Source organism: Phaseolus vulgaris, chromosome 1 (assembly GCF_051622355.1).
Source record: "Phaseolus vulgaris cultivar YP4 chromosome 1, ASM5162235v1, whole genome shotgun sequence".
NCBI classification, from domain to species: Eukaryota; Viridiplantae; Streptophyta; class Magnoliopsida; order Fabales; family Fabaceae; genus Phaseolus; species Phaseolus vulgaris.
The window spans coordinates 17,491,113-17,563,201 of NC_143498.1; the positions used below are offsets into that span (position 1 = coordinate 17,491,113).

At 34.6% G+C, this 72,089-nt stretch overlaps 4 protein-coding genes and 1 pseudogene across 7 annotated transcripts in view; 4 read left to right on the plus strand and 1 right to left on the minus strand.

Annotated features, from left to right (window-relative positions):
* Window positions 1-23,083: 23,083 nt before the first annotated feature.
* Window positions 23,084-45,658, plus strand: ABH1 (ARM repeat superfamily protein). 2 transcript variants are annotated; one of them, XM_068615972.1, is made up of 19 exons: window positions 23,084-23,359; window positions 23,444-23,503; window positions 24,135-24,191; window positions 24,952-25,023; window positions 27,319-27,381; window positions 28,179-28,355; window positions 29,288-29,419; window positions 29,911-29,977; window positions 30,473-30,672; window positions 31,890-31,960; window positions 32,292-32,376; window positions 35,522-35,590; window positions 35,725-35,843; window positions 41,460-41,598; window positions 43,095-43,592; window positions 43,873-44,172; window positions 44,753-44,925; window positions 45,034-45,145; window positions 45,288-45,658. In XM_068615972.1, exons 1-19 carry the CDS (start codon window positions 23,276-23,278, stop codon window positions 45,396-45,398), a joined length of 2,589 nt encoding a protein of 862 aa, XP_068472073.1. In that variant the 5' UTR covers window positions 23,084-23,275; the 3' UTR covers window positions 45,399-45,658. The 2 variants fall into 2 exon arrangements, with proteins under 2 accessions (XP_068472073.1, XP_090156797.1); XM_090300671.1 differs by having other exon boundaries at window positions 23,118-23,359; window positions 32,288-32,376.
* On the plus strand, window positions 35,854-41,453 carry LOC150029535 (uncharacterized; annotated as a pseudogene).
* A 2,713-nt stretch (window positions 45,659-48,371) lies between the features above and the next one.
* LOC150029536 (uncharacterized) lies at window positions 48,372-49,097 on the plus strand. Its single transcript, XM_090300693.1, has one exon. It carries the CDS (start codon window positions 48,398-48,400, stop codon window positions 48,935-48,937), a length of 540 nt encoding a protein of 179 aa, XP_090156819.1. The 5' UTR covers window positions 48,372-48,397; the 3' UTR covers window positions 48,938-49,097.
* Window positions 49,098-68,260: 19,163 nt separating this feature from the next.
* The window catches only part of LOC137813622 (Tetratricopeptide repeat (TPR)-like superfamily protein), a 4,228-nt gene continuing 399 nt past the window's right edge, over window positions 68,261-72,089 (plus strand). For all 3 annotated transcript variants that reach the window (XR_011081464.2, XR_011081463.2, XM_068615973.2), the window contains exons 1-2: window positions 68,261-69,395; window positions 70,264-72,089. The exon at window positions 70,264-72,089 is cut by the window's right edge. Coding sequence is in view for 1 of the 3 variants with exons in the window: in XM_068615973.2 (XP_068472074.1) it covers window positions 68,430-69,395; window positions 70,264-71,307 (2,010 nt within the window). In the remaining 2 variants the exon portion in view is untranslated. The remainder of the gene's footprint in view (window positions 69,396-70,263) is intronic.
* Window positions 71,554-72,089, minus strand: part of LOC137813623 (uncharacterized) — a 2,095-nt gene continuing 1,559 nt past the window's right edge. Inside the window, exon 2 of the mRNA XM_068615974.2 lies at window positions 71,554-72,089. This exon is cut by the window's right edge and continues 528 nt beyond it. Within this exon, the coding sequence (XP_068472075.1) occupies window positions 71,698-72,089 (392 nt within the window). The 3' untranslated portion in view covers window positions 71,554-71,697.

Below are 72,089 nucleotides of genomic sequence, written 5' to 3' on the forward strand. Positions count from 1 at the left end.
TCCAAGAGGCGAACGAAGAATATCGAAGAGAGCAAGAGCGAGTCCAAGAGGAAACCAAGGTGGAGCAGAAGCGGCTACGAGCAGAAGCCCAAGCTGAGGAAGAGCTCTTGCAAGATCGTCTAATGGAAGAAATCGAGGCCTCCCAGACAGTTATGGAAGAACACACACAAACTAATGAGGAGTTGTGCAAAACCAATGAGGAATTACTGAAGAGCCTACACCGACGTTCCACCAGGGAACGTTCTCCGAGCTTGTCAACCAGGGATGACCCCAAGCCATTTTCGCAACAAATCGATGAACCCGTGCCACCTCATTATATCACACCTAAAATTTCTCTTTTCTCTAGCGTACAAGATCTTGAAAATCATCTCACGACATTCAAGGCTCAAATGATCATCTCTGGAAGTTCGGATGCCATCCGATGTAAGATGTTCATGGGTACTTTTACACGTACAACCCTCTAATGGTTTAGTAGAATTCTAGATGGCCACATCACTTTTTTCCCCTAGTTCTCCAGGTTGTTTAGAGAACATTCTTGGCCAACAAGGTCAAACCCCCGAAATAGTACGACCTTTTCAGCATCAGACAAAGGGAGGGAGAGGCACTGAAAGACTATCTGAATAGGTTCTGTGTGGTCACAGTGAGACTTCAAACACACGATGAATAGATGATGGTCACCGCCTTCATACAAGGAATGGCGGCAGGACCGTTTAGCGATTCGTTAATTAGGAATCCAGCAGAGAAATTCTCCGAGGTACGTGAACAAGTTGTCGCTCACATCAAGGCCGAAGAGGCCATGCTCAAGAAGAATGGCAGTTCGCGCTCAAAGCAACCTAGGCCCAAGGAGAGCAATCGAGATCGATCCCTAAGGGTCAATGAAACCTCTGCTGAGAAGAGAACGAACTCGAGGTACGTCCCATATGTGGCAAAGAGAGATGAGCCCAAGATGAAAGCCAAGGAAGGGTCAACCACCAGGCCCAAATTCTGAGTATCCTATAAAGGGATCTTGAGCATGCCAGGGGTAGCGGATAAGCTAGAGTTTCCCCAGCAGACAGATCGGTCCTTGGGGTTGCGAAGAGATGCTTGGTGTGAATTCCACCGAGCATTTGGGCACAACGTTGAGCAATGCATAGCCTTGGGTTTCCAACTGGTTAGCCTGGTTAAGGAAGGATTCTTGAAGGAGTATCTCGAAGCTAAACAAGAAGAACCAAAGAGAAAGGTCGCTATCAGGGACCAAACACATGAGACACCGGTCCATAGCTACTTGAACACATTGCGGGAGGATTTTTCGGAGGAGGAAGTTCGACCTCCAAGCGAAAGCGATGCGCGCTAGCGGTGATGTCTTTGGATACAAGGAGACCTGATCATCCTCCAAAGTCCACTCTCTACTTCACGAATTCTGACTTGGAAGACGCGTTTCCTCACGAGAATGCTTTGGTGGTGATATTCGTTGTTATCGCAGGGCGAAAGGTACATAGAGTTTTGGTCAACCAGGAGAGCTCGATCGACGTGATGTTTTGGGGAACGTTCACCAACTTGCAATTATCTCCTGATCTGTTGAGGCCATACAACGAATGTTTGGTTGGTTCCGTGAGAGATCAGGTAGAAGTCTGAGTGTACGTTGAGCTGAGGACGACCTTTTCTGATGAAAGTGCGGCCAGGACGATTACCATCAGGTACATCGTTGTTAACGCGTCTTCTATTTACAACTTACTTTTGGGGCAACCTTCCCTTAACAGGTTGGGTACGATAGCCTTCACCGTCCATATGAAGATAAAGTTGTCTTATTCTGAAGGAGAGGTGATCACCATAAAGGCTGATCAGAAGACGATATGAAAATGTTATGAGAGTAGTTTGAAGAATCGAAGAACAACTTATGCAATCACCATCCAAGAAGGAGAACCAGGATGGATTGTAGAGACATATGATGAGAGACGATCTGGATCTACTTGAGAAGTTCATGAGAGAGAGATAAAAGGGAAGAAATTCAAGCTCGACACCTCACTGTGCAAGGAGCTAGAAGGTAAGATAGCCTATGTGATATCGAAAAACATGAATGCTTTCGCATGGTCATCTGCAGACATGCCCAGGATAAACCCAGATTTTCTGTGCAATCGGCTTACCATGGATGAAAAGGTCAAACCCGTGGTTCAGAGGCAAAGAAAATTCAATAAAGATAAGCGCCTTGTCATCCGGGAAGAGACTTAAAAGCTCTTGGATGTTGGCCACGTAAGGGAGATCAAGTACCTTGAGTGGTTGGCAAATGTTGTGTTGGTGAAGAAGGCCAACAGGAAGTGGAGGATGTATGTTGACTTCACTTATTTGAATAAGGCTTGTCCTAAGGATTGCTACCCACTCTTGAACATAGACTCCTTGGTTGACAGCGCTTCAGGTTGTCGGTTGTTAAGTTAACTAGACGCGTTCTTGGGGTATAATTAGATTCGTATGCACTTGAAGAACGATAGTAAAACAACCTTTATGACCGAGGTCGCCAGTTACTACTACAAGGTCACCATGCCCTTTGGCCTGAAAAATGTTGGCACAACTTATCAAAGGTTGATGGATCGGATCCTCGCCCCAATGCTCGGATGAAATGTTCAAGCATATGTAGACGACATGGTCGTCACGTCGGAAAGGAAAGATCAACCTATTGCCAACCTGGAAGAACTATTTGCATCAATAGCAAAGTACAACCTGAAGCTTAATCCAGACAAGTGTGTGTTCAGGGTGGAAGCAGGGAAGTTTCTTGGCTTCCTCTTGACTGAAAGTGGCATAGAGGTAAACCCCGACAAGTGCGCGACGATCATAGGGATGAGAAGCCCGAAGGAAGTACAACAGTTGACCGGGTGCATGGCCACCCTATCTCGTTTCTTGTCGGCCAGTGGAGATAAAGGGTACCCTTACTTCCAGTGTCTCAAGAAAAACAATCAGTTTGTGTGGACCAAGGAATGCGAAGAAGCTTCACCAAGTTGAAAGAGTACTTGGCCAGTCCCCCTGTTCTTGAAAAGCCAGCCCCGGGAATTCCCCTTCGTCTTTATTTTGCGATCACAGATCGGGCAATCAGCTCGGTCCTTTTACAGGAACAGGATAAGGTCCAGAAGCCAGTCTATTTCGTAAGCAAGGGATTGCAGGGACCAGAGACTCGGTACCAAGCTATCGAGAATGCTGCCCTACCTGTGGTGTTCGCATCTTGACGACTTCGTCATTATTTTCAGAGCTTTATCATTATTGTCATGACCGACCTTCCCATACGTAAGGTCCTCTAAAAGGCTGATATAGCAGGTCAGACGGTCCGCTGGGTGGTTGAGCTATCCGAATTTGACATACAGTATGAACCACGAGGGTCAATCAAAGGTCAGGTGTACGCAGACTTTATGGTGGAACTTTCATCCAAGGACTCTCAGCCTGATCCTAATGACTTCCAATGGGTCATTTCGGTAGATGGATCCTCCAACCAACAAGGGAGTGGAGTTGGGGTCATTTGAGAAGGACCAGCAGGCTCTTATTGAGCAAGCCCTCAGGTTTGCGTTTAAAGCAAGCAACAATCAAGTTGAGTACGAAGCCTTGATAGCAGGGATGTTGCTAGCCAAAGAGTTGGGAGCTAGGAGCCTGCTGGTGAAAAGTGACTCGTTGCTCGTCACTAGGTAAGTCACAAGCGAGTATTAGACTAAAGACCCGCAGCTAGCATCATACCTCAAGAACATAAGGATCTTAAGATCACCTTTCTCTGCATTCGACCTTGTCTACGTTCCTAGAGAGCAGAACTCCCGAGCAGACTTATTGCTAGGGAAGGAAGGTCGGCAAAAGTCAGTAATCCAGGAGACGTTGAAGTTACCAAGGACAGTTGAAGAAGGTTTTTCAAAGTTGACCACTTGGAGGTCTTAGGGATAAGCTCAGGAAGGGGGAGAAGGCATCGGTCGATGATTTAAGAAACCTTGAAAGTCCACAGAATAACCACCCATGGGTTATTAGGGGATGAGTTTCTTGAAGTTTTGTTGGTTGACACCACCGAGACCTGGATAATCCTATACAAGCGTTACCTTGCTTATGGTTTACTTCTTGCCGAGCCTACGGAGGTCAAGATTGTTAAGAGGAATGTAAACGGTATACTTTGATAGATGGAAACCTTTTTCATCACGATTATATCCACCCGATCCTCACATGTGTAAGTGGAGATCAGTTTGCCCGCATAATGGTCGAGCTCCATGAAGGCATTTGCGGTAGCCACATAGAAGGACAAACTCTCTCATTGAAAGTCGTTCGAGTTGGGTATTATTGGTCGATGATGAAGGAGGATTGTGTGAGATATGTCCAACGTTGTGAGCAATGTTAGAAGCACGCTGATTGGTGCCATACAATAGTCGAGGAGTTGCGATCAATTTATAGCCCATGGCCCTTCCATACATGGGGAATAGACATTTTAGGCTCTTTCTCTTTGGCAATACGTACCTTATTGTGGCCATTGAATACTTCACCAAGTGGATCGAAGTTGAGTCAGTTGCACAAATAATTGCTCATAAGGTCCAACATTTTGTGTTGAAGAACATTGTTTGTCGTTTCAAGATTCTGAGGCACCTAGTGTCTGACAACAGAACTCAATTCGCTAGAGAACAGTTGGGCAAGTTGTGCTTGGAGCTCGAGATAAAGTAGGTGTTTGCTTTTGTAGAACACCCCAGACGAATGGTCAGGATGAGTTAGCTAACAGGGTCATACTAAGGGGGTTGAAAAGGATATTAGAAAAGGCAAACGGAACTTGGTCTGAAGAAATTCCCAGAATCCTATTGTCCTATCCCACCACCCCACAACCGACAACCAAAGAGACACCTTTCAGTTTGGTATATGGGTCAGATGTCATGATACCAGTAGAGATACAAGAGAATTCCCCCAGGCTCCAAAGTTTTGTTGTTGAAGAATCTAATGAAGGAAGGAAGGTGAACCTAGATTTGTTGGACGAGGTGCATGATCATGCTCATATCAACTCAGAGGCTTTAAAGAGAAGGGTGGAGTTAAAGCACAAGACCAAGACGAAACATCGACAATTCAAGGTTGCCGATTTGGTGATGCGAAAGGCCCACCCCTACCAGTTGGAGAACAAGCTATCTCCAAAGTGGGCTGGCCCGTTTCGTGTAGTTGAGGTTCTCAGAAATGGAGCATATAAGCTGGAAACCTGGAGGGGGGAGTCATCCCACGAATGTGGACGTGACCAATCTTAAGTTTTACTTCAGTTTAAGACATTTCGTTTTGATACTTTTCTTTTGAACAATATGATGATTGAGGTGACACTCTTTTTCCCTTAAAGGGGTTTTTTAACGAGGTCACCTAGTGATAAATTTGTTCTTAGAAGATGGTGCATTAGTTTTGATTGAATAACGTTGGTGTAGCACATGGTAAGTCGACCTAACTCGGCGTATGTACGTCTACCCAAGCATAGGCATCCTGCGAGATTAATTTGTTTGTTGATTTACTTTGAGTTAGTACATAGTAAGTCGACCTAGCTCGGCGTAAGTACATCTACCCGAGCATAGGCGCCCTATGAAATTAATTTATTTGTTGGTTTACTTGAGTTAGTACATGGTAAGTCGACCTAGCCCAACGTAAGTACGTCTATCCAAGCATAGATGCCCTGTAAGGTTAATCTATTTGATGATTTACTTGATTTAGTGCATGGTAAGTTGACCTAACTTGGCATAAGTACGACTACCCGAGCATAGGTACCATATAAGATAAGTTCATTTGTTGAATTAGCTAATTTGGCACATGGTCAAATGCCCTAGCCCGGAGTGAATAGAGTCATTTGCGTATAGGTGCCCTGTGGAGTGGGTTTATTAGATTTAGTTTGGCACATGCTAAGACGATCTGGCTCGGAATGAATAGAGTCATTCGAGTGTAGGCTCTTTGTGACGAGAAGTTTACTTGATTTGGTATATGGAGAACAATGACCAAGCATGGGATAGGTGCAACTACCGAAATAGGCACCCTATGAAGGAGGGCATCATGAAATTGATGCAGTAATCACCAAGGGTCGCCTTAGTAGGAGGAGTGAAGTGAAGGTTGTCCTAGCCTGGGATGCATCACTTACTTATGGGTAGATGTTCTACCAGGGTAAATAAGTTATTACTTTACGCTTAAGTTAGCAGAAATTTGTTACATTAGTTGTGTTGAGATGAAGAGAATGAGTTAAGCATTAAAGCATGTACGTAAGAAGGTCTACAAACATTAAAGGAAAAACATGCATAAATTGTTCAAAGGGTTGTAATGTCGAGTAAGTGTGGCAAGCCAATAAATTTTACGATCCATAGATATAATAAAAATTTAAGATTAGTCCTCTCTCAATTGGCCGTCAACCATAGTTTTGCCTAGGTGAATGCTTGGCTAAACAACTTCAAGGAGTCATGACGAAGGAAGTCTTCATCATGGACTGCTAACCTGTTTTTGTCTTTGGGAGGTAGGAAGAAGGCCTTGCCATGAGCAAGGATGTCAAAGTCAGCATCCCATAATGATGGAGATCAAGCTCAAGTGGACATGGAGGCCAATCAACAAGATCAAGAAGAGGTAGAGGCTCAAATGGAGGACGCCCATGGAGGTCAAAGCCCACCTCAAAGGCTTACAAGAAGCATGTTCAAAGCTTTAGGAGCTAGGGGACGTTTATTTACTCTTTTTGTAATTTCTTTGGTTGAAGGTGCTTAGAGGGAAACATTAGAAACCTCTATTGTTAAAGCATCTTTTAGTCTTTAGTTAGGAGTCTTAGGAGGGGGGTGCGTTAGTAGATAGGTGTAGGAGTAAATAAGGAGGTGCCAAAGTGAGAGAAGAGATCACACCTTCCTCATGTCTTGGTTTAGGCGCCGGTTCCATTAGCTTTTAGGAGGGAATTTTGAATTCTTTTAGTTTGATTTTCAGCACCTCTAGGCTATAAATATAGGTGCTGCCCTTGTACATTTCGAATTTGAATTTAGACTAAAGAAACTATACTCATTTTTTGAGAGAGCATTGGAGAGCTTTGTGCCTTCTTCACTAGTCTTATCTTGATGGTTCCATGGTTACCTCAAGTGGCGGACTGCACACTCATCTAGGAGTCTCCATCCTTCTAGTTGCGTGATCATCCAACCATACATCCATCTTCATGAGCTTTCTCCTCTCCTTCCTTCCTTCTCTTTTGATATTCATGTTTTAAGCTTGTGTTCTTGTGTTTTGGTTCGGCTAGTTCATTTTCCAGCAGCTGTTCTTCTACTTTTTCATGTTTTGGTTCGGTGTTTTTACATTTCCAGCACTCCTTTTCAGCTTTCTTGCCTTTTAATTCATTTTAATCGGTTCAATTCTGTTCTTAGCCATTTCTATTCGGTGCATTTGCTTTTCCTCTCATTTTGTTCGGTTCAATTTGACAATATGTGGAACTTCCATATGAGTTTGGATTTGGTGCTAGTTTTGGTGAGTTCTTGACTTAGAACATTGATCCAATTCTAAGAAAAAGTGCCTAACTATTGTCCAACTCAAGTTGATTCCTAAGAATGTCAAGAATCATTCTAAATTGTGCTAGTGGAATCACATCACATAAGCTTTTTCTGCGTGAGTTTTCGGCCTCACACTCTTTGATGGAAACGACCTCCTGGTGTGGAGCTCGAACATCCGAGTTGGAGTGTTCAGGAGGAGGAACCGCCTCTCCCCTCTTTTGAAAACAAGGTCTGAGTTAGTTTGCTCGTCCTGGTCAGATTGGACTGGAGCAACCTCAATAGGGGCCTTCCTTTTTTGTGGCAACGAATCCTTGCTTAGGCTGGCGACTGCTCTCATCTTTCTAACGCGCTTGGCCATCTCCGCTTTGCCAATGTTGGACAACATCCTTTCTGCGACAAAAAAAAGAAGTATGAGGTTAATAATAGTGATATAGGTACCTTTACAAGGGTAGGAAATTAGCAGTACCAGTATAGGCCTTCAAAGTGTCAAGGAGATACTCCTTGGTCAGTAGATAAGAGGTGAAAGATAACCTTCAAACTTGACAAGAATACACATATACCCTGGTCTTTTGGAGACAAATCTTCCAAGTGTCGAGCACTCTAGAATTTGGGTTTGGGGGTCCAATACAGGGGAAATTCGTCTAGTAGGGTCGGATCTCCTGTTGAAGCTTGGACTTTAACAAATTTACCTTTGAAATTTTTGTACAATGACTGGAAGAGGATAAGCAAACCTCTTCCATGGGTACCATTTAGGGACACCCACAATTTACTGCTCGTGTGTTTGGCCTCAAAAAAAATAAAGAAACACTTTCACAGTTGGCGAGATGCCAAGCTGTAAACACAAAATAATAAAAACTCAGATGAATGCCCATCTATTCGGGTGTAGTTGGGCAGGAGCTACATTGAGCTCAGTCAGTAGCTCCTTTTCAAAAATGGATAGGGGGGAGGCAAAGGAGAACCTTCGTAAAAATGGTGGTGTAAAAATAGCAAAATGGACCATTAGGGTCCGACGACTTCTCACAACAGATAGGTTCCCCTTCCCTACACTCCACGGTTTTAACACACCCCTCGAATTTTTTACTCATAGTACACCCGTTTTCTTACAAATCCCTAAGACGTAAATAGGTTGTGTAATAGGAAACCTCTTTTAGAAGCTCTTTTTTTAGCCCAGTGATACATTGAACCATAATCCATTACAAATATAGCTAAAACAAAGGCATAAACACAAACAAAATACAAGCACAGTTTGGGCCAGGCAGAGAAAGCATATCAAAATAAGATTACAGTTCAGGCAATGCAATCGGTAGGATGAACAGGTAATTGGCAACAGAGATTAGTGGAGAAAAATACCTGGTTCGAAGAAGGTGAGTGATAGCTCGACAGTGAGAAGAAGTGCGAAGAGATTTTTTTTAGTAATAGAAGTTCTAAAAATAGAAGTTTGTGTAACAAGTAAGGGAGAAGAAATGGGTTTTTTTATTTGAAAGGAGGAAATGAAGTGGCAACGCTTCCTCACCGTTGATACACGTGCCATGTGGACGTTCCAAATTTAGTGTGGTGGGATGTCTCATCAGGAAAAGCTTCAGTCACCGCGCCTCACCTACCCTATGCAAAAGCGTCATGTCAACGCTGGAAAGACTCTTCGTCTAGCCAAGCTTGAATCAAGCTTGGGGGGCTTGTGTAGTGGGCAGGAGTGCTCGGGACCTTAGTCCAAGCGATTAGGTAAGTATCAAACCATTTAAAAAAAATCTCTCAATCCACGTTGTTCTTGACATCTTCTTCATTGTCTTGTTGTTTCACTGCCTCAACTTGAAGTTCTACCATTTGTTTTTCATTCTCCACGGTTTATATTGCATTTCCACCATTTAATCTTCAATTCAATTAGTTAATCTTCCTTTCAAAACCATTTAATAATTTTTTCTAAGTGTTCAATCAGTATAAATAACAAAATAAATCGATGCAAAATGCCTAAAAAATATTTCTACATTGTTCCTATCCAAGTTCATAAGTTCTTTACTCTTTTGCTCACTATGATTGTTGTTTGTACTTTCAGCTCTGTTGTTTCTTGCTTAATTTTCATTTGAAATCATTGCATGTAATGTCTTATGTCATGTTGTTTCATTGACTATAATTCAATCTCAATTTTCAACTCATTTTCCAAATTGTTTGTCATATTACCTCTTTGGAAGTGGGTACCTCTTAAGTGTTTTTTTTTTGGAACTTGGGATATAGTTTGAAGTTCTTTTGAGTATTTTGTTGACCCTTGAAGGGTGCTTACATAATTTTGTAGAAGATGAATTAGTTTAAGCAAATGAATTAGATTCCTTATATTTATGAGCATATTTGGTTAGAATTGGTGAAACATATAGTTTTGGTTGCAGAAAAGATCAAACTTCAATTACTTTAAGCTAGTGGAGGAAAATGTTTTCACAACATGACAAGTGTAACAATATTTTGTTATTTCTTACACCTATCTTTAGCAAAGGTTTGTAATTACTTAAAGTGAAAGCACTTGGTTGGATTTACACTACTTCAATTCCTATGAGTTTGAGTCTATCTAGAGTAAGGTATCATACTAAATACTTTTAAGGCTTCTTATGTCACAAAGGCTTCCTATCTTAATTAATGTATAGTAGAAATATGCATTTCATATATCGCTGCTAACCATTAATCACAACCAAATATAAAAAAAAAAAAAAGAGTAAAGGAATTCATAATAGAATTCACTACTTCCAAAAGAATTGTTAGGTTGGTACCACCTCAATACTTTACAAAAGAAATCACAACCAAAAAACATAAAGATGAAATTTGAAAGCTCCAAAACCAATATCCAAAAATTCAAAGATAAGAATTTGGAAAACAAGTTTCTTTTTTTACTTTTGTAATTGCATTTATTAAAAGTGAAAAAAAAAACAAGAAGGACAACATTTTACCACAATATTCCTTAGTATGTTACCTTGATTTGGTTAAAATTTCATCATTTAATTCGAAGTACATAAAATTGCAATAAATTTTAGAACTAATTCTACCAACGCTAAACCTAGACTATTTTTCTGATGACCTTATGCTTGCATTTTTTCAACTTCTTTGATTTGTTTCTCAGTGTATACTTATCCAATTGACCAAAAATTTGTGGCATTTTATCACTTGTTGAGTTGATAATATAGAATAAAAATTTCACCATAAAAACGTTGAGAAAAAAGTAATATAAATTCTGGAATAGTTAGTGTCCACTGCAAAAATGTTTAATTTTAAAAGTGGGTTTTTATTAAGGTTTATAATAACCTTCACTAAACATGCACATACCAGAGGTTAGAAAAACCCCCTGATAATTCTCTGCGATTTTATAATGAACTGCAATAAAAAAAATTTATTTCCCTTTATTTTTCAGAAAATGAGCCCTCAGTGTATTTTTGGAAGCTCTCCAACCCTAGAAAAACATCTTTATGCAAGTTCCCCATCTCTCTTCCAGCTCATCTCTCTCTGCTTTCTCCTATTTTCATTTTCTCCAATTTAGTTTCTCTATGTTTTTATTTTGAAATCGAAACAACTGTGTGTTTTTCGGGTTGGTCTCTGCTAAAAGAACACTCTATCTGATTGATTTCTCATTTCTCTATTTCAGTGTTGGGTTGATTTTCACCATAGGTGATGTGAAGGAGGTTAGCGAAGTGGTACAAGGTACAACTATTCTTGTTGCTGTTATTTTTTCTTATTTTTTGTTATGAAATGTGTACAAGTTTACAGATTGATGTCTTCATCGTTCAAATGCATGCATGGTTTGATTGATTCTACTGTGTCCATGATCTTGAGGAATTACTACTCAAAAATCTAATGTGAGAAATGAGAGAATATATTGTTGCAATTAGTGTTATTAAAATTTGAAAAGCACTATTGCATCACAAATTTTAGGGAAAATGCAATTACAACATTGTTGGATTATGGAGCTTGCAGAAAACACCATTGTCATATATTAATCTTTAATTTGTTGTTCATTGTTCCACTAATCTCTAGGAAGAATGCTAGTTTTGTGTAGAGGTTTAAGGAAAGGTATTCGTGAGAAGACAAATAGATTGTCGACACAAAACTTGTGAGTAGCATACATTAGGAAGCTCTTAGAAAAACAAGCTTAGCTAAAAGTCCAACTGATTCATGAATGGTAAATAGTTTCTTGCATCCATCAAGTCTCGATTCTCTCAAACTCTTGGCCCTAGATACATCAGGAAATTCAATAACCATATTACAATAAGAGATATTCATATAAGTCAAATGTTGAAATCTCTACAAAACGTAAGTAAATCATTTAAATAACTATAATTCATCCACATTATGTCAATTATTTTAGAGGAAGATGACTGGAGGAATAAATATTTTATATATAGTTTATCCAAATGATAAATAATTATAAGTGATATATTGACAACACATGTGTTGGTTTACACACTTTGCATTTTTTTATTGATCTTGTATATACTTCTTAATCTTAAAACACTAATAAAACCATATTAAATCCAAAATATTAAAGTATAGAAATGGGCCTTAGTGTGAAACCTACTTTTATTCTCCAAGTGAGAAAGTGCATTAAACAGGGAATTACTGTAAGAGTTGTAAATTGTGTCACTTAATTCATTTGAAGCATTCTTGATAGTGTACCACATGATTCCCATTAGATAACCTGAATTTTGGTACTGTAATTTTTCAGTTAATTTTTAGGTTTTTGTTTGTGTTGTTATATAATGAAGAATTGACTTTTCCTCAAAGATATGTTTATATATAGTTAGTTACAATAGTCTTTGGAACAAAATTCTACATTAGCTTTATATGGAAAAACATGAAATGAAATAAGAAATACTTGTAATACAAACACTGTGAAATTATGTGTGTAAATAATGGTTGTGGTGAGGTTTAAAGAAAAAAGGGTGATAAATAGAGGGCTGAAGTTTTGATGAGAATGAAAAATCGTGATTGGAAGTTAAAAGTTTGAGAATGCTTCAATTTAGGATTATTGAACCCAAACAATAATAATAACAATAATTGATCAATAACAATCTTCCTTTCAATATATTTATTATTCTACATGTTCCTCAACCATTTTCATTTTCAACCCCAGTGTCTCCTATTGTCAATTTGATCCATGAAATTATTTATATTCATGCTATTTTTTATGAAATTATTTATAGTCATGCTATTTTTTTGTTGTTTCTTTTAAGAATGTCTTATTTCTTATTCATAATCAAAATGTGATCGTTGCAAAAAGAGAATAATGAAGAAATAAATACTCTTTAATAGTTAATAATAAATAAATAATTTTCAGCATCTTTGCATAATTCTTCAACAATATCCTTCCATATCTGATAATTATCACTTCTCGCCAAAGATTATATTATTTGATGAGAACACAAAACTAATATGTAATATGTTTTATTTTGTTAGGTTGGCTAATTGGAGGTCATAAATATGCTTTTTTAGTTGTTTTGTGGTTTGTTGGCATGGTGTTGTGCTTCTTACTAGTGTTATTATTTTTAGCTTGCTTTATATATTCATTTTTTTTGTTAAAACTTTGTCAAATGACTCTTTCATATATGTGTATTCTTACTAGTGTTACTATTTTTAGCTTGCTTTAAATTTTTTTTATTTTGTTAAAACTTTGTCAAATGACTCTTTCATATCTGTACACTCTTACTAGTGTTACTGTTTTTAGCTTGCTTTATATATTTGTTTTCTTTGTTAAAGCTTTGTCAAATGGCTTTTTCATATCTATGCACTCTTACTAGTGTTACTGTTTTTAGCTTGCTTTATATATTTGTTTTCTTTGTTAATATTTTGTCAAATGGCTATTTCATATATGTGCATTCACATGACCTTTTCACTGAATAGGGAATGAAACAAAAAAACAAATATTTTTTTGGGGCCCTTTCCTCTTTCTTTTTGATAAATTGTAAAATATAAATTGATGTGTTCCTGTCGGTTGACCAAATACGTCTTTGTGCGTCTACGTCACTCTCACGTCCAGAATCCTTGCGCTTCACATGTGCTTTATGCCTGAAAACACAAAGACAAAGGGCGCCCTAGAGGCCGTTTTCACTCTGACGCTCAAGTCAATCTTAGGGTTAGGAAACACCAAAACTGTATAATTGTCATTGTGTGTGTGTTAAGCGGTGCAAATGAATAATGTACCTTGCTAAGTTTGTTGCTTCCTTTTTATAGACTGAAACTAGGGTTTCCTCTTTACCCAAAATGGGCTTTCTGAGGGGGTGGGCCCAACACTGCTGTTACTCTACTCTTAGGATAACCTAGCGCGTGGGTTCCCTAACTGGAGTACAACCTCTGACGAGGTGACCACCTGGGTGCCTCCTCGTGCACCTGATCTCTAGGGTCACCCGCCTTTGGGAGTGTCATAGTTGTTCACGTGCCATGCATGCAACTCATCCCTGGAACGCGACCCTCACAGGTCATATCTTTCCTGTGGCTTTATACTTGTGTTACGCTTAAACGCATCATCCACTCTACACGCATGGACTCTCGTGACCTAGGCTTCTCCCTTTCTAATAACTGGTGTGTGGTCTGGGATCCACCTCTCGTGGCCCAGCTCTGCTGTTCGGATCCCGATGTCCGACCTCTCCACACTGTCTAGTGGTACGTCGGTACATCCTGGTGACCGATGTCTGACCACTCTTTGGCTCCTTGGCGCACGTGCTTCGCGAGATACTGGCCCACGCCCCTCGTGGGACCCTGGTTACGTGGCACCAATATTACTAGTGGTCAACGACGCCCGAGGACTGGTCGATACAATATGTATCCATCTATTATGGCATGTGAAGATTTTAGAAGCCATTTCAAATTTATTATGACTAACTCATGTCATATTATTTATCCATTTAAAATGTGACAAATGTTATACTATAAAGTAACCTTTTCTCAAATCAAGGTCCAAAATTAATGTCTACGAATTTCTCAAGGTTAAAATACTTTAGATATGTAAAATGCATCGATTGAGTCATGATGAGGAAAGAGAAAGAAACAAAGTGATTGTGCAAGTGTAGGTTGTGTGGACCATTATGGATGTAGTGATGATAACAACGACTTTTATATTATATCTAAAAATCAAAGTAAACCAAAATGAAGGAGGAATATAGTTTCACCAAAGCCATCGACTACATATATGGATCGCACCCAAAGTTTTAATTCTCTCTTAAATTTCAGTCACCATAATGATAAATGTCAAATTTCAATAATATTTCATATTAAAATATAGGCACTTATAAGTATTAATTACTAAAATAAGTATAAAATACCCTTAATTTATGAATTTATACCTTTTTACATATTTTGTGATTTTTATTTGAATAAGAACGATTCATTCCCAAATTGGTGTTAATTTCACGATTCTAGGGAAGAATGGAGATAATTGGACAGAAGGAGAATATACAAAGCTAAAAAGGGAAGGTTGGAATACACCAACACTTACGAAAGCTGCCCAAATGCACAAAAGAGCCATCTCACCACCAAGGCAGCTTGCTCAAGCGAGTCATATCTTGCTTGAGTGAGATAGCGCTAGAGACATTGGGCTGGTTCGACGTTTTACTCGCTCAAGCGAGTAAATCTCGTTTGAGCGAGAGTCCACTTAAGCCCATGAAAATTAGGTTAAATAGGGGGCTTGAGGCACAACCCTAGTGTGCAAGATTGAGAGGAAAACACCATTGAGTGACTTGAAACCCAATTGGGAGAATAGGAGGTGTGAGAAACATTAGAGGAGGAAGCCGTAAAAAAATATCCTGAATCTTCTTTTCATGCTCTTCCTGCTTGTAATAGTCATCATGTGTGGTTAATTCTATCCTTTGGGATTGAGAGTAATCTGTTTAAATATAAATCTACATATATATAAATAAATTTATAGTTTATTGCCATAATATTGCCATAGATCATGATAAAAGAAGTAATAAAACAAGTAATAATAATAATGCATGAAATGGAAAAACTTTACTTAATAAATGAATAAGAAATATTGTATTGGAAAAAACTGGAAGAAGATTGTAAAAGACTTACGAAAACCATGAAGAGAGTTGCTAAAAAACAAGTTTATTTCATAAAAGTTTCACACAGGCTTCAGATAGTACTCACAACTCAACTCAAGATTAAATGGTGAAAGTGCAGAAGACAGGCCAATAAGAAAACCTAAATATACAAAACCTAAGAAAAAAGAAAATACATGTTGGAAGTGCGGAAGGACAAGACATTATGCAAATAATTGTAAAGTGGTAAAGAAAATAAATCAAGTTGAAGATGAAAAATTAAAACAGAGTTTACTTAATATATTAATAAATTTAGACATTAATCAATCCGACAATTCTATAGGAACCAGTAGTGAATTAGAATTAGAACAAATAGAATATGAGAGTTATAGTGAGGTTTCACAAGAAGAAAGTGAAGAAGATTATTGCTTAAGACTTAATCTATGTACTTGTACAAATTGCAAGAGTATAAATATGTTAACTAAAGATCAAACAACTGTTTTAATATCAATAATAGAAAAATTAGAAGAATCTCCTTTAAAAAAATGAATTTTTATCACAATTAAATAATTTAATAAAATAAAGTGAAGAATCCCAACAAAAAGTAGAACTCATATATATGAAAGATATTTATAATAGATTTCAACACCATCATCAGGTAAACTATAAAAGACCTACAAGAAAAAATAAAAAATCTTAAACAAGAAATACAATTATTAAAAGAAAATGACATCTCATTAGAATACAAATGACTAGAATTAGAAGGAAAAGAAATAATAAAATATCAAAATAAACAAGATACTAATTCGAATAAAAATTATATAGAAGAGAATTACACAAAAAACTTATATTAGTATGTTAAGTCTAATTACCACTCATAAATGACATACTGAAGTAACCTTAATAATCAAAGAAGAAACTTTTAAGATGATAACCTTAATAGACTCAGGAGCAGATATTAACTGTATTCAGGAAGGAATAATACCTACTCAATATTATGAAAAAACCGTAGAAAAAGTAACTAGTGCTAATGGAACAAAAATGAATATTCAATACAAATTATCTAATGCCAAAATATGTAAGAATAAAATTTGTTATAACACTTCCTTTGTATTAATAAAAAATGTGAATACTATAATGATTTTAGAAACTCTCTTTTTAACATTATTATATCATTTTCAAGTAACAGAACAATTATTAATAACTTAGACCTTAAGGAAAGAAATATGCTTTGAATTTGTAAGACCTCCTAAGACAAGAGAGTTAAATTTATTAAAAGAATCTTCAATATCTCCTATAGAAAGTAAGAAAAAACAGATAAATTTATTAAGCAAAGAAATCAGATTTAGAAGAATAAAAGAACAATTAAAAACACCTAATCTTAAAAATCTCATTAAAGATTACGAAGATAAAATAAAAAGGAAAATATGTGAGACTAATCCCGTAGCCTTTTGGCACAGAAAAAAATATATCGTCTTTGATGAAAAACAAATGCCTACAAAGCCAGACCAATACAAATGAATCAACAATATCTAGAATATTGCAAAAAAAAATTCAAAAATATCTAGATAAAGAATTAATAAGGACTTTAAAATCACTGTGAAGTTGTGCGGGATTTTATGTGATGAAAACCTGAATTTTGCAACTATCTAACCCAACATGGGATAAATCTTTATTTCTTTTATTGGCTCCCGTAATATCACAATTTAAAGTTCCCTTTAAATAAACTATATGTCCGTTAGAAAAAAACAAGTAATACGTGAAAAATAATAAATAATGAATTAATAGAGTCGGAATAGCCTCCACACCAAAGTATTATTATACAACCAACAAAGGATTTAAAAATAGAAGCTAGTCCATATAAAGATATCAAATCCGAAAATAAAAGTGTAGAACTAAAAGATATTAAAAAAATTACACTCTCAGTTAAAATATTCAAATACTATATTAGAGGTAATGACCAAACAGTTAACAAGAAAATAAAGCGATATCTTCACATATTCCAAGTAGTTCAAAGTTTCTTGAAAAGCCGATATATAAATTATTTAATGTCCCACAAAAAGAGTTGGACTCATTAAGATTAAAAAGTGAGACTGACTTAATGATGGAAGAACTTAAAAAAAGGTTGGAAGATCTAAATAAAACTTCCATAAATACATTAAAACTTAACAAAATAAGAAATTATCCAAAACTTAGAAATTTCTATCCTAGGCCTACTGCTGTTGATGTACAGTTTGAGGAAAGAGGAGATTTAGTCCAAAACTTTTTTTCAGGAAACGAAATTATAGAATGGAACTTAGATGGATTAAGTGAACACGCTATATTAGATTTAACATGTCAAATGACTATGGTAGCTACTGCTCATAAAACAAAAGGTTGTAGCGATAAGTCCGCTGCTATAACAATAGTACAAGGGTTTACTCGCCAATTGAAAGGTTGGCGGGATAATCTATGTACAAAACATGATAAAATGGCTATACTCAAGAGTGTAAAAACCAAAACTAATCAAGAGGATGCAGTGTCCACTCTAATTTATTCAATAATTAAAAATTTTGTAGGAGACCCAAATATATTTAAAGAAAGATCACCTAGTCAATTAACAAACCTTTCCTGTCCAACAAAATATGATTACAGATGGTACAAAGATAACTTTTTATCTGAAATAACCTACAAGATGGATTTGCGGGATTCTGGAAAGAAAGATTCCTAACCCGATTACCAAAACTCTTTTCGGAAAAAATTAGAATGATCCATGCACGATTATCCAATTTTTTGTTTCTTAAAACTAACACTCTTAGAAAATTATGTATTAAATTAATTTTTAACATTACATAACTTACTACCCAATATATAAACAATAATTAAAAAAAAAATAATATGACGTATGTGGCGAAATTCGTGCCAAGTTGACACGACTTCTATATGACATGGCAGAAGTCGTGTCTAATTGGGACGATTTGTGCATATGAAGTCGTGCCGAATTGGCACGACTTGCCTAAATTTGTAATTTTTTTTAAACGAACCCCATTTTGGTAAAAAGCAAAAAAAATAACCCCATCATGGTCAAAATCCCACAAATATTAGGTTAAGAATGAATTAGGGATGACAAAGCGAGGGAGCCCGCCCCGCACTTGGCCCGCCCCGCAAAGTGAGTGCGGGCTAGACTTTTCGTCTTAAGGGCTGGCCCATATTCAATTTTTTATTTTTTTTTTTAGAAATTCAATGATTTTTTTTTCTCTTGAAAAATTGTCATAAAAAAACAAAGGCATTAGGATTAATACAGCAATAAACATGAATTAGATGTTACATAATTCAAGTATCAACATTCCAATATTCTTGACTTATCCACTACCTAACATATCCACTATTATTTATTCCAAATTACATGAAAAATATCATATATGTATTTCATCCCCAAAACTATACCAAAAACGAGTCTTAATTAAATTATGATTCCAATGACCCTTGTAATTTTCTACCCCAAAATGAAAAAGGAAGAAAAACAAAACATTTACTCCACTGCTGCCAAAGTCTTTTTTTTTTGTTTGCGAGCTTGCGGGCCAGCCCGCCTCGCCCCATGTGGGCCGCGAGTTATGCGGGGCAGGCTAATGTGAGTTAGCGGGTTGAAAAGATGAGCTTGCCCCATGTGTTCTTACCAGCGAGCCGCGGGCTGGCCCACCCTGCTTTGCCATCCCTAGAATGAATAAGTCATCATCATCACTTAAAATAAGAGAACCACAAACGATAAGCCAACCATCCTAACACTCAGTGGATGGATCCACAATAAACCTAGATCTGCGAGGATTAAATAAAATTACTCCAAAAATAAGTAAACCAATATATGAAGAATCAAGAAAATTAAAATCCCCTTAATACTCTCCAACAAGCTATTAAACACTTTAATAAAAGAAGAACCTTTTAATATAGATAAAAGATAATCCTAAAATTATGGCAAATTTTGTTATATTAGTTTATTAAATTAAATAAAAAAATTCAGTTATATTAGTATTTTAATATTAAATTTAGTGTTGCTAAATTTATTTTATAAAAAAGATGCTTATAAAGTAAAAAAAATACACTTTTCCCTAGAAAAAAAATGACTTAATGTATAGTTTTATTGTTATTGAATGTTGAATTGAAAATTCTCTTCAATCAGTCCAATTGATTTCTAGTGAGCTTTCTCCTTTCGTTTATCTTGAGATCTTCAAAATAGTACTTTATATCATAAAAAAATAAATAAAACAATGGTAGAAATAGAAAAGAGAGAATCAAATTGATGAAGGCTGCCTTAAATATAAATATAAATATAAATATATAAGTATAAATGTAAATATATACATAAACATAAATATAAATATAAATATATACATAAATATAAATATAAATATAAATTCAAATATAAATATAAAAATATATATAAATAAATTTACAGTTTATTTAAATAAATAAAATTATATTATTAATATGCTTTATTTTAATAAATAAATAAATAAATATTATTAATATATTTATTTTAATAAATAAATAAATATTAATATATTTTATTTTAATAAATAAAAATATATTATTAATAGTAATAATAAAATAAAAAATACGATATATTTGTATGCTTAGATATAAAGGGATTCCTATTTAATTGTTCTCAATTATTTTCATATTTTATCCTTATATTAATATTTAGTTTTATTACTGTATTATGAGCATTGTGTGATAAGCATAAATATAAATATATACATAAATATAAATATAAAAAAATATATAAATAAATTTATAGTTTATTTTCATAAATAAAAAAAATATTATTAATATAGTTTATTTTAATAAATAAAATATATTATTAATATAGTTTATTTTAATAAATAAAAATACATTATTAATCTATACTTATATATAAAGGAGATTTCTCTTTAACTGCTCTCAAATTTTGTCCTATTTTATCCTTAATATTTGGTTTTATTTCATTATTTTGGCTATTGTGTCATTTTCTACTTTTTAAAAATATTTGAAATAGATTATCGGTTTTGAATTGAAAGATATGATTTATTTTAAAATTATGAGAGAGAAACAAATATTAGGAAACATGAGTAGTGGCCAAAGTAGTGACAACAATTTTGAAATGTAACATCTTCTTTTTAACTTCTTTTATAAATATTTTAACTCCCCACTTCTTGAGTTAACCTCCACGATTCCCCTTTAACTGTTAACTCCTTATTTTAAGTCTTTTAATAGTGCTCCCCCTTTAACTCCTTATTTTAAGTCATTAACACCCAACTTTCTCAAAAGAAATTATTACTTTTAGTTTTGCAGAATAAGAAAAAGGCTAAAGAAAGAGAAGTGTTCTTCTATATGTTCCTTCTTTTTGTTAGTATGTTTCCTCTTAACGGAGAGTGACGAAGACGAAGAATGGTTTCGATGGAGTTATTGGAAAGAAGACTTAACATATGCAATTCAGAGGTACCATCACTGAGTCAGACACCTAATTGAAAGGGAGACAGGCGCAGTTTCGTGACTCGATCATTGGTGCTCGCTACTCCTCTCCAATTGGTGCACGCTACTGCCGCTTACTAATGCCATAACTACTCCCCTTTCTATTTTTTTTTTTGTTTCGGTTCGTTCTTTTGTAATAATTTATTATTTACATCTTTGTCTCCTCTTCCCTTTTTATCTTTTTTTTTGGGTTCGTTCTTCTATAATAATGTTCTTCTATAATAATGTTATTCTATAATAATTTATTATTTACGTCTCTCTCTTCTTTTCCTTTTCTATCTTTGTTTTCTCTGTGTTGGTTCTTCTATAATAATTTATTATTTAGTCTCTCTCTCCTCTTCCCTTTTTATAATAATTTATTATTTACGTCTCTCTCCTATGTCAACCTTTTTTAAAAATGTGTATATTTAATTGTTGTGTAATAACAAAAACGGTTAATAGATTTTAATTTTTTTTAAAACAAAATGAATTTAACAAAATAAAATAAAATCAATAGATACAAGTTTATTATTTGTTTTTTTAATTTTTTTTATTCGCTGTTACTTTGGAATTTTATAGAAAAATGGTGTTGATTATTAAGGTAGTGTTAAAAAGGGTGTTGATTATTAATGTTTTAAAATAAATAATTAATATTATTTTGAAAAATTAATATATTTTGATGTCATAGATGAAAATCTTTTATGGTTAAAGATCCATTTTTTTTTGTGAGTATCATTTGGAAGTAAAATATTTTATTTTGTTCTCACTTAATGGAGAGATTGACACGTTAATTTTATTTTTTGTTATCTCCTAACTGGCAGGAGAGTGAAGAGATTGGTTACTTTCCTGTTTTAAACTGATATTCTTCTTTATTAAATAAGCATATTTTTAATTTTAAAATTTTATTTTATTTGTTCTCACTTAACTGGTAGGAAAAGTGGACAGATTGGTGCCTTTTGTTAGGGAAGAGAGGAGAGAGGGGTGAAATGTGGATTTATGGATAGTTACTCTTTTTTAGGCATACGTTTATGTAATAATCTATACTTATATATATATATATATATATATATATATATATATAAACGGATTCCCTATTTAACTGCTCTTAATTCTTTTCCTATTTTATCCTTATATTAATATTTAATTTTATTACTGTATTATGGGCATTGCGTCTTTCCTAATTTTTTTAAAACATATTAAAACAGAAGTAACTATTTTTTTTAATTTGATTTTCTGAAATATATCTCCATTTTTTCAATTTTCACAGTTGGTGCTTTTCAATTTGAATTTTTGGGATTTTATCAATGTTTTTCTCTCTTTCTCACTTTATCTCTTTTCTTCGTAAATATCTTGAAACCCAATAATATGACTCTTATCCTCTCAGTGTCTCTCATGTAGCATAAACACTGACACAGACACTAATACGACACGGACACGAATACGGAGATACGTAAAATCTCTAAAATGTAGGACACAGAGACACAAATCTATATATTATATAATTATGAATTATATAAATTGACAATAATGATTTATGTGTACAAGTATGTTCCAGATTATTTTTTGAGCAGAAAGATGTTTTTCATGACTGATTCACAATGATTTGTTTCTTATTTTTATAATCAAAATAACAATTTATACAATAAAGTTTGAATTTTGAGAAAATTAATGTATTTTTCTTTTTTTAAGATTGTGTTAGAATCGTACTAGAGTTGTCAAAAATCTAACAAATACTTTTTGAATTAGACACTTCACGGATACGTGTCCTACAGCTGTCATACGAGTGTCGGTGTCCGATATGCCATTTAAGAGGAGTGTTCGAGCTTCATAACTCATTCTCTTTGTGTCTTTCATACATACGAATACACATAAATCTATAATTCATTTAAATAAATATAAATATAAATATACATAATATAATAATAATAATAATAATAATAATAATAATAAAAATAAAAATAAAAATAAAAATAAAAATAAAAAATGCGAAAAAATATCATACGCGTATGCTTTTCCTCTGGTAATAATAAAATCAATATATATGCTAAAAAATTTATTAAAATATAATCCTTATCAAGTAATTCTCTTACCAATAATAAAACAAATTAAGGTAAAACAAGAAACTTAATTCGTACATGAGAAGCCAAAAAGTGATTTAATTACACTGTTTAAGTAAGTCTAACAAATAAGAAGTGTTTTCCCGTCCCAGTTCGGGGCGAGCAACTAACACCATTAGGGTTGAAAGTTGAAGTCCTTGTCGTGTGCACCAAAACCCTCATAAAAAACCCAACGCCCCTTCCTTTTGGTTCCTCTGTTCGTTTCTCACTCTTCCGTGTGGTAGTAGTGTAGCAAACCATGAGCAGTTGGAAAAACCTTCTTCTACGAATCGGTGACAAGAGTCCCGAATACGGAGTCTCCTCTGACTACAAAGATCACATTGTAGTTTTCTCTTCTTCGTTTTTCTCTTCCCCGCGTAACTCGCTGACGTCTAATCTCTTTTTTGTTTTGTTTTTGATTTCTCAGGATACGTGCTTTGGCGCCCTTCGCCGCGAACTTGACCACTCCCAAACCGATGTTTTGGAGGTAAACTCTGATTCTTCTCGTTAGCATTTTGATCTTGTTTTCAATAGTTAGGTCAATTCGTTTTCTCGGTTGAATAATTGAAATGTTTACGATTCGCTTCTCGGGAGTTTTGAGGCTTGTTCTTGTAGCTATGAGAGTGGACTAAGTTTGTAATATACTACATTTATGTTGTACGAAGCAGTTGTGAATCAATTTCGTTCTGAATTGAAGCGCTATCAATGTGGAAAACATATGTTTGAGTAAGATGTGGATGTTGATTGTTTTTAATTAGTTATTAGTTATACTTTGTTTTGGCCTTTCGTTTTAGCTTGTTGGTTGGTCAGTGGTTTTCTTCAGAAAAGTGTGCATTGTGCTTCAGAAATCTGAAACATTGAAAGTTAATTAGAATTTATAACCTTGTAATTATATTATAACTGCCTTATGTGGACCTGTTAGTTGTTTCATCGCAATTTCTTCTACATGTTTTCAAATGTTACACTTTTTATGTTGCTGTCTTATTTCAACATTCTAGCATGTGTGATTTTGTGTAGTGTGTAGTATTTGTACATGTCTTTTTCTGTACCATAATATGTCACGGCCTTGCTTGATATCACAACACAACTGATTTACTGTGTTGGATTTGTTTGTGCAGTTCATTCTTATGTGTGCTGAGCGTTTGTCCCACAAGATTCCTCTATATGGAACCCTGGTAGAGATTTCTTTTCTCTCTTGAACTGTAATGACATCTGTTATTTTTGTTTTCCCACATGTTGCAATATCTTATTGTGGATGTGTATGCATGCATATCACGTATATATGAGGTGTTCTTGTTCTCATTAGAATTACTAGTCACTTTTGTTACTTTTGGGAGTGTATATACGCGTACCACTCTTAGAGGTAGCTTTATTTGGTGAACATGTGTGATATCAGTACTGGGAACTTGGTGGACTTAATTTATTATTGTTACTGGAAGTTCTACTGGATATTAAGTTCTATTTACATAGAACTGCTAGTTATCAGTCATGACGATAGTGCATCCAATTTTTAATTTTTGAAATGTTTTCTTGTTTCCATTTTTGAAATGTTTTCGACTGCAAGCTTTATAAATTTCGTTAGCTTGTGTTTATTACTAGTCAATTTTGTGAATTTTAAAGGTCTTTTTGATCAAATACTGACAGAATTGTAGTATGTAACCAGCAGAATTTGGGTGAAAGCATATCAACTTTGATACTTAAATAATAAAAGAAGCATTGTAATTAACCTAGTCTAATACCTCTGCTATCCAATGCTGTTACGTTATTCTGTTATTACTTTATTTGCTGCACATTGAATGCGAATTATTTGTATCAGTATGCTGTAATTGTGTAGGCAATTACCACTCTATTATGTGCTGTGAAATTTCTCTTTCTTGTGTAGTTCCAATTGAAGTTTCTGAGCATCCTGTTTTTCCTTGAATGATTTCATTGCAGATCGGCTTAATTAACTTGGAAAATGAGGACTTTGGGAAACAACTAGTGGAGAAATCTCAGACCATATTTCAGGTAAGCAATTAAGCCACTGAATTTTCTAGGCTCGTTTCTTGGTGTTGTATTTTCATTGTCTTTGTTCCTTTAGTTAGCATTAGTTAAGGATATCAGTACTATTTCCATGTGACTAAGCTGTCTATAGTTAATTGAGTATTGATTAGGAATTTTAAAATCTAATCGTGTAAATTAGAATGTGAAAGTTACTGTAATTCATTTTCACAGCGATTTTGATTGCATGCTATGTATAATTATTTGGTACATGGATCTGAAACTAGGAACTTTTTCCCTATTGAAATTCTAATTGAGTTTCGTGTTTGTGTGGATGCTTGATTGAAAATAAAAATCAAACTATTTTTTGAGATGGGAACAGCATTGTCTCCATTCACTTCTGTATTGTCAAAGCTAGTCATTTTGGAATGACATGGAAAGTTATATGCTTCTTTCAATAAAAATATCCCGGCTTAGACATGGCTGGCCTTGTTCCTAACCAATGAGCTTGTGATTTTTGGAATGTATTAATCTTTGGCCATGTCTAGTGTAAAATAGTTTAATCCCTCCAAAAAGACTATCAAAGTAGTTTGATATTGAGGTTCAACATATTGGAATGTTAGTAAGAAAACAAAGTTATTGGTATCAGACCAAGTTCACAAGTTCAATTTCCAATGAGACAATTGCTTAAGAAGAGATTGTTGTGGGTTGCATCAAATGTCACCTGGTGAAGGCCAGGTATGCCACCAAGTCTTCAATTCTTAGCTGGATAAGGGGGACATTGTTATAAGGTACATCAATTGTCCTGTGGTAAATGTCAAGTGGATTAAGTCACAATTGAAATCATGATGCTTGAGTTATTATGCTTTTTAATATAAAAAGTTCCACCTTGACTATAAACTATAACTTTTAACTTAGTGGTATGTGCTCTATCCAACATGAATGAAGTAGGTTACCAACTCCATCAAGCTTTAACTTCACTCAAAATACAAGCCTCACCCTTATCCCTCCCCTTTGTAAACCCTTCCTTCCAAATTGTTTTAAAATTCGGTCTATCCAGGAACCAACCTGTAGCTGGTCTGCTCACATTTACAGATTGGGAATGCAATGGATCTGTTTTCAGATCACCGACTTGGTGCTAAACCAATAAAAAATGATGGCTTAGCCTGTCCAGGTTAAGACTTTCAAGCGCTTTTGTATGTTGTACAAGTTGGGCTGCCAAAAGTATTTTAAGGACTTAATTGATGCATAAGTTTTTAGCTAATCAATGCTAAACTTTATTTTATAGATCGATTCATGTGGTGTAGTTAATCCACTAGTTACCAAATACATTGATCGGTCCAAGTTTTTGTTCCATGTATTGAACAGAATGTGCCTTGTTCGTTTCACTGAAATCCTTCCACATTTTTTATTTTCATTTAATGGAGTTAAAGAATGAGAGAATAATATAAGAAATCTTCACCTAAAAGATAACTTTAGCTTTTCTCCCCCTTTTATGAGGCTGTTGGCCAATGAAAATGAGATCTTATCCCAAATTAATTACTGTGACAGCTTATTTATTATAAAATAAGTACAAATATGAGGATTGAGCTGGAAAAAGAATAAATAGAAAAGGAGTTAAATTTTGGTTGAAAATACTATCATCATTATATTTGTTGAAGTCAATTTGTAAAATATTCTATTTTCTTTCGATAAGTGTGTTGGTTAAATACTATTAAGTTTATATCATTTATTTTTTCTTCAATGTGTATTTCATCTTGCATTGGCTTCTGGACCACTTGCCATAACTGGTGATTTTTCGGCTTGCTACTACTGACTGATAAATGAAAATACTTTTGTGATCATCATTTCATGTGGAATTTTTCCTATGATAATTGCTTACATTAAAGTAGATACAACCTTACCAGAAGTGTCATGTGATAACATAAGAAACGATTGGTTTAACCTCCACTGTAGTGGCATTGACGTTGCCATTTTTAGTCTGTTTTGGTCATTTAAACCAGGTTTAAATATTTAATTGTTGGTGAAACATTTTTCTGATTAGGTTTTATAAAGAAAAAATTGACAATTGTTTTTATTAGGTAAGGTTTGTTTGGTTTAATGCAAGGTATGGTTCTTACTAATGTTTTTTCAATACACATTAATTTTCAATTTGTTTTATTCACCCAGAATAACGCCATTATTTACTTCTTTAATCTGCAACAAAGTTTTGAATCTAAGAACTTATTAATTTGATCTTTTAGTGCTTCTGCTGACTCCCTTTAATTTATTCCCAATAATTTTATTTTTGTGCATTTCTCATTTTTTATATTTTTAACATAGGATGCCTTGGATACTGGAAACTGCAACGCGGTTCGTGTTCTAATGCGGCTTTTGACTGTTATGGTATGTATTGGCCCTTTGTTTTTTGAAGAAAAAATGTGTAGCATTATTATTGACATTCAAACTGTTGACTGAAATATTGTAATTATTGGCATTTTAAGGTAGATAAAAAATGCTTCAAGTTTTCACCACTGGTTTATTTTACATTTATGAATAATTGTTGTGTTTGAGTATGACTTTTTTTTTGTCTAAAATGTTTGTACACTTGGCTTGTAATTATTTCCCCTGCTATTTAGTCTTTTTTACATGTACAACTTTACAGATTGTAATCCCTAAAAGGATGTTTCCATAAAAGAAGCTGATTAGGATCCCGTTCCCACTCTATTTCACATGTACAACTCATAGAGCATGTTTGTTATTGATTATAATGTGTAAGAAAAGGCTGTTTCCATAAAAAAAAGCTGATTAGAAACCTCTGTTCTTTTGTATGAAACTATTATTGGTGAAAATCAGGTTGTAAGGTTGGGCTATTTCTATTGCAAAGGAAAAAGTTATATTTAGATGAGCACAATTTTGGAGCTTCTGATGGAAAGTAAACTTATTTTCAATATAATTTCTGTTTTCCTATTTTATCTGTGATAATTATTTATTTTTCAATACAAAGATAATTACTACACCAACTTCATACTTTTTTTTTTGTAATTTTACTGTAAAAAGGAAAATACTTTCTACAATCAAATTGAATAAATTATCTTGTAAACACTTCATGAAACATAAAACTTATTCCTATATTCATGTCGTTGTATGTTCATGTGAAGTATTTATGTAACTCAAATGTTGCTTTCTTGTAAATTCTTTAGATGTGCAGTAAGGTTCTTCAACCGAGCTCTTTGGTGGCTGTCTTTGAAACATTTTTATCCTCAGCTGCCACAACAGTAGATGAGGAAAAAGGCAATCCTTTATGGCAGTCATGTGCAGACTTTTACATAACTTGCATTTTATCATGCCTCCCATGGGGTGGAGCAGAACTTTTTGAGGTAATTATTTGATGCTTTTAATTACAAGTTTAGTAATTTTTTCAACTTTATTTAAGCAGTCTGTTAGCTCTTGTAATCTAGAATGTTCCTTTGCTCCTATTCCAATTGTTTCTCTATCTGATTATTAAATGTATCAATTTCTGAATTTTCTATTTTTTAATTCTTTTATATTAAATTATTTTTGTCTTTCTTTGATATATGACTTATTTTTTTTAATTTCTTAAAGTAATATGAGCTATTATAAATTAAATTGTTTTATTTCTTATTCAAGTACAGCTGTATTGTTTGTTTTTCATATCTAAATAAAGACAAATTTCACTTATTTATCCATTCTTTAGTTGAAGTTATCTGTATTTAAATGTAGATGTTGTCTGTGACTAGAGAGTCACTGTATCTCTTCCATTTGTGGGTGGGTATCAGTTGGAAGCATTGGTAAATAGTGAAATAGTCGTTAAGTCGTGAGCTGCTCATATTATGGCAACAATGAATAAAGAATTTAATGCACATATAATGAACTTTCATTATGTTGAGAAGTTATAAATATTGCAGAAAATGATACAACTGCTATGCTATCAGTTCTTGGTTGGTACTTCCTTTTTTTGTTAAATATATGCATGTTTGTTCAGGTTACACTATTTTGTAAATGTTTTGTTTCCCCGTAGAATCCCAATTAAAAAGAGAATGATTTGAAATGAGTCTTTTACTTATGTTTGATTTTTAGGAAAATATTTGTTTGCTTATTAGCACCTTGATTTATTATAATTTCCCTTCCCCTTTTTTATTTTTAATTTCTACTGTACTTTAAATAGGAACCAACCCATAACCTGTTCGAGTTCATACATTAAATGCAGAATTCATTCTCTTTCTACAAATATAGATTTCATTATCACTGAATTCTTTTCCATTAAACTGCATGTCATGTCTGTTAACAGCAAGTTCCTGAAGATATCGAGAGAGTGATAGTTGGTGTAGAAGCTTACTTGAGCATCAGAAAGCATACATCTGATTCTGGTTTATCCTTTTTCGAGAATGATGATGAAAACGGGGAAGGTCTTAATGACAAGGTTAGCTCCTTTTTAGCTAATACTTACGGTGGTGCATTTGATGAAGGCTGAACAGTGCTTTGGATTTTACCATACTATTATGTAATTGCCATGGTTATAAACTTATAATTGTCTGACACATTTTAGACACATGTGTTAATTTCATTCAAACCCTAATGCAGCATTTCAAATTTTGTTGCTTGTTGAAGAGAAGCTCACCTAGTGGGATAAAGACTTGATTTTTGTTGATCTTGTCTCTCATTTATGAGCTTCTCCTCAGAACACCAGTGTTTAAATAGGGTTGCAATTATTTAATTTCCAAAATTTATGAAGGGTTATTTCTTTAGTTTGTTGGTAATAGATCCAATGTATTGGCAACTTAAAAGCATTTTACTTGTAACTTCAAGATTTTTTTATCTTGTTATGTTTCTCTATTTATACTCCCTTTCAATAATTGTTTAGAGAGTGTTTGAAAAGGATTATATTTGTAACATTTCATTTTCGCTTTCCAGGATTTTTTGGAAGATTTATGGGATAGAATACAGGTATTAGCAAGCAATGGATGGAAAGTTGAAAGTGGTAATATTCTCTTTTCTGTGTCGAATGGTTTACGCTACTATACCTTTCTCTAAAAAATTGAAATCCTTTACAATGTTCACCCTTTTTTCTTCCTGTAATTTCAGGGCATTTTTTTCATAAAGTTACTTTCTGTCTGATTCAAAGACCAATGCTAACAATTCCTCTCTAAAAGGATTTGATTGTTATTTAACGGGTTTGTATCAGTTGGAGTATGGGATTAACGGCTCAAAACCCACATAATGAAAGAAAATCTTATTCACATAGACATTCATTGTATGTGCCAAGCAAAAGTAGATAGGAAAAGGGTGTATGCATTGCTTTCAGTACTCAAAATATTTTACTGGCATGCGATTGAATTACTTTCAAGTTTTGCTTTCAAATTCTAATCTTGCACTAGCATGATATGAGGAAAGTATGACAGAATCGTATTCCTCATGAAAATTAACTAGATAGAAGCTTATTCCCTTTTTGATCATATTCTGTTTCAATTGTTAGTTCCAAGACCTCATCTTTCATTTGAAGCTCAGCTGGTTGCTGGGAAGTCTCATGAATTTGGGCCAATAAGCTGCCCCAGCCTACCAAAACCACCTTCAGTCTCTTCAGGTGTGTCTACTGGTAAACAGAAGCATGAAGCAGAATTAAAATACCCTCAAAGGATTCACCGGTTAAACATATTTCCTCCCAGTAAACATGAGGTGATTTGCGTCTCTACACTAATTTCCATTCTTTTCATCAATTTTCATGGAAACTTCTTTTTCGTTATTTTTACCATGTAAATAGAATTGCATTTATTTGTATCCAGCTCTGCTCTTTATTAATTTAGGCTTTTATTTTCAAGAATGAATTTTGATTTGACAGTTTTCTCACTAACTGTTAGGCTTTAGCTACAGTTAATACTAAGACTAGGGTTATCAAATTCTTCTCTGCCTTTCTCATAACTGATAGTACCCTTTAAAAGGGTATAAGTGGGCCGTGGGCCTTACAATCTTAAAAGATAAAGCATCACATAACAATAAACATTAATAAAAGGAAAACAAAGCATTAAAATGTCTTTGGGCCTATCCCACTACAAAATCCTTCATCCAATCAGGTTATATTTTGGGTATGTCAAATTCCGCATTATTCGGCAGTCTGCAAAACTTTTCAAATTCCTGAGGAAATGAGTAAAATTACTCAATTTTCCATTTTCCTTTAGGATATTTCTCAACTTTTAATACTCAGAATCCCGAATGAAGTACTATGTTTTAAGTATTCAAGCAATTTTTTATATACCTTCTCCATTTCTTTTGGAGAAAACCATATGAATATTGTATTCTTTTGTATTTTTTTCAATTGATGGTTTGGTTTCTCGACTATGCTATCATTTATGCTCTGATGGGGATTGCTTTTGTACTATTCTTTCAGTGCTCTACACCAGCAACTCATAAATTTTTCTCATAAAATGTGTTCAGAAATATTTTGTATGAACTTGGGCCCATCCCTATGTTATGCTTTATTTGTATATATCTTCCTCAGCTGTGATAATAAAAAAACAAGAGGATTATATCACAAATGTATACCATTTCTCTCTACATGGTGTCAAAGCCTAATCCTCTGATTTGTGTCTTCTCGGTGAAACCATTGTTTATCAGTGTCAATTCTTTCACGAAATTGTCTCATTCTGATTTCTGGCTACTCCTTTCACTTTTCATTTTTCTCCTGTTTTTTTCTCTCTTTTCCTTTGCTTCCTCCATCATCTGCCTTCACTTTGTCATTATTTCTGACAAAGTTCTTTTTGTATGGTGGTCTGCTTTTTGTAGCATGTTAAGGTGTTCATTTTTGTGTTATAGCTGCATTTTTAGGTTCAGTCATTTCAATTTAATACTTGCCAACCATATCTGTGGGTTCAATGAAATAATCTATTTGGATGCAGGATCTACAACCTATAGACAGATTTGTTATGGAAGAGTATCTCCTAGATGTGCTTCTGTTCTTCAATGGCTGGTTTGTATACACCATTCATTTTATTTACTGCTATAAGTGTAGTAATGGCCTTGTGATGGAGTCTGAATACCAAAAGATATACTAGAACACATTATGGCTTGCCGATTTTGTGTTATTAATTTAATTTTTCTTTTATTGTATTGAGTGTCAATGAAGAATTCTAAGTTCTATTCTATATTATCAATGGAAATTAGGGAATGTGAGTTTATTTTATTTATATTTTCCCTAGTCCTTTATATTTCATCTCTGCTTTTCCTTTTACCCCTTTTTCCAATAAAAATGTTTTGATGTAATTATAACTATTATCATTTCTGGTTTAATGCAAAGCTAGTCGAAAGGAATGCGCCTCTTTCATGGTTGGTCTGCCAGTTTCCTTCAGATATGAGTACCTCATGGCCGAGACAATATTTTCTCAGGTATTACATATAAAATTGCAATATATCTTACCTCTTCTATAACAATATAGTATAAAAGCTTTATCAATTAGTATAATTGTGATCCAATCAAGATGCTTTTAGAAGCTACTTGAGAAAAGTAAAGAGAAAATATATTTTAGAGAGCTTGTTCAAGTCTCTCTTAGGTTTTCATATTTATAGAAACTGTAGGAAATAAGTAAAGGCACCTCTAGGACCCTAGGTATAGATAAACTTTTTAATAAAGCCTAGTCTAACAAATGTTAAGAACAATATTACTTTCCAAGGACATGTTAAGTAACATCTATTGTCGATTGAATGTTAAGGGAATTCAGTGATGTGGGAAACAAAAAAGAAGTTCTTCCACTTCTCTTAACATTTGATGTCATATTGATCCCGTGAGTGTTATGTGTTCCAATTGAGGAGAGATTCCCACAATCTAGTCAAGTTCAAATTTCAAAAAGGTGATATGCTACCGAAAGAAAATCTTGTTAAGAAAACGTATAGCAATGTGCTTTTGCACTTTCAGGTGCTGGGAGATGAGGTTGAAGTTTCCAAATCATTCTGTTGAGGTGTGAATTTGTCCTTGACACTTTCCAAAAGAGTGGATCTTGTGGTTGGTTGTCATGTTGGTTGATTTAGTAGTAGTAAGATGAAAAGGACAATTTTGTAGATATGTTATTTAATTCTATTATTTGGTGCTGAATATTTATCAGTTGTAAACAGTGTTGCAGAGTGAGCAACTTTGAGTGCTACAGCCGATAGTGGGTTAGCAGCTGTACAGTTGATTATAGGTACAAGACAATTTATTGTGCATTCTATAAATGCTCAAAACTAAGGAATTGTTTAAAATTAAATACAAATTCATAGTTTATAATGAAATCATAGTCTGAACATACAATTACCTTACAAAAAAAGATCTTGGAATCAATGAAGACACCCCCTCCTCTCCTAGAACAGATATGGTGTGGGTATGAAGAACACAAAACAGAAATTGAATAGAGGCCAGTTGAACAAAGACTCATGGGTGAGCAGGGGCCATCATGGCGTTAGTGTGCTGGAAAAGACCATCAAACAGCATGTGGCTGGTGAGAAGTAATGGTACTGTAAGCACTGGGTCATGGGTTGGGTAGAAATATAGGTAAATTTTAGTGCTTTATGCATGAATGCTCAGGGAAGGGTTTCAAATATTATTATGTTTCTGATACCAGAAGTAAAGTGGAACTAAAAATTTGGTGAAAGAGGTCCAGGAAGATCTGAAGGGAGGCAAAAATGTTTTTTTGACCTGTTTCTATATAGCAGTTGCGATGGTCAAACTGTTTACATATTGGTGTATGTTGATGACATTATCATTATGGGTACATCTGCTTCTCTCATTCAATAAATCTCTTATAGTTTGAACTCTAATTTTGCTCTTAAGCAGATGGGCAGAATAAACTATTTTTTAGGCATAGAAATTCTATCAGTTAAAAAAGTCTTTGGTGATGACTCAAAGCAAGTACATGAGAGATCTTTTGCATAAAATCAAGCTGATCGAAGCTTAACCTGTTTCCTCTCCTAAGGTCTCTATCTTATTTCATGGTGGTCTTGTAAATAGCGTGTTATTGCTCGTTCCAGTATTACAGCCGAAGCCTAGCAGAGTCTTCTGCTGAAATTTTATGGATTCAGGCTCTGTTGAAGAAATTGTCAATCAGAGTGTTGTTTTCATAGCTTATAATCCAGTTTTTCACTCCAGAACTAAGCATATGGAAATTGATGTTTTTTGTGTTTAGGACCAATTGTCTAAACAACTTTCTGTTTATCACATGCCTAGTTGGGATTAGTGGGCTGAGGAATGAATGATTATAATATCCAGTTTCAGTTTCTTATGTTTTCTCTCTATCTCTTACATACCAAATTCTATTAGTCATGATTTGCCATTATAGCAATTTGTTACAGGAACCCTGTAGCATTGCTCAGGCACACTTCACTCTGCCTTGGTTTAGTACCATGCGATTTGCCCTTTGGCTGTTCTGATATTGTGTATTGATAAAGTGAAGTGCAATTATTTCTTTGGTGTACTGAAACTGTTCCCTTTTTCCCACTGTATTGAGGTAAATTATATTACTGTTAGAAAAATAGGCTGAGTTCAAGAGGGTGGTGAATTCAATTTTCAAAGAATTTAGAATTTTTTTAATGAAATTAACTTTGAATCAATGGATATTTTAAAGAAAACTAGTTTCAGCTGCAAGAAATGCTATTTTCAATGTCCTTTAAACTACCATAAATATACAATGAGTTTAATTGAGATGAGTTGTAAGAGATAAGAGAAAGAGAATAACACAGAATTATACATAATCACCTTAATCACCTCGATTAAGCCAATCCGCAAATTTTAAGTTTTTTACAAACTCCTGAGAAAAACAAGAAATACAACACAACACAAGATCTTGAGCCCTACAAGATCTCTTATAACCTGTTGTGAAATCCTATTACAATAAAACCTTCTTGACAAATTCTTTCAAGAAAAATAAATCTGAAAGAAATAAATTTTTTATGGAACATCACCCGGAAAAATTTCAGCTCAAAACAAAGAAAGAAAAATGGTTGCCTTCAATGTAAGTCATCAATCTATGAGCACTTCTTAAAGACATTTTAATCAAAACTAATCACGATTAGAGAAGGGAAACTTACAACACATAAAACATTAAAATTACAACACAAACCAAGATTAATTATAAGATCAACTTTTCAATACATCCATCATCAAATCAACTCAATCAAGATTGCTTGAATCTTCAATCTCAACAATGACAAATTTATCATTTATGTAGGTTTTTTTGGTCATATATTTAATCTAACATTCTATGAAGTGCAGTATTGATAACCATTGATTTAAACTCAATGGTATTGAATGTTTTAAATTTCAAGCAATTGCAACTATGGATTTTTAAGAACTGGAAGATGCCACAGTGAATCCCTCAACTATTTTTATTTTCAAGTGTTTGCTTGAATGAAATTATCGTAATCATTTTCATTCTTTTTGTGTAAATTAAATGCACTGAAATGTTTAATTTTATAATTTGATAATTTGTACTTTTGGTTAGTGGCTGCTTATGACTAAGAATATTGTCTGATTTGGGTAACGTGATATCTATCTCTGTTGCAGCTGCTGATGCTACCTCAACCACCTTTCAGACCAGTATATTATACACTTATTATTATTGACCTTTGCAAGGTACTGTGTACATTACATTGCTGACTTTATTTTTCTGTCACTGGGGAATCATTGTTGCTTCAATATACACTTTTTGTATAGATTTCAAACTTCAGCTCATGTTTAATGCTTACTAATCATGTGGCTACCAATAGGCTCTTCCTGGAGCTTTTCCTGCTGTTGTCGCTGGAGCAGTTCGGACTCTCTTCGAGAGGATAGCTGATTTGGATATGGAATGTCGAACACGTTTAATCCTTTGGTTCTCACACCATTTGTATGTTGACAATTTAAGCAATTGCTTTATGACATGCATCACTTAAGATAATATGTACTGTGCTTGTGCGGCTTGGTTTCTTGTCCTCCCCAACTATACCTTTTTTTTTCCATTTATCTAATACACTTTGTTTGAAAAAATATCACGTGTAAGCTTCTTAGGCGTCTAGACTCTAAAGTTGAAGTATATATTATTCATGATTGTGACACTAAATTTCTTTGCTGTGGTTATATTCAATGGTGTGAAAACCATTGAAGTGAAACTGTTTGGGTCATATTTCTTAATACTTTAAAAGCAAACTTTGTATTTCCGAAATTATAAATGATTTAATGGATGTATTTTATTATCCTTTTGTTCATGACTAAGTTATTAATGTATATCCTTCTTCTACTGGTTTGGGAGAACTGTGCAATACTCACTGTATCAACTGCAAAATTATTAGTTAATCATTAGATATTTTGTGCACACCCAAGCCCCATCAAATGTTAGTCATTGATACTACCATTCAATGTTGTTAAAATCGCGATTTATATCGTAAAAATCGCGATTTTTACGATATTTGCCGCACAAAACGGGCTGGAACGGTAGCTGGATCGGTTTCTCAGCGGATCGGAGCGATCCGACGATCCAGGGGTTGGATCGGGCGATCCATGGGCCTCTGCGATCCATGACGCGGGCCCAAAAGAAACCCTAATTTGAGTATCAGAAACCCTAATCCCAAAACGCAACCCTAATTTGAAGAACCTGTGCCTCTGTCGCGCCGTTTGGTCGTTGCCGCCGTCCACGCTACGTGTCGCTGCCGCTAGAGCCGCCGCCTTTGCCATTCGCGCCTTCGTCGATCGTGGTCGCCTTCGCCAGCACTCGCGCATCGCACTGCCTCTGCCACGAACGTCGCACTGCCTCCGCCACCAATACTCGCACGATCTGCTCTGCCCCGCCACTGTTCACACACGATTTGCTCTTCTCCCCGCCACTGTTCACGCGTGATTTGCTCTCCTCCGCCACTGTTCACGGGTTATAAGTTATAACTTATAATGGCAAGTGGAAGAACTGATCCAGCATGGAAACATTGTGTGTCTGTTGATGGAAAAACAAGGAAATTAAAATGTAAGTACTGTGAAAAAGTTTTGACAGGAGGGGTTTATAGATTAAAGCACCATCTAGCAGGAACTTCAAAGGATGTGGGAGCTTGTGTATCGGTGCCGGAAGATGTTAAACAATCAATGTTGGATACTGTTCTTAATCTGCAACGGAGTTTGTTAAGGAAATCAGCCTCTATAGAATAGAGTAATATTGGACAGATAGAAGAAAGTTCTAGAAAAAGATCAAGTGGAGAAGAGATTGGGGACTCATAAAATATCTTTAAAAGAAAGGGAACTCAAAGTACAATTAATGTAATTTTCAAGAAGAATGAAAGAGAGGATGCATGTCAAGAGATGGCTAGGTTTTTCTACAATAATGCTATTCCTTTTAATGTAGCAAACAGTAAAGAATTTAAGAGGATGGTTGAGTTAATTGGTAGACATGGTCTCGGATTAAAGCCACCATCATATCATGAAATAAGAGTGAAGTATTTGAAGCAAGAGGTTGAGAAGACAAAGCAGATTGTAGAAGAACATAAACTTGTTTGGGAAAAAAACTGGATGTACAATAATGACAGATGGATGGATGGATAGGAAGAGGATGACTATACTTAATTTTTTGGTAAATAGTCCAAGAGGAACTGTCTTCTTGAAATCTATTGATGCATATGATGTGTGCAAGACCGTTGAAAAAATCTTCAAAATGATAGATGATATTGTTGAAGAGGTGGGGGAAAATAATGTCATCCAAGTTGTAACAGATAATGCAGCAAATTATAAAGCATCTGGGGAGTTGTTAATGCAAAAGAGGAAAAAGTTGTATTGGACCCCTTGTGCAGCTCATTGCATTGATCTGATGTTGGAAGATTTTGAAAAGAAAATACCACTCCATCACGACACAATAGCCAATGGTAAGAAAATTACAACTTACATTTACTCAAGAACTGGTCTTATCTCCTTGTTGCACAAATATAATGAAGGAAAAGATTTGATAAGACCAGCCAATACGCGTTTTGCCACCTCTTATCTGACTTTAGGATGCTTGAATGATAATAGAGGATCACTTATTAAGATGTTCACATCCTCGGAGTGGCAATCCAATCAGTTTGCAAAAACTAGAGATGGAGGGTTGGTGGAAAATTTGATATTGGACAAGGGATTCTGGAAAAACATTTTAAATTATTTGAGGGGTGCTCTTCCCCTGATTAAAGTGCTGCGCATGGTTGATTCATATGAGAAACCAGCCATGGGATTTATTTATGAAGGAATGGATATTGCAAAAGAGAAGATACAAACTCTCTTCAATGGAGTTAGTAAAAGGTAATTTACCTATATTTGATTTCTCAATTAGATATATAGACTTGTTTTGGAGATTAATTAATTTATTTTTATCTTATTTAGCTACACTCCCCTTTGGGAAATCATTGATCATCGATGGGACAACCAATTGCATAGGCCGTTGCATGCTGTAGGCTATTATCTTAATCCCATGTTACACTATCATCCTGACTTTAAAGTTGATTATGAGGTGAAACGTGGACTGCATGAATGTTTGGAGAGGTTGGTGGGAGACCTTGATGTGATGAGTAAAATTTATTTTCAATTAGAGAGTTTTAAGACCAAGTCTGGATTGTATGGTACTCCATTAGCTCAGCTTGGACTCAAGACCAAAACTCCATCACAATGGTGGGAATCATATGGTGATCAACATCCAGAACTACAAAGATTTGCAATTAGAGTATTGAGTTTGACTTGTAGTTCATCAGGCTGTGAGCGTAATTGGAGTGCTTTTGAAAGGGTAAGAATTTAAATTATTGAAAGTGATTTCATAATTATTTTTTAGATGATCATATGATGTGTTAACTAGTTTTATAATTATTTAGGTCCACACTAAGAAAAGAAATCGTTTACACCAAATGACTATGAATGATGTGGTGTTTGTGATGACTAATTCAAGATTGACGAAGAAGAAAGATGTTAGAAAAACAAAAGAATATACTATTGATGATCTTTCTTGTGATGATGAATGGACTGTGGAGGAAAATGAAACATTATATGGTTTAAATGAAGACATATTACTTGAAGTTGGAGAAGATGATGCTAGTAGAGGAGCAACAAATGATTTGGAGGTTCCTCCAATTGATGATGATTTGGAAGTTCCTCCAATTGATGATAATGAAAATGAAGATCTTTTGGAGGACCAAGATGATTATCCTATGATTAGTGTGAATTATTTTTTAGATGATCATATGATGTGTTAACTAGTTTTATAATTATTTAGGTCCACACTAAGAAAAGAAATCGTTTACACCAAATGACTATGAATGATGTGGTGTTTGTGATGACTAATTCAAGATTGACGAAGAAGAAAGATGTTAGAAAAACAAAAGAATATACTATTGATGATCTTTCTTGTGATGATGAATGGACTGTGGAGGAAAATGAAACATTATATGGTTTAAATGAAGACATATTACTTGAAGTTGGAGAAGATGATGCTAGTAGAGGAGCAACAAATGATTTGGAGGTTCCTCCAATTGATGATGATTTGGAAGTTCCTCCAATTGATGATAATGAAAATGAAGATCTTTTGGAGGACCAAGATGATTATCCTATGATTAGTGTGAATTATTTTTTAGATGATCATATGATGTGTTAACTAGTTTTATAATTATTTAGGTCCACACTAAGAAAAGAAATCGTTTACACCAAATGACTATGAATGATGTGGTGTTTGTGATGACTAATTCAAGATTGACGAAGAAGAAAGATGTTAGAAAAACAAAAGAATATACTATTGATGATCTTTCTTGTGATGATGAATGGACTGTGGAGGAAAATGAAACATTATATGGTTTAAATGAAGACATATTACTTGAAGTTGGAGAAGATGATGCTAGTAGAGGAGCAACAAATGATTTGGAGGTTCCTCCAATTGATGATGATTTGGAAGTTCCTCCAATTGATGATAATGAAAATGAAGATCTTTTGGAGGACCAAGATGATTATCCTATGATTAGTGTGAATGATTTAATTGGATAATTTATCTGTATTAAACATTATGTTGAATCTACTCTTAATTATGTTATGTATTTTGACCATTTAGTTATGTTATATATTTGGACCATTTCATGAATTATGACTCTATTTTAATTATGTTATGTATAATAACTCGAATTGTAACTCTTCCGAGTCGAGTTATGATCCTCGAGTTACGAGTTTTTTTTCCCTCTCCGATCCGCCTACGAGTTACGATTTTAACAACATTGCTACCATTCAACTAAATGGTCCAAATAAATGGATAAAATTTACTTGCCAATTACCATTACTGGATTGCTAATGGGGTGACCAAACATGATTAATAACATAACATATTGTTTTTCTCTTATGTATTTGTATTTTCATTTTTAGTTTGGTAATATCTGATGTTGCCTCTGTGCCTGGTCTGGTCTTATTACTCTCTAATAAATATTTTATAATAGAAGTAAGGTAACTACTATAAGAAATTGAAGTTTTGGTTGAAGTATATCTAGTTTAGGAATAATCAGCAGCTCAATTGGTTGAAGTGAATATGTTATTACTTCTTAACCACTCCTTAAAAGTCATAAACTAGTTTAGTGGTTAATACCCCTGACCTGCCAAAGTTCAAAGTTCAACTAAATCAAACAGAAAAGGTGGAAACTGAAGCTGCATTTCTAGCCTCTGATCCAAGTTACAATATTGCCCTGGATGGCATTTTTATGGGCTGTTGGAATTGGCATGTTAAAGGATTGATCTAATAGAAGGTTATAGTCCTTCAAATAAAGATTGCAGTATCATTTATGATTTTGCACATGGGAGTTATTTTGGTCAAAAGGAAACGGAGATCTTGTTGCTCTAAGGAAAGTAGTGAATATTCCAACTAGTAAGTATTAAAGAAATTGAGAAAGTGAGCTGGTGGTATTGATGAGGCAGTTGAGTTTATAAAGAAGTTGGTATTAGCCTTAACTTGTGGTTTTAACTGGTTCCAAGATTGTGGCTTAATTTGATACTGGAATCTGTGGTTGTCATGTTTGGATTAATCCTATACTTTGCTGAGTTACAAAAGTTCATGATAATTATGCATAAGATATGTTGGATGAGTGTATTAAAGAATTAGATTCTCATTTATAGGTCTCACAATGTTTTCTTTTGTGATGATGAACTAATAATTTTTTCAATCATCACTTTCAGATGAATGTTAATAGTTGAAAACATATTCTCTGTCAGTCCTATTGTGTTTGGTTCCTTTCCCCCTGTTTTACGCATGCTCTATTTATCTCACTATGCTCCTAACATTGTTGATGATGTAGCTTATAATACCTTCTTCCTGCTATATTTACAAGATCTTGTCATGCTTTTGTTTGAGAATTAGGTTGAAGAATTCCTATTTTACTAACTGCTAATAAAATACAATATTTTTATATGTTCTTTTACATTCGGAATTTATATTTTGGCCTAAGTTGTATATCAAGTGTTTTCATATTCAATTTGGTTGATGGTTTATATTATGCAGATCAAACTTCCAGTTCATCTGGCCATGGGAAGAGTGGGCTTATGTCCTAGACCTCCCAAAGTGGGCTCCACAACGTGTCTTTGTCCAAGAGGTTTTGGAGAGGGAAGTTCGCTTGTCATACTGGGACAAAGTTAAGCAGGTAATTTATCAAAGCCAGAATAATAGTAAATTTTACTTTTGTTGCACATTGCCCTATGATGAGGCAACTAGACTGCATTGCCACTCATGATCTTGTCATGGTTATGTACAAGGTTATTAGACTTGAGACTCTACGTAGACTTGTGGAAGGTTTGTAAACTCGACTTGTAAACCCGATTGGTAGACTCGTAAGAGTCTACTTCACATAAAAATTCAATAAACGAGTCTCGTGAGTCACCACTGGGCTCTTAAACTTGGACAGGTTTAAGAGTGAACCCGCGAGTTTGATAACCTTGGTTATGTTATGTATCATATAGGGAAATCATAAAAGGTTAAGAGAGTTTTGTTTATTTGTTTTTGTTGATGTAGAGGAATGGATGCTTTGTTAAATAGAATGATTTTGTATTTTCCAGTTGCCTTGTGAGGCAACTCACTCCAGAATCATATGTTGGGAATTGTGGTGGAATCTTAAATTCTGAGCTGAGTGCGTTTGCAGTTCCACCAGAAGTGGGTGTCATGTTGAATTGCTTGTCCAAGTAAAAACACATTCTTTGTCTACGTTTTCCGGAGACAAAACCCACCCAAATGCAGTTGTTGATAACTGCCTTCTCTCAACCTGCTCTTTCTCTTACGCCCATGCATTGGTCTGCCTGGGCAGTGAAGTTTACAATAGAGTAGAGGCAGACAAGCCAAGGAGCTTGCAGCAGAAGAAAGAGGCTTCTCTTCTCTCAGCGAGTTCCCATACCCTAATTTCTCATCTCTGTTTTTGTTATGTGCCTTGTTAATAAAGAACAAAATTCACACTCTAAATCGAAACACACTGATTTCCTCTTCAAGAAGATATTATTCCGGCACCCACTAACGTATTTCACAAAGGAGGAATCCTGTCAGTAATCAACAATGAAAAACATATGCTTCACCCTACATGGTTGGTCTTTATTTAAAGGCCAACCCCAACAGACTCACCGCCCACCAGCACACAAACTTACTCTTATTTTTTCAATTTTCTTCTATAATACACTCTCCACACTTTTTCATTATCCTTTTGTCCAACAGTTTTTGGCTCTGTATTTATATTTTATCCTGAAGAAACAACTTTAATCGACTAAAACCCATCTCATAAATATTTTTTTTTTCAACTTTTATTTAATGAAGAACTTGTGTTATGTGACTAATTAGTACTCATGCTTTAATGTCATGCTTAAGAATTCAGTTCTAATTTAATTTACTTGTGATTTAGAGGTTACTTTCATTATCTGTTATTTCTATGCATTTGAGTATGTTAAGTATGATTTTGCATTTTTTGTAGGATCTTATGGTCCATGTTATGAAGCTATGGTTTATGATATTTTATTCCCATCCTTCTAATCCTGTGTAAAATTATGATATTGACTACATTGGATACTTTTCTGTTAGCAATAAAATTAATTGAAAGGAGTTTCTGAAAATGGCTGGCATATTAATGTTTTTATGGTATATTTTCATGATATTTTGTAGAGTATTGAAAATGCGCCTCGTTTGGAAGAATTGCTTCCACCAAAGAGCGGGCCGAACTTTAGTTTTGGAGCAGAAGATGGTAAAGAAAGCAATGAGCATGAACTGTCTGGAAAGCTCAACAACATGGTTAAAGGGAAGTCACCTGTTCGTGAAATAATCTCTTGGATTGATGAAAGCGTGTTTCCAAATAATGGTCTAGAAGTTACCCTTAGAGTGATTGTACAGACTCTTCTCAATATTGGATCCAAGAGTTTCACTCATTTGATAACTGTCTTGGAGAGATATGGGCAAGTCTTTGCAAAAGTATGTCCTGACGAGGATCGACAAGTCATGCTGATAGCTGAAGTGAGTTCTTTCTGGAAGAGTAACACCCAAATGACAGCAATAGCTATTGACAGGATGATGGGTTATCGACTTGTATCAAATCTGGCTATTGTGAGATGGGTCTTCTCAGCAGAAAATATTGAGCAATTTCATACATCGGATCGTCCTTGGGAGGTACAAAATCATGGCTTTATGGATAGATTGTTTGTAACTCTTTCCTCCTATGCTATTAGTCTACTGGGGTTAGAAACGATCTGCCTTTTTGCTTTCAATTGTATTTGATGTGATCAGCTTTTTGAATTTTTAAATTTAAGTGCTCAAAATCTACATTGTTTTGTTTTTGTATTATTGTCATGGATTATGAATTGTAGCTTGTATTGAGTTTCTAGTTGATCATCATGATAGTTACTTTGTTCTTTCATATAGTAATTTCACCTTGATTTCCGTTGAACAGATTCTTAGAAATGCCGTAAGCAAGACACACAATCGTATTTCTGATCTACGGAAGGAAATATTAACTATTAGAAAGAACATTTCATCAGCTGAAGAAGCTGCCAAGGAGGCAAAAGCAGAGCTAGATGCTGCAGAGTCGAAACTTACACTTGTTGATGGTGAACCAGTTCTTGGTGACAATCCTGTTAGATTGAATAGATTGAAATCACATGCTGAAAAGACAAAGGAGGAGGTGGTGACTCTTCAAGAATCTTTAGAATCTAAGGAAGCTCTTCTTGTCCGAGCAATTGAGGAAAATGAGGTAATTGATGTAAAATTTGTATATGTTAATTGTTTGCAGCATGTTGTCTGGGAATGGTAACATTTTTCTTTTATGGTCAGAGAAAACTTTTCAATGTGTTGATAAAAAGTGGATGTGCCAATAGTGTGTTTCTCAATTTAGAATTATTCATTCTCTGTAGAAGGGTGATATAGCTATTTACACTCCATATGTGAAAGGTGGCTATATTAACAACGTTGCTACAAAAAAGCACAGAAAAGGAAATACTTTTAAAAAGAAACTTTAAGGAGAAGGGATCCTCCATCACCAAAAAAGCAAATAACGAGTTAAAGAGATAGAGGAGTTACCCAGCAGTTTTTATATTTTTTACTGCGTTCATGTTTAAGGCACCTGATATAGCACTGTGACTCACTTCTATTTGTATTTTGTGCCTGTATCCTGGCTTTTGTACCGCAAGTTGGATTTACTTCGAAATGAAGTTACAAAAGAATATTCCTGGGCCCTTTTTGGCTTGCTCAACACCTACTTTATTTGAATCAAATGTCCTTGAAGTTGTGTTTCTAATATTATTTTCACTGCATTGGTGATTATTTGCACACAGGCATTGTTTCTCTTGTTGTACAAAAGCTTCTCAAATGTGTTGACAGAGCGCCTTCCTGAAGGAACTAGAACACTGCATGAGTTGAAGTCTGCACAAGTAGATGTGATGGCAGTGGACACTGAAGAGCCACCATCAATGGAATTAGATGACGAAAACCAGAGATCTCAAAACAGGTTCTCGTGCCTGTCCTTACGAGCTAAATAAATAATTTCGAAAAGTTAATATTTCTCTTGCTTTGTGCACATATGCATATTATTATTGCTTTTTAATGTCTTCTACAGTCAATCAAATGGAGAGAAGAAAGGTGGTGCTTATACTGTAGGTGAAAAGGAGCAGTGGTGTATTACCACTTTGGGTTATGTGAAGGCTTTTTCTAGGCAATATGCTGCTGAGGTATTGTTTCATTCCCCGCTTGCATATTTATCTTAGCTTTTAAGGGAATGCCTTATAAACAAATCTTGCACCTTTTCCTCCGTGGTTAGATTGCTCTAGATTTGTATAGTTTGAAAAACTTGTATTAAATTGTTGCTTGCAGATATGGCCCCATGTTGAAAAGTTGGATGCAGAGGTATTGACAGAAGAAACACCTTTTCTTTTTAGGTCAGCTGTTTATACTGGTCTTCGTAGACCAATTCACGAGGCTTGATCAATTTGTTACTTCACCTATGAGCTATGTTTATTAGAATAACGTTAATTCCATTCTTTAGTCTGCTAGTTAGGGATTTCCCTAGTCTGCTAAAAGCTTAAAACTGTATGCTATTGTAATGTAAAAATGACAAGGTTGGTATGACGAGTCTCTCTTGATCACCGCTACTGTACATTAGATATCGGTTATTTATAGCTGCTAATTGGACCTCAATTACCGGTATTGTACTGGGTAGTAAAATGAAAATTTGAGCCATAAAATTGCTGTGATTATTGCTTTCAAATTATGATGCCTCATTTTGTGAAGTAAAATCTTTACAACAGGAAAAAAGTGCTTAAAGAGGGTGCATTCAAAATACTAAACTTGATGTTAGCCATTACTAGATTCAAAATACTGTGCTTAAGAAAATTAATAATATTGAGCCGGAGAAACCGAAGTATAAAGACATTATAATATAAATTATGTGAGCCTATAAAACTTGCAATGCCTCAGTTATATAGAGAAGCTTAGGTTTCTCTGAATACAGAAGCTATTACAGGAACCGGATTTTGGAAGTTGTCGGAATTTAAAGGACGGATCCAACATTCTAACTACACGTTTAAAAGAAATTTGTATCTATCAATCATGTTACACAATAGTCATTGTTGTAATTCCTACTTATTCACGTGAATTGAAATATTCTGTCGTATCAGCACTGGACCACACCTAAAAGTAGATGATGCCGTTGCCGTAGTTGGTATTATCGGATAATTTTTGTAGCTTTAAAATAAAATAGTGCTATACATCTTTGTTGCATGTATTTCATGTAGATCAGAAGGTAGAAGTGATTTGGTATAAACAAGTTTGACAATGTAATTATTTTATTCCCAATGTAAGAACGTTACAAAATTTATATCTTGTTCTGCAACTATGTTGGACTATTCATATTCCATAGAATGGGACCATAGCAGAATACAAGTCTCATACTCTTATCTGTCTTTAACTTTTAATTGGCGTTTTTCACAACTCTGCCATTTCCCGAGGACCCTGCTGCAGCTCCATTTGCCCACATCGTCATGCTCGTTTTTAATTGAAAAAATATATTCAATGATGTAAAAATTATTAAAATAATAATATTGCAGGTGTTAAGTTCGGTGTCGCAGGAGAGTTCTTTTTAATTTGTAGGTTATCTTTGCATGGATTCACATTTACTCTATGCCACTCCTTCCCTTCCGATTTACTATAAATTTTCATAATTTTTAAATATTTAAATACATTGAATTCTATTATTTTCGTTTTAAATTATTTTATTTTTTAAAATAATTTTCTTAGATAAAATATTTTTTTTATTTTTTATTTAAATAAACATTTTAATTATTACTAAATATAAAGATATATTTAAATATTGAAGATTTAATAATTTAAATATTAATATTAGTTATGTTTTTATTTATCTTAATTGGTGTCTTTTCTATTAAAATTTGTAAATATTTTTTTAATAAACACTGATAAGAGGTTTTTTTTGTTGACGGTTAAGATTTTTTCTACGAATGTCAACAATTATTATTTAGACTAATATCTATGCGACATTGTTAATTGAAGTTTTTTTTGTCGAATTTTGGATCAATGTGGTTAAAAAGTTTTCGAAATGACATTGGTAAAAAAATTCAGTTATTGCAGGTGAAAAGTTTTTTCAGTTAACATCAAGAAAATCCTAATAAATTATTGACGGAGAGAATAATTTTAGTCTCACTAATAAAAAAATTAACCACTGTAGACATGGAAAAAAAAAAATTACAATAGACCTCTAAAAAACTATTTCACATTTTGTCGAAAAAGTAGTCTCCTTGAATTGACAGAGAAAACCGTAATTAAGATTAAGTCAGAAGTATCAATTGTCTATATAACATGTAAATCGAAAAATCACTCCACATCAATTAAAAAATCTATCCAAAATGGATAGAAAATAATCTCCTGATTTTGGCTACAAAAATTTAAACTAAAATTGATCGAGAAAAATCTCAACCTAAATGGTCTAGAAAATAACTTTAATCGATGTTGATTAAAAAACAATTTCAACTGACTAAACTAAAATTAACCTGAGTTAACATCAATAAAAAAATTGTTTTACATCATTAAAAAAACAATATTAATGTTAGACAAAAATAACTGTGACCTACATCAACATAAAAATAAGTTAAGCACTACTAAAGAAACATCCATCTTTAAATTTGACACTCAAACCTCAATCAAACTATTAATATTTCTGTTTTAGTCAAGTTTATGACGTTGTGGCTAACAAAATCGAATTGAAGAAAGAATACGAAAGATTGAGAAACATAAGTTTGAAAGTATGAAAATTTTCATATTCTTACTTTTTGACTGAAATTTATAATATTTTTTTTAACTAATTCAATTAGTTTAAATTTTTATTTTTTTTCAACTTTTTTACCCTAATAATATATTTTATCATAAATTATTTTAAACTTTCTATTAAAATTGATTACCTTTTTAAAATGTCCCTTTCAAACATTATAATAATTTCTCCTCTTAACGGGCATAATAGGTGAAGCTAACATGACAAGTGCAACTTTGCAACACATTTTATTGTTGTAAATGTATCATACCAATCAGAAAGTTTTGCCAATCTAAACAAACATTTTTATTCGATTATAAATTGAACTTTAGTTTGTTTGGATAATATTTACCGGATAACGAAATCAGAAGTTAAAATAAATTAAACTTTTTTTATAAAGTCATACACTTAAACTTTTATAGCCTGAAAGAGTTTGATGCATGTGGCTGAACTGGAAGTATTTGAAAAGCAGAAGATAAGTCGAATAGGCTCATGATTTAGAATGGTAGTGATCACATGGTAGGGTGCACTACAAGGCCAAAAGAAACTGGGTCCCTTTCTATTATAAAATTCTTAAGGCTTCACCTTCACCATGTGAACTGTTAAATGAATCTCATTGTATTGTCCCCTACACAGTTTCAATTTCTTCATTGCCCTTTGGAAAATGGAATCTCTTTTGCACTCACCACAACCGACAAATCAAGAGAAACAAAGGGTTTTAATAAATATGTACACCACACCCCTTTCTTACCCCGTGATTCTCACCAAATTAAACTGTCACAACACAATATTGTTACATCTTTATCTTTTCTCTACTTCAAACATAAACACTCACCAACAACACTTCACAACTTTCTGCACCCTTTTGTTTACTCAAAATTCTGAGACTATGATCAAGCTACTTTCCCTTCCCATTTTGGTTATCTTGCTCTCAAAGGGTGTGAGTTCAACTACTGAGCCTACAATTACAGCTTCTCCTGGCGTTTTGCCTTATGTGTCAGCCCCAGATATTTCATCATTTTTTCCCACTCCAAGTGGCTATCAACCAGTGAGTTATGGTGCTTCTGAGGCACCAGCTCCAGCACCCACTTCAGGGGAATTTGAGGGCAAGAAGTCTTCTGGTTCAGCTAGGTTGGATTCTGCAGGTGCCATTGTTGGTGTTCTGCTATGTTTTGTATTCATAAGTAGCATGGTTATCGTTTGAGCATGTACCATAAGTAGTCTTCTTCTTCTTTTCTATTATTCCATCTTCACTAATTCCTTTGTTGCTTGCTTATTCTCATAAATTTTATTCCACATTTCATTGGATTAAATCTTGCTATAGCAAAAATTAGTGACTATTTTTATAATATTTGTCTTTCTAATTTTACTGTTTTTTTGAAGTGTGTTGTTCAATGCAAATGCAGAGTATTTATAGACCATGTTAAGTCACTAGTTTTTATTTTAAAATCAGATTCAATATCTTTCTGTTCCCTATAATTTCTCAAATTAAAAACATTTGTGATATTTGTCTAGGAGTTAATTACTTAGTTTCAGCAAAAAGACGTTTTCCACAAATTTTTGCACTTATTTATACACCTCCAAGTATTCGACTTAATTACAGAAGGAATCAACTTTTTTATTTTAAAAACGCAAAAAATTGTAGAATTAGAACCATGACACTAAAATCGAGATCCTAACTAGAAATACAGTTATGATTAGAGATATTATTTTGCCTAATAATGGGTCAATCTAATAAAAGAATTAGTTAGATATTGAATAAAATTTTCAAATATTTCTGGTTAATAAAATAAAAGAAGGACCTCAATAAATTACGCTAAAGTGCAATAAAAAGGGAGAAATGTTTTTTTTTTTTAATTTTCGTTTTTTCTTTTATTTTACAAAGTTGTTACAATTTTAATCTGTTTAATGTTTTCAATCGTTCTTTTTTTATAAGCACTAAAAAAAATCATAAATAAATTGCCACATTTTTAAATTCAATTTTTTATATATTAAAAGTTTGAGAAAAAGAGTTATAGTAAAAAAAAGCTAATGAATAATTGAGAGTAATAATTGGTTGAATATTTTTTTCCATTCGAAATTCAAATTCTCATATAGTACGAGGTTAAATAGAGTTTTATACTCTTTCTTACAAATAATAAACCTTCTAACAATCAAAAAATATTACATCGTAGTTTTATATTATATTGGTTAACCTAAATTTATACTATGTTTAACTCTTCCTTAAGAAAATTTCTCAAAAAATTCCACTAATCAAAATATTAATTACAAGTGAGAATGCAAATCACTTTTAATTATAATAAATGCACACACTACTCTTAGTCATCTCAATCTCTTTCTAAGATTAATAACTCAAGATAATAATAAATCCATTTAAGCTATTGTGTGACTTTACAACGTAAAAAAATACATAAATTTTAACTTTTCCACAAAAATTTAGAACATTTAGACAAAATAAAATATGTAAGCTTATAACTTATACGTTTTTCTTTTTAATGTTGAGTATTCTTATATAGACTTCATGAATGTCATAATTGCTCCATTTAAAGTTTAAGAGATTTTTCGTTTGATTCGCAATCTCTCCTAATTGCTTGAAATCACTTCACGTTTTATTTGTTTCCCTTTTTAGATTCAATATGAATATTCTGAAATATTTTGTTTTGGTATTCGAAGTGCGTTGGAAGCTTAACAATTTATGCAACTCAAGGATAAACTTACTATTATAATCTCGTTTTCATTCTATAAAACATTTATGGTTACGGCAGATTAAGTAGAGTATATTTAACACTTTATACAAATATATCACAAATAATCTAACATGTGTTATACTTTATACAAATATATCACAAATAATCTAACATGTGTTAGTAACCTCTGAAAGTTTTATAAGCTACAACTACAACTTGCATAAAACACATATTACAAGGTTCATAATAAAGAACATATATGTATGAGTCACATTCATTATTGTTATAATCAAAACATAGATGGTTTAGTGTTCTAGATCATGTTAAATTATATTGATCTCAACAATCTTCCAATTTTTATGCAAACAAATTCTTAGGTGAACACAATAATCAAAGTGAAAAAATAGATAAACATTTTAATCAAGGTTTGAGATAAGGTAAAAAGACAATACACACTGAAAGCTCATGTTATAATACATATGAATATGAGACAATGCATGAGCAATATCTATAAGAGAGTCTAACAAAGCTTTGAATGAAAGTTAGTCATCACTATTGAGACAATAAAGATGGTCTTGTGTTGGTTACTCATTTTGTAGTTTGAATTCCCTAATGGAAAGGGCTACATGTTGACTTCAAAGTTGACCCTCTACTTGGGCTTTGACTTTCCAATTCAACCCTCTTTGGCCCAAATTGACTCCTCCTATGCATATAACTTTTTACACAAGATTCCTTTGAGATCATTCTTCCTCTTCCATTCTTCTAGCCATAACCCTGGTCAAGGGCCTAATATGCTAATATGTTATCTGCTTGATGGTCCTTCATCAGTCTACGGATAATGTGATTAATGTTAGAACTAAACTGCAGCAGGTGAGACTCGAAGCCAAGTCCCTTGAGGAATGTCCATAGAAGCTTTAACCATTACACCAATCAAGTTTTGTTGTCATGTTATAATTATTATTATACTTATGAGTCTAATTATCAATATAAATATAATTAATAAAATAAAAGTTAATAACATTATTCATATATTTAATATTATTATTATTAATATTGTTAAATATTCTTAATATTATTAAATATTCTTAAAATTATTAAATATTTTTAATATTATTAATATTAAAAAATATTATTAATATTATTAAATATTATTAATATTATTAAATATTATTAATATTATGATTTATGATTTTATAATTCTTCATATTATATTAATATTTTTAATATTATGTATATAATTATTATGATAATAGGTGGTAGGTAATAGAGATTTGTGGGTAATAGTTTGTAGGTAATAGAGATTCGTAGGTAAAAGTTGGTAGGTAATAAGATTTGTGGGTAATAGTTGGTAGATAATAGAGATTCGTAGGTAAAAGTTGGTAGGTAATAAGATCCGTGGGTAATAGTTGGTAGGTAATACTGAATTTACCTACGGATTCAAAATCTGTAGGTAATGTCCGTAGGTAATGTTGTTCGTAGGTAATATCCGTAGGTAATGCTGAATTTATCTACGGACTCAGATCTGTGGGTAAAAATCCGTAGATAATACGAATTTTTTTTGTAGTGGAGGTATGAAGTCCCACATCACTTGGGAGAGGCCAAAAATAGGTCAAATTTAGGCACTAGGTTCAATCCTCCATGTGATGTCCAACACTTGTTACTCTCACATTATGTCATATGCTGTCAAAGAGCTAGACATCTATAAATAAGACCCCTTTTGTCCATGTACAACTCATATTTGATTGAATAAGAATGGATTTACCTAAATGCGTGTCTTCTTGTTCTCTTAGGTCATACATAGTATTAATCTTCTCCTAGTTCTTCTTCAAGGAACCTTCCTTAGGAGAGGAGCAATTCAAGTTTCTTTCAAAAAGACTTGGAAGAGTAAAATGTTCTTTCTTTTGCTGCTTGGAGAAGAATGTCTTCCATCATTTTGACATCAAGATTTAGGCTTGGAGGTCTTTAAGAGATAAGTTGATGCAATTCTAGTTTCAATTGCATGTTCCTAGTAGTTTCTTCAAGTTGTTTTGAATTTGACTTTCTTGAATGAAGAAGGAGATGCAACATAATACATGAAGAAGGTGTTGACATTGTGAGAGTGTGAAATTTGAGTTACAATTCCAAGAGTGAGGTTAGGCCAACACTTAGGAAGAGTCTAGAATGTGTCTTGCAAAAAGACTTCTTTAGAGAGAGCTTAAGAAAAAAGGCACAAGGTACAACATGACATTTCTTATTCCAAGCTGGAAGTTACATAGGAAAACACTCTTATTTATAGTGTTTTAGACATCTAAACTGTTGAATTAATGAGGGCTAAGTTTAAGAGGGAGGTAATTGTACTTAGTTAGATTTTCACAATAAGTGGTTTACAACAATCCTGATAGAATTTTAATTGATTATTTTTCAAAACAACAAATTGATATTATAAAAAGAACACTGATTAAGAAAAATGAATATGTTTTTATAAAAACAATTGATTAAATTTTTGAGCACACAAATCTTAAAGCATAAATTCATTAGATCAACAAAATTCTTTTACAAAAAGAACAAAAAACAGTTCTTGAACACTACAAGAACCAACCACTCACTGTAACACCCTGTCAGAGCTATGATTCCCACCAAGAAACCCTATCTTGGCACTTACACATAAAATTACAAAACAATAATGAAAATGAACGAATTCACCTTAACTATGAACCAAGAAATACAATGAAATCTCCCAATTCACAACAACAATTTGAAAAACCTTTGACCTCTAGTTGGATGATGAAAATTAGGCACTTAGAACACTCAAAGATCAACAAAATAATGGAGGTTTTTTTAACCTTCGTTAAATTTCAAAGATTTATTTTAAAACCTCGACAAAATAACAAAGGTTTTTTTAACATTCGTAAAATTCTAAAGGTTTATTTTAAAGTCTCAACAAAATAATAGAGGTTTTTTTAACCGTCGTTAAATTCCAACGGTTTATTCTAAAACCTTAGCAAAATAATGGAGGCTTTTTTAACCTTCATTAAATTCCAAAGGTTTATTCTAAAACCTCAGCAAAATAACATAGTTTTTTTTAACCTTCTCTAGATTCCAAAAATTTAGTGTAGAACCTCAATAAAACACTCCAGATTTTTCAAACTTCAATAAATAAATAAAATTAAATTTATTTATAAATAAATAATTAAAAACTATATAGTTTTAATATATTTTATAACTGAATTCTCTAAAATTTTGAAAGTGTAACTTTACATTACAAATAAGTTTTCTAAAGTTTCAAAAATTTATTTTAAAATCAAAATAACCTTGGATAATAAGTATTTCAACAACTAATCTTGGACAATAAGTATTTCAATAGTATTTGCATATTTCTTATGATTGATGGTAGTTGGTTTATATAATTCATAGTTTTTTTTTGTTATGAGCTCATACTTCAAAAAACTTGATTTATGTCATTTTAGCTTTTGATGTACGTATATTTTATGTGAAATTTTAGTTTTAGTTATAACTGTTAAAGTTTAATTCTCATAATTTTAAAATATTTTAAATTAAGACCTTTATTTTAAAATGCATCAAATAATTAATTCACCATGAAAGTGAGAAGTAAGAGAGTTTATTTCTCCCCGCAATATGTTTTTGTAATCTTTGAAGCCCTCATGTCCAAGAACACACATGGCTTTGAAGGCCACATTTGACAGAGAATACAATTATTTAGGATATATAAAGTTAGGGCAGTAAGGTGATGGAAGAAACAATATTGGAGTAAGAAGAAGATAGTTTCTTATCTAGTATTTATTCTCCTTATATATACTAGACGTAAGTGTGGCTAAATTGTGATTCCTTATTAGGACTGTCGTTGGCAACCATTGAGTTTGTGTCAAAGATTAGTGTGTCTGTGGTGGAAGAGAGAAGTCAGAAGGATCATTAGAGATGATGGAAAATGAGGTTGAAGGTTATTTCAAACAACAAGTCATTTTATGAAAATTTTGAAACTCGTGGTATTTTATGGAAGTTTAAAACTCATGGTATTTAACGGGGGTTTTTAAACCCATGGTATTTTACGAAGGTTCTTAAACCCACGATATTTAACAAGGGTTCTGAAAGAATTTTCCCGAGGTTTAAAAAAACCTTGGGGAACATGTTTCCCAGAGATGGTTTAGCGGGAAAACTGCAACCCTGGGTAAATTAATAGAGGTTTTAACCTCGAATAATGCTAAAAATAAACCCCGTTAAAACCATTTTTTCTTGTAGTGATTTTATAGAAGTTAAAACAGAAACAATTTTAAAAAAAAAGATATTGCCAGTAAAGTCAATGGGTTAAAAAATAAAACAATATGTTGATTTTACTTAAAACCAAAAGTTTGTGTGAAAACTGATTTTTCTAAAACAGAATGTATTTAAACTGAAAACACTTGTCATCTTACATATTGAAATATGGTTTTCAGAGGTAAAACACATTACAAAAAAATCTAAAACACATTTAAGGATTTTTAATCAATTGATTTGAAAGATAACAAATTGAAAAAAACTATAACTTTCTAGAAAACAAAATTAAAACCAATTAAATCAATTGAAAACCTTTTTAACAAATTAAAAATAGTTTAACCAGTTGAAAATCATTTTATTCTTAGACCCTTCATGGTAAAAGATAAATAAAAAAAAAAAACAAAAAAAAATCTAAGCTACCTAGACATATAAGGTAGCAGGTCTTCACTCAGGACTTCAATTATGGCTTCTTCATAAGTTTATGTTGAGATGTTCAACATAAACTTAGGCCACAAGCTTCTAAAATCCTTTCCACTCACACAGTGACATGTGGCATTAGTAACTTGTGGAGCAAGCTTCATAATTCTCTCAATTCACACAGTGACATGTAACACTAGTAACTTGTGGAGCAAGCTTCATAATCCTCTCCATTCATACTGTGACAGGCGACAAGGATAGCTTGCAACCCAAGCTTAAAAATACTCTTCAATGAGAAATGGAAAATTGGTAAAGAGACTTGGAGAGCAAGGCACAACTGGCTCCCTTTTGGAGCCTCCCATGTGGCGCCCTATGTGGCTCCCTTCTTGGAGTCTTGCAAGATTTTTATGAGGCCATCCAACATGGCTTTTGATACAAGGCCCAGTCCCAAAATTCTATGCTACTTGGCCCAAATACAGGGCCCAAAATCCTATTCTACTTGGCCCAAAATATAAGGCCCAAAATAAATTCTAAACTACTGTATACAATTATTTACAAGGCTAAGAAGAAGAAAAAGACTCTTGAAATATGGGTGCTTGATGACTCTTTTTAAGGCAAATGTACCGCGTCAAAAGTAATAATTTTTTCATAAGGACGAATATCGAACCCACAAGGAATAGTTGAATTATCAAGTATAAGATTCACTAAGTAGGAAACAAAATAATAAAGTTTCTTGAGAGTTTGTTATAATGATTGCAAGAATTGTAAACAAAGCAAGTTAAAGAGTTTGTTGATTTAATTGGGAATATTGAGATTGAGGTTGATGCCCATATAAAAGTCATTTATATCGATTCCTCGCATATAAAATTATTAAGAAAGGGTCCTAAATATTAATTCCTCATATATTTATAGAAACTCCTTACCATTACTATTAGATGTTGATAACAATTAACATTTCAAATCTATTCCTAGCATTAAAATATGTTAAGCATTATCATTTGGGCGAGAAACTTAGAAATACTTTTTAGTCAAATCCAAGGATCTTGATCATGGTAAGCAAGCATTACAACTAAAATGACAATATCGATCATCAATCAAAAACAAAATATTATATTTAAATATCACCTCAATACATAAGAGTTTGAACAAATTACTCCCAATCCAAAATGGTAGAATTACCCACTCATGTTGGCCATTACAAGCATGGAAAGTAAGAAAAGAAAATCCAGGATGTTTCTCCTTGACGGTTGCCTCCTCTAGAGTTTTCTATCACCTTTTTTTCTCCCCATTGATTTCTAGGGTTGTGCCTCACGCCTCATATTTAACCTAGTTGAGCTTGAGCTAAGTGACTTCTCGCCTGGGTGTGATTGGGCTCACGTCTCTAGAGTGATCTCGCCTGACAAGATTGGGCTCGCATGGACAAGATCCTCTGGGAGCTTTTAGCTTGGGCAAGCTAGTGCGAGTGTTGGAGCGTTCCAGCTCTCCCTTTTTATCTTTGTCTATCTTTCCCAGCTTGGGCAGGCCAACCCGCATTGCCACCCCTGCTTTGAATTTGGATGCGCCTTTTTAACCCATTAACACTAACACATTGAAGTCTTCAAATCTCAAATTTCATGCAATTTGAACACGTCTTTAGTTCACAATAGTTTTTTCAATCCAAAGAAAATTTACACAAATCTGGCACCGAAGAAGAAACCTAAAAAATCCAATGAAATGGAACAAAACTTCAAGACACAATGGAATTAGTGTAACATGAGACTCACTATTGATCTATTAGCAAGTTAAGAACTCAAAGACTTAAAATGAAAGGCATAAAAGGCTTAACATATGAAAATTGACTAAAACATTTTATCAAACAGTTTGTGTGCACTCACCTAGACATTAATACAAACAGTTTGTAAACTAAACACAAATCATGAATTGATGACAATTATGAATTCACAAGACTTTAAACATGATTTGTGTTTGTAGACACCACTTTGTTTACAAGAGACCATGATAAAGACTTCATATTAGTTCAAGTTTATGTTGATGATATTATTTTTGGAGAAACTAATGATCTCTTGTGCAAGAATTTAATCTTATGCAAAGAGAATTTGAAATGAGCATGATGAGAGAACTAAGATTCTTCCTAGAACTTCAAATCAAACAGTCAGACGAAATATCCTTGTGCTTGAAACCAAGTATGTCAAGGAATTATTGAAGAAGTTCTAATTAGATGATGTTAAGTCCATGAGTACTCCAATGCATCCCACAACATCCTATGGTCTTGAAAAGGAATCTATGCCAGTAAGAATCACTGGTTAGAGGCATATGATTGGATCTCTGCTTTATCTCACAACATCAAGACATGCATAATGTTTAGTGTATGTCTACGTGCACAATTTCAAGCTAACCTAAGAGAGGTTCATCTCAGTATTGTAAAGAGAATATTCAAATATCTCAGCGAAACTTCGAACCTTGGTCTTTGCTATAAAGCTCGAGATAAATTCAACCTACAAGGTTACTCTAACACTGAATATGTCACTTCATTGGAGGTAATCTCGTTTCATGGACTAGTAAGAAGCAAGGGATGATTGCTTTTTCTACAATAGAAGTTGAATATGTGTCAGCAACATACTATTGCACACAATTGTTGTGGATCAAGAATCAACTTGAAGACTATGATGTTAATGAGACACATATCCCTATTCTGTATGATAACAATATTGCAATTAGTTTATCCAAAAACCCTATTTTACATTCAAGGGCTAAACATATTGAAGTTAAACTTCACTTTATAAGAAATTATGTCCAAAAGGGTATTGTTGATTTGTAGTTTGTTCCTACTGAAAGTCAACTTGCATACATTTTCACAAACCTTTTGTAGAAGAGAGATTTTAAAAAGGTATTTTGGGTATGAGTGTTACTAAAGGATGACCAAAATCAATTAGTAAAGCCTAAATTGTTCATTTGAGCATATGAAATCTTTCATCATAAATTTTAGTTGTTTTGTGCATACAATATTGGTCCAAGTTTGTAGATCGTAGAAGAATTCCTTTAAAAAAAATCCATAAATTAACTGCATTAGATGTAATCACACCTTTAAAATTAAAATGCATTATTTCAAGAAAATGTGTGAGTATCCGTTGTTTATTTAAAATCAACGATTCTTGAAAAATATGTCTTCAAATCTTTTCTTTCCCAGAAAGACAATATCTGAGTTGCATTAGGGCCTACACAATATCTCTATATAAATGAAACTAGCCTTAAGGTCATAACATCCTTAGGAAAAGATCAAGGCTAGAAATCATTAAAGAGAACACTAATAAGGCTCTTAAAGCCTTGCTCAAGGATGTAAAAGAACCTAAACTAGATCATAATGAAGAATGATTAGTTAACTATACCCAATAGGTGATCAAAAGAGCATTGTTTACTGAATGCCACCATGTCAATCAACACATCGCTAGGTTAGAGGAGTAGAATAGAAAAAAAAAATAACAAATATGTTTCTTGTACAACAAATGGAGGCACCTTGGGGAAAAAGACTACATGATCTAGCCCTTAGCTTTTCTCACAAAATTAACTAGGTGTGAAGTCGCAATCCTTTCTCTACTCAGCCTTGATGTAACCATGAAATGAGCTTCACATTCTAAACTAACCTAACTTTACAAGAAGAGGACCAAGATAAAAAAAACTATTCAAGGCTAGGTCAAACATCTAGGACACAAGGTCCCACCATCCCTCAGAAGATCATCAAGAGCAGAACATCAGAGCATGGGTCAGGATATCAACTATTTTTTCTTTTAATATTTTTTAAGAAAAGGTGTTAAAAAGCATAAAAAATGGGCTTGTTCATGGCCCATAAAGAAACCCTAACATCTAGAAGGTCTCCCATGTGCAACCCTTAGTCACACTTCCCACATTAAGCACATGCTTAAATGTGAGAAGCATGACTCTCTGAGATCCACTTATAGTGGCACAAAATTAGGGGGCTTAAGCATGTTTAATTTGAATTTGAATTTCCCCTCACTCCCTAAACCTCACGACACCTCCACTTTAAATAGGTGGCCACCCCTCTTGTAGTTCACAACATGTTTTGAGTAAAGAAACTATGCTTGAGTGAATTTATGAGTATCTACTTTTCCTTGAGTCTTATCTTGGAAAATATGCTTGAAGTGACGATTCCAATCATCACTTATATTGGGTTTCTCTTCCTCCATGTGGCGTGACTCCTCCATCCCTCCAACTCTATGGAAGTCTTCAACCATCTAAGTTCTTCTCTCTTAGTCTTTAAATCCATCTCTTTCATTTATGCCAATCTCCTATTGTAGTATCTTTTAATTTCTTAATTTTCCGCTTCATTCTCATTCCTTGTGCAAGTCTTTTTCCCTTTGCTCTTTGAAGAGAACTTGCACACTTACTTAACCACTTGGTCGTTTACAATGGTGATCCTCACTGAGTCACCACCTTATCTTGTTAATCAAAATCCTAATCAAAGTGAAATTAATAACTCAATGGGTGAGTCTACTAAATCAACTCATATCAAACCTTCTCATCCATTGCTAATGACAAAAAAAATGGAGAAAAATGTGTGTTTTTTGCTTGCTTGTGTTTTTTTTGACATAACATTTTGCTTCAAGAACAAATTATCATTGTTTTATGAAATTTTTGTTTTCGTATAAATCTCTAATATATTATAAACTGTGACATAGAAAAAAAATCATAAAAGCCATACTTACAATTATAGTTTTTTCATCATAAAAAAAGAGAGATTGTTAAGACACAAAACGGTCTAGTCAATCAGACAATCTCATTATAAGATACTGGAAACATGTTTTGATGATAAGAAAAAACTAAAAAATATGACCTCTAACAAAAATGTTAAGAATGTAGAAGTCACCAAAACACATCAAACGATGCAAAGGATACAAGTATTAAACTATAATACGATGAGATAAAGTTAACACAGTATTACCTGGAAGTGACAGACGATGACTTAGAGGAACTTGCTAGACGATGTTGAAATCTTCGCCCAGAAGAAGCATCTTTGGAGGTTGAATTTAGTCAATAAATTCAACCTCGGCCATAGCCCGACTGAGGATACCCTTAATACTCTTCACAAATGACAGTTTTAAAGTGATTGACCCAACACAAGATGATCCAATGGTCATTACAGTAGAGGTGGATAATTTCACAATTATGAAGATACTTTGTGATCAAGGGAGTTCGGTGGACATCCTTTATTGGAACAGTTTTAAGAAGACGACGATCCAAAAAATCGAAATCCAACCATATGACGATCAGATTGTCAATTTTTCTAGGGAACGAGTAGACACTTGGGGGTATATTGACTTATACACCACGTTAGGTGAAGACAAGCATCTCCGACAAACCATCAAGATAAGATATTTGATAGTTGATGCCAACACCTCATATAACATCTTATTCGGGAGGTTTCTCTCAACCTACTTCGGGTGATAGTGTCAACTTCACATCTTACTATGAAGTTTCTGTACACATCTGGTGACACAGTCATGGTTCATGTAGACCAAACGGTGGCACGAGTGTGATGTGGCTAGCCTAAAGGTCGAACCTACTAACAAAGTCCAACATCGAGAACCATCCAGGGAGCATTCCCGAGAACGTGGAAGGGAACACTACCAAAGATCATGAGGACCGAGAAGAGAGCGGTCTTGAGAACTTAGGGCTCCCAAGAAGGAACACATGGCGACCTATATCCCAAAATGAATGATGTCCATATCAAAATGGTGAAGATTTACGCCTAATACCTTTGCAAGATGATAAACATTCCACAAATATGGGAACATCATTAACAGTCGTCGATGGCATCGTGGTAACTAAGCACTTATTCAAAATGATGATTTGTTTGCTTGGACCATATTCGACATGCTGGGGGTAAGCCCTAATATAATTACACACCGTTTATCAGTATACAAATAATCTCAGCCTATCGCCCAAAAGAAAAGAAAAATGGGTGAAGAAAAGCACAATGCTATTACGAATGAAATCGATAAGTTGTTGGAGGTCGGAATCGTTAAAGAAGCACAACACACCACGTGGTTAATGTGGTAATGGTGAAAAACTCCAATGAAAAATGAAGAATGTTCACAAATTATATAAACCTGAAGAAAGCTTGTCCTAAGGACGCTTATCCATTATTGAACATAGATCGCTTGGTCAATGGCGTAGCCGGTCAGAAATCTTGAGTTTCCTGGATGCTTATTTCGGTTATAACCAAATTTGAATGCATCCAAGGGACAAAGAGAAAACATCCTTCATGACCGACTGTGCTAAATTTATTACGAGGTAATGTCATTCGGTTTGAAAAATGCCAGACCCACTTAACAAAGGTTAATGGATCAGATCTTTAAAAGAATGCTTGGTTGGAATGTCGAGGTATATGTGGATGACATTGTGGTTAAATCTAATTCATGCATACGACATGTGGAAGACCTACAAGAAGTTTTTAAAGCCTTTAGAGAACATGTAATGTGACTAAATCCTGATAAGTGTGTGTTCATGGTAGAAGGAAGTAAATTCTTGGGATTCATACTAACTCACCGTAGCATTGAAGCAAGCCTAGAGAAGTGTAGGGCGATCATTAAAATGCGAAGCCCTAAAAACACCAAGGGAATACACAAGTTGATTGGGCGGTTAACGGCTTTGTCAAGATTTGTTCCCAAATTGGCAGAGAAAACCAAACCAATCGTTCAACTCTTAAGGAAAGCTGCAAAAATCAATTGGAACCCCGAGTACGAAGAAATTTTCCTTCAATTATAAGCTTTCCTAGCAGCACCGGTTATACAAAAAACCGAATACTCAGCAGCCGATCATAGTCTACATGTTAGTATCAGAAGAGGCCGTAAGTGCGGCGTGAGTCTAAGAAGTAGAGAAATAGGAGTGTCGGTATACTTTATCAGTTGAATACTACACGGTGCCGAGGTATGGTACCAAATTATAAAAAAAGTTACTTTGGCACTTGTGATCATCGCCCGACAGATGAGAATGTACTTTCAGAATCACCAAATTATTGTGAAGTCTAATTATTCTATTATGAAAATCCTGGCTAAATCACATTTAGCTTAGCGAATGATAGGATGGGCAGTCGAATTATCAGATTTTGAAACGCAAAACCAACCGAGAGGGGCAATCAAGTCCTAGAGTTTAGCTGATTTCATAGTAGAATTAAGTCCTAAACCTACCAAGAATGAAGAATTATGATGGACGTTACACGTGAATGGACATCCAATGAAAATTCATGTGGAGAAGGAGTAATTCTTGAGGGCACGGGCAGGGTGCTACTGGAACAATCTTTGAAGTTTGACTTTAAAACTTTGAATAACCAATTTGAATATGAAGTCATACTGGCTAGACTAACACTAGCAAATGATATGGAGGCTCGTCAGGAACTATGCAAAAGTGACTCCTAGTTAGTGATCAACCAAGTTAAAGGAAAATTCAAGGTAAAAGATCCCTTGTTGTAGAAATACTATTACCTTGTTTTAAATTTAATATCCAAGTTTGATTCGGTCCATATCGAACATATACGATGCAAAAACAATGTTAGAGTTGATGATATGATTCCAATAGCAAGATATAGATGATTCTTTGACATTTTATGGAATCAACTTGAGTTGGAGATTGAATAAACACTTTTATAGAAATGGATCAATGTTCTATGTTTCAAGAACTCACCAAAACTTGCGCCAAACACCAAAACTCATATGGAAGCCCCATTTCTTGTCAATTGAACCGATTAAAAGATGCAAGAATTCAAATGAACCGATTAAATTGTCTTAAAAGTGAAATGAACCGAACAAAGCCATATAAAAGGAAGATGAACCGATTGAAATAGCAAAAGAAGCTAGAACACCGAATAGAATTGCAAGAAAAGAACCTAAGACATGTTTAGGAGTTCATATGAGCACGAAAATGGAAGAAATAGAGGGAAAAAAGAGAAGACTTATGTGGTTGAAGAACTTGGTTGATGAACACGCCACTTGAAGTGTGAAAGCTCCAAGATAAGTGTGAATTGCCGCCACTTGAGGAACCAAGGCACTCAAGATGAGACTAGGAAGAGGAGAAGACAAGTTCTCACTACACTCAATCACCAATTTGGGAGAGTTTTGTTACTTCAAATTTCAATTCTGAATTTAGAAGGACCTAAGCCCTCCTTTTATAGTAGCAAGGGCCGGTCATGAGGCTTACAAAGCTTGTACCACAAGCTAACCAAAATTCTCCTAAGCTAACGCCTATAGTGACTCATGAAGACTCACCTTCTAGAAAATTCTAAACTAAAGCCTAAAGATGCTTTACAAAAGAGGTATCTAATGTTTCCCTCTAAGCACCTTCCTAAAACTATGTATTTAAACATTCTACTTTTTATACAAAAGACACTATAAAAAGAGAAAACAATCTACCACTACTTCCTAATTCCTTAAACTTGCTCCTTGTAAGCCTTTGAGGTAAGCTAATGACTTCTTGAGCTTCTTCAACTTCGGCCCCTACCTCCTCTTGTCTTTGATCTTCGGCCTCTATCTCTTCTTGATCTTGATCTCCATCAGTTGATTTACTATCAAGACTTGCTACGACCAAAAACAAGGGAATCCATCAATCGGCTATATATGTTGTTATAAAATATCCAAGTGTATGTCTGGACGAGTGCATGACCGTTTATGAGGAAGAAACATGGATGACACTCATACAACGTTTCCTAGAAAGCGGAGAATGTGAAGAAAGTGAAGAAAAAGCTATGAAACAACAAAGTGTGAGGTTTGTTCTTATCGATAAAGACTTATACCAAAGGGGATATACCAAACCTTTATTCAAATGTATTTCAAAAGATCAGGTTGGATATATCATGAATGAGATTCATGAGGGAATTTGTGGGAGTCACTCAGGAGCATGAACGATGGTCGTTAAAGTACTTAGAGCTGGGTATTACTAGGCGGCTGTCAGAGTGATTGCGTTGCGTATGTTGAAAAATGCTTGAAATGTCAAGAGCATGGCTCATTATCTCATCTAAAGCCCTATAACCTACATTATATTTTATCCCCTAGCCATTTGTAATGTGGGAAATGGATATCATCGAGCCTTTCGGTCCAGGTAAGAGGCAATGTAAATTTCTTCTTGTAGGAGTTGACTATTTCACTAAGTTGATAGAAAAACCACTATCGGCAATTACAACCAAAAGCATACAAAATAATTTTGGAATTCCACATGTTATCATCACGGACAACGATCGACAATTCATTGACCGAGGATTAGCTATATTTTGTGATGGACTGGGTATAAAAAATATTACCAGTTCCATAGAACATCTTCAGACTAATGGTAGACTGAGGCAACAAACAAGGTTATTCTTAACGAATTAAAAAAGAGACTTGACACAGCCCAAGGGAAGTGGACCAAAGAGCTTATTGAAGTCCTATGGGCGTATCGGTGCACCCCACAAACAACTACCCAAGAAACTCCCTATAGCTTAACATATGGCATTGAAATAATGATTCCAGTAGAAGTGGGCAAACCTTCTTTCAGAAGACAAAAATGTTTGATGTCAATCTGAATCAAGAAAGCCTAGCGGTCGATCTGGACTTGATCAATAAATATAGAGACAAAATTCAAATTAGAGAGGAAACATGTAAGATTTGGGCGACCAAAAGGTATAACTCCAAGGTAAAACCCAGGAGTTTCCAGAGAGGAAATCCAGTATGGAAGATGAGGGGTGAAGCTAGGAAGAATGAGGGAAATTTTTCAAGCAACTGGGAATGACCTTTTTGAGTTAAGGACATAGCGGCCGTAGGAGCTTATTACTTATAATTTCTTTTAGGAAAAGTTCACTGAAGACATGGAATGCCACTCACCTCAAGTTATATTACAGTTAATAAATTATTAAATGTGAACTCTTTCCTTACTTGGTTATTTTATCCCGAATGAGGGTTTTCGACCAAAAAGGTTTTAACGAGACACTTAATTATACATTTTCTTTTGTTTCACAATTATGAAAATTTTTGCACACCTTTCGGCCGAGGAATCCCTCCTGAACACACACACAATGAACTTCAAAGGCATGATTAAGGAAGCTTTACCTAAAAACGATAATCCCTCCCGATACCAAAAAAATCCTTACACTTTGGATAAGGAAGCTTTGCCCCAACGTGGAAATCCCTACCGAATAGTGATTAACCATTTAGTAAACCCGGGTAAGAAATCTTTGTCTAAAACGACAAAGCCCTCCCGACAACTTAACAAAAAGGTTTTGAATACATCCACACGGTTGGTCGGATTATAAAAGAAAAAAAACAAAAAATTAGACACAATCGGAATTCAAATTACTAAAAAAAAAAGACCACACGGTCGGAAACCAACTTATTAAACAAAAGCACAAAGTAAAGCGTCCGATCACAATTCAGTTTGTCAATAAGAGAATTGATTGCAAGAACAAATGTGTAAAGAAAAAATAAGCTAACAATCGGTTGGAATTCAATTCCATAAACCTAAGTGTATTCATTCCAAAAAGTGGAACCCACACCCTGATTCTAAGGGTTACAAAAGAAAATTAAAAGAAAAAACAAAGTTAAAAAGGATCGAACACCTTTTCAACTTGTTCTTCCTCATGTTTCTCCCCATTGACCTCGTCTAACGATATCATCTAGCCGTTGACAACATCCTTAGAGTTGTCATAACGGTCGTCCTAGACCGGGGTACCACTGAAAAAGGCCACCTACCGGATGCCTTGGTTGAAGCCTTATTTGCTTATATGAAGAAGAAAAGATAGATAGTGAGCCAATTCTTCTTCTACCACTTTCTTCCCAACCGTCAATTCTTCTTGAGTGTAAGTCATCTCAGTACGAATTTGCTCAAGATCCTTCACTTCTTTTGCAGGGCGACATTTTGGGACCGCATGTATTCAAGTTCAGTCTTGACTCAACGGGATTCTTCTTCCAAGGCATCCATGACGTCTTTAGTCGCCTTCAGAGAACTGACAGACTTGGCCAACTCCACCTTCAGTTTTTTAGTGGCGATGACAAAATTCTTCTGGACTTTAATCCCAATCGCTCAAGATATCACTAGAGAACGAATCATTATCTCGACGATGGTCGATACCATGTCCTCGGCAGGCGTTGAGACAATGGCTTCTTCCTCAGTAGGGGTAAGTGCAACTTGCACACCCCCAATGATCTGGAGGTTCTCCCCCAATAATGAAGATGAACCCGTCGATACCTGATGAGACTAAGGGGCAGCTCGGCGAGGAGACCTTTCGGTCCTTCCCCTTTTCTTGCGCTTCTGAGGGCGTCCCTTGGCGTTGGAAGGAGAGTATAGGATGGGAGTGGTTGAACCCCCACTAACAAGGTCCAACGAGCCTTTTTGCCAACCGATCGCCTGCCGACAAAGTTTCTTCATCATGTAAACTGCCTTAAGGTCGGTTTGAGCCATTATGCCTACAAACAAACATCAAATTAAGCACAACCAATAAACTTAGGAAAATAAAACAATTTAAGTTCTACTTACCAGAAAAATCCACCTAATGGTGGACCGATTGGTACACAGCAAGAATCCTCTGAGTAGGGACTTTATTCGGAAGTTGATAAATTTCTCTATCTTGTGGAGTCATAGAAGACCTCAACCAAGATTTATATCGGATGGGAGACTGAGTCCAATGAAAAGGAAATTTGTGCTTACCATCGGAATCATAAAAATAAGGTTTACTGTCTGACTCTACCAAGATTTTGAAATATCTACCCTTAAAATCTTTTTATGACGAAGTAAAGGGAGCGAAAAGAATGCTACCCGGGCGACTCGATAACGAAAACCAACCTATAGGATGAACCGAATGAGAATTATATTAAAAAAGAAATGATTAGGGGACGACCTCAACCAGAATAAATCACAAATAAGTTTAAAGGCTTGAAGAGTTGCCCAAGAGTTAGGATGGAGTTGGGTTGAGGCTATGTTGAGAATCCTAAGGACCCCATCGTAAACTCATCAAAAGGAAGTGTAATATGTAAATTCGTAAAGAGACATGTGTAAACATAAAAGAAGTCTTGGGGACCATTTTCCTGATTGTGACAAACACACTTAGAAGGACTACAACTATCGGATGCAATCACATCTTGAGGAGAGTTGGGTTTTAACATGGAGACCCTAGAAATGAATTCATCTACAATAGACGAACCCTAGAAGTGGGTAATCTGCTCAGTCACACGAGGATCAACCCACTCGTAACCAGAGTGACGAGGCAGTCGGCTAGCAAGGTCGATCGTTCGACTAGAACCAGCAAGATCCCTCCTAACCTCACTAGGAATGGTAAGGGTTCTCTCTAATGATTTAGAGGAAGAAGGAAAAGGCAAAGACTCACAAGAAGACATGACTAACCTTTAGAAGAAAGTGGAAAACACCTCGTCACAGTTCGACACTCGGAATATCACTCAATGTTCGAAGTCAAAGAGAATAAGAAAAACATAGAAAAGTTCAAAATGAACCACTATTTATACATTTCCTAGCATGAGAGAACTAACGTTGTTTTCTTCTCAATCATTGGATTCGCTCTAATCCAATGAGTTCAAATGGTTGAAGTACGAAACGACACGACCATCTGAACCGTTAGATCTCCAAGATCGAAAATTATGTTAAACTCAAACGAAGCGTTGAGAGACGTACCATTAACACTGCAACCCATTAATGATCAAAACTGCCACTTCCAACCTCGAGACACCAAACGGACACATTTAAGCTCTTTTAAAAGTTTCTCCCTTGAGCCTTGGGGGCAAGTGTACTAGTTAGGGTCGAGTAAATCACGTCACTCGATATCAAAGCTTACCGACCAGATAAAGTCACTCTCGACCGAGGGAGTAGGGTCATTCTCGACCGAGTATGAGAGAACAACTTTAAAAAAGACAAAGGAAGAAAGACCGAGAAACAATAAACAACTACGGTTCTAGAGATAACATATACTATCTAGGTCTTATTACAATTAGAATAACTACTCTCCATAGTTTTATTCTTCATTATTAACTTTTTTACTTATATTAATAATAAGTAACTTCCTTTATACACATAGTACCACGGACTTGTGCTTAAAAGCGTTTCAAATGAATTCATAAGAATAAAAATCTGTAATATTTTCTAAACTTCCTATTACCATTTATGTAAATTGTAATATTTTATAAACTTCTCACCATTTATGTAAATTTGTGTGGGTAAAGAGAGACCAAAATTTTGTTTGCTAGACAGCAATATGGAGAACCCACATTTCCCTGGAAATGTGAACTGTAAAGAAATGAGGTTGGATTATGAGTCCCTGGGACGTGAAGTTAAGTTCAAATCCCATAGCATTGCATGGAAACAACCACAACACTCACGATGACTCGGTTAGCGTTCAGAACATCACCATCAACCGCACGTCGCAAACTTGCTTACTCCACATGGCAGACCAATACGGCCAACCTTACGAGCATGTTCGGCAAATACGTCGACAAAACCAGCGTCTCTAGCTGGAACACCGTCATCGCGGACCTCGCTCGAAGTGGCGATTCCGTCGAAGCTCTCAGCGCATTTTCCTCCATGCGCAAGCTCTCTCTACATCCCAACCGCTCCACCTTCCCCTGCGCCATCAAGGCCTGCGCCGCGCTCTCCGACCTCCGCGCCGGCGCTCAGACCCACCAGCAGGCGTTCGTCTTTGGCTTCGGCCGCGACATCTTCGTCTCCGCCGCGCTCGTCAATATGTACTCCAAATGCGGTTGCCCTGACCACGCGCGCCTCCTGTTCGACGAAATTCCCGCCAGAAACGCCGTTTCGTGGACGTCCATGATTGCAGGCTACGTCCAAAACGACCGTCCCCACGACGCCGTTTGCCTCTTTAAGGAACTGTTGGTTGAGCAGAGTGGGTATGTGGAATCTGAGGATGATGCTTTCGTGGATTCCATGCTTGTGGGGTGTGTTCTATCCGCGTGTTCGCGGGTGGGCAGGAGGAGTACGACTGAAGGAGTTCATGGGTTGGTGGTCAAGAGGGGGTTTGAGGGGTGTGTGGGTGTTGGGAATACTTTGATGGATGCTTATGCTAACTGTGGAGAAATGGGGGTGGCGAGGAAGGTGTTTGATGGAATGCATGAGAGTGATGTCTGCACTTGGAACTCTATAATTTCTAAGTATGCGCAGAATGGGTTGTCAGCTGAGGCTTTCTGTGTTTTTGCTGACATGGTGAAGAGTGGCAAGGTTAGATATAACGAGGTGACATTGTCTGCGGTGTTGTTGGCCTGCGCGAATTCAGGAGCTTTACAGCTGGGAAAATGCATACATGATCAGGTGTGTTATGTAATGCATCGGTTCACTTGGTCTTTAGACACCGATTTTCATTTTGGTGGTTAGTTGAAAAACTCTATATTTTGGTACCTACCTGATGAAATTGTTTAGGCATTGGTCCTAACTGCTTGTTGAAATTATCATGATGTTCGATGTTTGCTGATTTTGTTTACATTTTATGACGATATTAGATATTTAATTGACAAATGTTTGTCAGCAAACATCTAATAGCATTGTAACTGTGGCAAATGACGGGCAAATTTTTTTAAGTTTTTTTTTTGTTTAAATTCACTCTTGATCTCCATAGTTTTATGATTGTGAAACTTCAGTTATAAAAGTTTAATTGAACGTTCGGTCTTTCAGTTTTTAAAATTGAGCAATTTTTGTCTAAATTTAATATGTCATCTAATTCTAACAAAAAATATTGATGTGTCTGTTAGTGATAACAGGTTTTAAACCTTACTATTAATATCCTATGCAGATAAGTAACTAACACTTTTTCACTAACCATGCGTCAGAATTTTTTGTTAACAATTAGATAACATATTAATAGTAAAACTAAAATGGTTTATTTTGAAAAATTGAAAGATCAAATGAGCAATTAAATTTTTATAGGAACTAAAATTGTACATCCTTGAAACTATGATGAGTAAGAGTGGATATATGCCTTTTTGTATAAACCAAAATTATGAGTTTTTCTTCATTTAATAAGGACCAAAATGGAAACGTGGTGTAAACTGTCCAAGCTTAGGTTCAAATTTTAGTTTAACTTTGTTCTTATTTTTGGTCCTAATATTGTATTTATGTATGCAATAATTAGCAAGTGCCTAGGTGTTTGTTGGTCTCACTAGCTCGTTTTCTTGTACTATAGGTTATAAAGATGGATTTGGAGGATAGTGTGGTTGTAGGTACATCTATAGTAGATATGTACTGCAAATGTGGGAGAGTTGAGATGGCTAGGAAGGCATTTGATCGCATGAAAGTGAAGAATGTTAAGTCATGGACTGCTATGGTTGCTGGTTATGGAATGCATGGCCGTGCAAAAGAGGCTATGGAAGTCTTCTACGAGATGATAAGGTCTGGAGACAAGCCAAATTACATTACTTTTGTGTCAGTTTTAGCTGCATGCAGCCATGCTGGTTTGTTAAAAGAAGGCTGGCATTGGTTTAATAGAATGAAAGGTGAATTTAATGTTGTACCTGGGATTGAGCATTATTCGTGCATGGTTGATCTTCTTGGGCGTGCTGGCTATCTTAATGAGGCTTATGGTTTGATCCAGGAAATGAATGTGAAACCTGATTTTATAATCTGGGGTTCCCTTCTTGGGGCTTGTAGGATTCACAAGAATGTGGAACTTGGGGAGATCTCTGCTAGAAAACTATTTCAGTTAGATCCAAGTAGTTGTGGGTACTATGTTCTACTGTCCAATATTTATGCTGATGCTGGAAGGTGGGATGAAGTTGAGAGGATGAGAATATTGATGAAGAATCGTGGATTACTTAAAACCCCTGGATTTAGTATAGTGGAGCTCAAAGGTAGGATACATGTATTCTTAGTTGGAGACAAAGAGCATCCTCAACATAAGAAGATTTATGAGTACCTAGACAAATTAAATGTCAAGCTGCAAGAACTTGGGTATATGCCATATTTGACCTCGGTGCTTCACGATGTTGATGAGGAAGAGAAAGGAATGGTTCTAAGAGTTCATAGTGAGAAACTAGCTGTTTGCTTTGGAATCATGAATTCAGTTCCTGGATCAATAATCCATATCATAAAAAATCTTAGAATTTGTGGTGACTGCCACATTGCAATTAAACTTATTTCAAAAGTAGTAAATCGAGAAATTGTTGTCAGAGATTCTAAGCGGTTTCATCATTTTAAGGATGGGATGTGTTCATGTGGGGACTATTGGTGACACCAACTGAAATAAAGGTAGCCAAAATCTATGGGGTAGGTTGTGCATGGTTTCTTCATCTTACTAGCCAGACATGCAGCTATGAAAGTGCATATCTATCTTGAACAAACTGTTTAATTTTATTTTGGAGTGAACAGTGGATCAATTAGATCCAGTTATTAGGATAATGGGAACAAAACCACTGGTCTTTTAGATGGCTAATTCCCAGTTTGAATGTACTGTTACTGTACCACCATGAGATCACCGTAGAACCAACTGCAAAATAACATATGATAACTGTTTTTTACTACATGTCTCAAGACGTGTAAAGTTGCACCTATAGTAGCGTCGGTACAAGTGCTCAATTGGTTACTAATTGACAAAGTATATCATAACAATGTTCTGCAAGAATTATTTGTAAGTGTTGATTGCTTGTGTAGAATACTCGATTTTGAAGTCCTTGCTTGTAGATCTTACTCCTCTTGATATCTGTGGTTGATCACATTCTGAATCAGCATTGGAGTGGGTTAAAGAAATCTGGAGGGCCTTATTCTCACTCTTCAAAGTTTCCACCTTTAGTCGAAGCCTTCTGATGGTTTCTCTCTTTTCATCATTTCTTTGGACCAGCTCTACCAACTGGTGCAGATTGTCCTGTGTAAGTTTTGTTTGATACATTAGTGTAGACCACAACTTGTCACATTTGAAACTGGTCATTAGAGGATCTTCAGTTCTCTGATTTAATTCCGAATCATCAATCTTCTCAGAAGCATCTTCAGTGGTTGAAAATTTTGTCATTCTGTCCT

Excerpts from the sequence above, each read along its gene's own strand:
- LOC150029536 (XM_090300693.1), top strand. The coding sequence starts at position 48,398 with ATGGAATCTCTTTTGCACTCACCACAACCGACAAATCAAGAGAAACAA.
- ABH1 (XM_068615972.1), top strand. The coding sequence starts at position 23,276 with ATGAGCAGTTGGAAAAACCTTCTTCTACGAATCGGTGACAAGAGTCCC. Across the intron at positions 23,504-24,134 it reads CCCAAACCGATGTTTTGGAG|TTCATTCTTATGTGTGCTGA; the intron begins GTAAACTCTGAT and ends TTGTTTGTGCAG. Across the intron at positions 28,356-29,287 it reads GTGGAGCAGAACTTTTTGAG|CAAGTTCCTGAAGATATCGA; the intron begins GTAATTATTTGA and ends GTCTGTTAACAG.